Raw genomic sequence first — 72,089 nt, 5'->3', positions numbered from 1 at the left:
TAGTATTTCATTTTATGAGAGTGAGTTTCCTTTCAAAACATATTATCAATTTAGGAAAATTAGGTTTAGTAGTATGAAAAACATCTCTGAAAATATTTCACCAAAGAGTTTCTTCTATCTAGATCAATTGTGTGAGTTTGATAAGAACATCTTGGGTATGCCTATAACAAAGAACCAATTCAATAACCTAGACATATTATCTCACTTAGTATCCAATCGTAAATTGAACTATTCTACATGACCATAATCACCTAAAGTCTCATCATAAAACTTACATATATTAAATAATTTATCCAATGTTCAAACACAAAATCCTCTACAGAACCTATCAAACTAGTCACCATAAACCATAAATTTTTCATATTGTCTCTATAATCAACTTAGTAGTTGTTTTACCCAATAGAAAGCAGTCTGATTGTTTTCAAGCTAGTAAGGACTTAATTCAACAAAGAGGTCATCTAATCATTACTAGATAAAAAAAAAGATAAAAAAAAGTAGTTTGATTGGTTGTGCATCAACTAGAGGTAAGAAATAGGTAAGAAATGACTAAATTAAAAGTATTTTTAAAGGTTGGAAGCCATTAGAACCTTTAAAGGGTTACATTTCAGTTAATCAAAATATGTTATCGATCTACTAGTAAAAACTAGAATGTATGATGTTTATGTTGACTCAAGGAGTCATTATGCTCTTATTTTGATGATAACAAACTAATATGTCCCTTAGCATATTAACTAATGATTTTACTTGAGTATGTGTTTAGATTGCAAGTAAATTGTCACTTTTCAAAGTTTTAGGGGTCAAATTGATTTTTGAAAATTTAGGGGGTAAAATGTAATAAAATTTGGTCGACCGAATTTTATCGATCGAATCAGTTTCGAATTGTCCAGAAGCCATGTATTTTGGCTTCAGAAATTCGGTCAACCGAATTAAATTCGGTCGACCGAATTTTGATTTGAATTTTTCTAACGACTAGTGCCACGTAAGCTCCACGGAAGTGCCACATCACATCCAGTTGATCGAATTCCATCTGATCGACCGAATTGTGCATTTTCTAGAAAACTAAAATGGCTATCTTTGTGCACAACGGTAACTTTCCTTATTTTCCCCTATGTAAACCCAATCAATTTCGTTCGAAAAGAACTTTTGCCACTAAGAACTTTCACATATTTGAGAGCAAATTAATTTTGAGCTATTTACTTGCAAATTCTTCTCTCTAATCAAAACCCTTGCTCATACACTTTGTAATTTCATTTGCATTGGGTTGTACTAAGCTTTAACTTTCATATACACTCTTGAGAGAGATGATATTTCAATTTCATACTAAAATTCGTGTTATAAAAGAGTGAAGTTCACTCTTTGAGAGATTAGAAAATTTCTTGTGAGAGAAATTGAGTTTCAACATTTGTAAAGGTTAATAGTACCTTGGAAGCTATTTTGGTTGTGAAAAAAAGCTTGGTTGATATTTTAGTCAACCAAGGATTAGTGGAATACTCCAAGGGAGAAAGCTTGGAGGAGTGGACGTAGGCCGGGTTGAGCCGAACCACTATACATCGCATGTTTGATTTTCTCTTCCCTTAAACTTATATTTTATGTTATGTTATTTTGATTGTATTGATTATTTGAAATATTTTAGTTATTTTCATACATTGGATTAAAAATAGGCAACATAATTTGATTTGAATAAATTGCTTTAATTATCAAATTTGGTAAAGATAGTTTTAAAGTTGCCTAATTCACCCCCCTCTTAGGCCATTCGATCCTACAATTGGTATCAGAGCTTGGTTGCTCATTCTGATAAACTTAACCGTTTAGAGTAATGGCCATGAACCTAGGAAAATCTCATACCATTAGTGAAAGGCTTGCCCCTAATAGACCGTCATTGTTTGATGGCATCGGATATGCCCATTGGAAAAATTGCATGTCGATTTTCCTTCAAAGTGATTATGAATTGTGGGATATAGTGCAAGATGGACCTTTTGTTCCTATGAAAGAAGTAGATGGAAAACAAGTGCCCAAAACTAGGGAAGAAATGACCCCTCAAGATAAGAAGAATATTGCTATTAATGCTAGAGCTATGAATGTGTTATATTGTGCATTAAATGAATATAACTTTAACAAGGGACAAGCTTGTACCTCGGCTAAAGAAATTTGGGAATTATTGATGGTGTCAAATGAGGGGACTTCACAAGTTAAAGAGACTAAAATTAGCATGCTCACACACTCATACGAGTTGTTTAGGATGAATGAAAATGAAACTATTAGTGACATGTTTGATAGATTTATTATTATTGTGAATGAATTGAAAAATCTTGGTAAAGTTTATACTAACCAAGAAAATGTCAAGAAACTTCTTAGATGTGTGCCTCCCTCTTGGGATCCCAAAGTGATGGCAATCGAAGAAGCAAAAGATGTCAAGACTCTACCTCTTGAAGAGCTTTTAGGTTCACTTCTCACTCATGAGCTTACTATGAAGCAACGACAAATTGAAGAAGTGGAGAAGAAGAAAAAGAGTATCGCCTTCAAATCATCCATCAAAGAGAATGAAAAGTTTCTAGAAGAGGAAGAGGAGACATCAAATGATGAAGATGAAGACATTGCATTCTTGAGTCGAAAGATTGAAAAGCTTCTAAGGAATAGAAAGCTAAGAAGAAATGGAAACTTCATAAAAAATGATGCTTTTAAAGGTGAAAGGGGAGAAAGACAAAGGAGAGAACAAGTCGTGTGCTATGAATGTAAGAAGCCAGGACACATCAAATATGATTGCCCTCTCCTTAAAATTGGTAGATCGAAAAAGAAAGCAATGAAGGCTACGTGGGATGATAGCGATGAAAGTGAATCCGAAAAGGAGGATAATGAAGTGGCCAACATGTGTTTCATGGCAATTACAAATAATAAGGTAACTAACTCTAACTTATCTAATACTTGTGATGATTTAGATGACATAAATGATGAGATAGATGAAAACCCCTCATATGAAGAGTTATATGATACATTTGAAGAGATGAATGAAAAACTTGCTCTTTGCATGTCTAAAAATGCAACCCTTAAAAAGAAAAATTTTAATTTGGAAAAGGAAAATGAGTCTTTAAAGAAAGAAAGTGAAAATCTTAACCAAAAAATCCTTAAGCTTAAAGGAAAAGAAAATAAAGAAAGCAAGTGTTCCATTTTTGAAAAAGAAAAACAAAAGTTTGAAAATGATCTTTGCATAGCTAAAAGGGAAAAAGAAATTATAGAAAATGAAATTGAAGTTTTAAAAAGGGGAGCAAAGGATTTAAGTGAAATAGTTTTAAAATTTAAAAATGGAAAAGATATTCTTGATAAAATGCTTGGTGTACAAAGGGGACTCTTAAGCAAAAGAGGATTTGGTTATAGACCTTTTATCAAGGCAAAATACTTAAAAATTTATTTTGTTAAAGCCTCAACTTCAAGTAAATCAAATATAACTTGCAATTATTGTGGAAATAAAGGTCATATCTCATCATCTTGCCCAATTCAAAAGAAACATCATATGGGCACTAAAAAAGTGTGGGTTCCTAAGGGAACAAAAACTAACCACCAAGGACCCAACATGATTTGGGTACCTAAGACAAATTCTTGAATCTCCCATTGTGTTTAGGAACCGAAAAATAAAAGGAAGAAAAGCAAATGGTTCCTCGATAGTGCTTGCTCAAGACACATGACCAGAGATATTTCACTTTTCTCGACAATAAGCAAGAAAGATGGAGGACATGTCACTTTTGGAGACAATGCGAAGGGTAAAATTATTGGCATTGGAGATATTGGTAATAACTCTCATATTATCATTGAAAATGTTCTTTTGGTAGATAGTCTTAAGCATAATCTCCTTAGCATTAGTCAACTATGTGATAAAGGATTTAAAGTCATTTTTGAGCCAAATGATTGCATTATAGAAAATATGAATGATAGAAAAACAAGTTGTGTAGGAAATAGAGATGGAAATATTTATACTATAAATGTAGAAAATGCATCTCATGAAAATCTATGTTTCTCCGCATTGCATGAAAATAGTTGGTTGTGGCATAGAAGATTAGGTCATGCTAGTATGGACTTGATTTCAAAAATCTCCAAGAAAGAGCTTGTAAAAGGTCTTCCAAAAATAGATTTTGTTAAAGATAAAATTTGTGATGCATGTCAATTTGGTAAACAAACAAAAAATTCTTTTAAAAGTAAAACTCATATTTCTACATCTAGACCTTTACAACTTCTTCATATTGATCTTTTTGGTCCTTCAAGAACCGCAAGCCTAAGTGGAAAACATTATGCTTTTGTTATTGTTGATGATTTTTCAAGATTCACTTGGGTAATCTTTCTTGCATCAAAAGATGAAGCCCTCCATGCATTTTCAAAATTTGTCAAGAAAATACAAAAAGAAAAAGAAATGCATATTTCTTGCATTAGAAGTGATCATGGGGGAGAATTTGAAAATCATTTATTCGAAAACTTTTATGATGAGCATGGTATTGAACATCAATTCTCTTGTCCTAGAACTCCCCAACAAAATGGTGTTGTTGAAAGAAAGAATAGGACAATTCAAGAAATGGCTAGAACCATGTTAAATAAAAAAACTTTACCTCAATATTTTTGGGCGGAAGCCGTAAACACCGCATACTATGTTTTAAATCGTGCTTTAATAAGACCATCTTTAGATAAAACTCCATATGAACTTTGGAAAGACAAAAAACCAAATATTGGTTATTTTAAAGTTTTTTGATGCAAATGCTTTATTTTGAACACAAAAGAAAACTTAGGAAAATTTGATTCAAAATCGGACATTGGCATTTTTCTTGGATATTCATCATCTAGCAAAGCATATAGAGTGTTTAACAAAAGGACACTAGTAGTTGAGGAATCCATGCATGTTATTTTTTATGAATCTAATCCTTCAACTAGTGTGCAAGTTGATATTGATAATGATCAAGTTAAAAATGGAGACCAAATAGAAATTCATGATTCACCAAATGATGATAAGGATGAAGCAAACCAAGAGCTAAAACATGAAGAAGATAAAGATAAAGATCTTCCTAAGGCTTGGAGGTATGCAAATGCTCATCCTAAAGAATTAATTATTGGTGAGAAAATCAAGGTGTTAAAACTAGATCATCCTTTAATCTTTGTAATAATTTAGCATTTCTTTCACAGTTTGAACCAAAAACATTTCATGATGCATTAAATGATGAATTTTGGATTTTAGCCATGCAAGAGGAACTAAATCAATTTGAAAGAAATAATGTTTGGAAACTAGTCCCTCATCCGGATCATCAATTCGTTATTGGCACAAAATGGGTTTTTAGAAACAAAATGGATAAGTCCGGAGTGGTTGTTAGAAATAAAGCTAGATTAGTGGCTCAAGGCTACAACCAAAAAGAGGAAATAGATTTTGAAGAAACTTTTGCACCGGTAGCTAGGCTAGAATCCATTAGGATGCTTTTGGCATTTGCAAGTTCTAAAAATTTTCTTTTATATCAAATGGATGTCAAAAGTGCTTTCTTAAATGGATTTATCATAGAGGAAGTTTATGTTGAATAACCTCCCGGGTTTGAAAGTCATGATTTCCCAAACCATGTTTTTAAACTTTAAAAAGCTCTTTATGGTTTAAAACAAGCAACCCGAGCATAGTATGAACGTTTGAGTAAATTCTTGCTTGAAAAAGACTTTTACATTGGAAAAGTAGATACTACATTGTTTATTAAGAGAAAAGAAAATGAATTCTTTTGGTTCAAATTTATGTTGATGATATCATCTTTGGATCTACTAATGTCTCTTTGTGTGAAGAATTCTCTAACCTCATGAGCAAAGAATTTGAAATGAGCATGATGGGAGAACTCAAGTATTTTCTTGGACTTAATATCAAACAAAGCAAATAGGGTATCTTCATCAACCAATCTTCATATATCAAGGACTTATTAAAGAAGTTTGGCATGGAAGGACTAAAAGCTTCAAGCACACCAATGAGTTCAACTATCAAGCTCACCAAAGATGAGAGTGGGCCAAATGTTGATGTTAAAATGTATAGAGGTATGATTGGCTCTCTTTTATATTTAACCGCTAGTAGACCTGTTATTATGTTTAGTGTGTGCTTGTGTGCTCGATTTCAATCATGTCCTAAGGAATCTCATTTAAAAGTCGTTAAAAAAATCTTCAAATATTTACATGGTACTAGATTTTTGGGGTTGTGGTTTCCTAGAGAAATGTCTTTTGACCTAGTGAGCTATTCGGATGCTGACTTTGCCGGAAGCCAAGTCGATAGAAAAAGTACTAGTAGTACTTGTCATTTTCTAGGTCATGCATTAGTTTCATGGTTTTCAAGGAAACAAAACTCCGTAGCCTTATCAACTGCGGAAGCGGAATATATTGCCATCGGTAGTTGTTGTGCTCAAACCTTGTAGATGCAACAAACTCTTAGGGATTATGGAGTTAACCTATCTAAAACTCCAATCTTGTGTGATAACACAAGTGCAATTAGCTTATCCAAAAATCCCATTCAACACTCTCGAACCAAACATATAGAAATTAGATATCATTTTATTCGAGATCATGTTCAAAAGGGTGATATTTGTCTTGACTTTGTATCCACCGAAAATCAACTTGTGGATATCTTTACAAAACCTCTTGGGGAAGAACGTTTTTGCAAAATTAGAGGTGAACTTGGGATCATGGAATCACTATATTAGCATTTGCACTTACATATCATTGTGGTTATGGTGTTTTGGCTTGAATTAAAAAAGTCAATATATGCTTTATGTTTCATTTTAATGTTTGATCATATTTGATGTTTCTTTTTGTATCAATTATTATTGCATTGTTTTTAATATGCTTGATTTAAATTTTCATCATATTTTTGCATAGAATTACATTGCATTTCATGCATGATTGAATAAACAGTGCATAGTTGAATCATTTGGACTCATATATGTTCAAATTAAGAACACAAAATGCATAAAACAAGTTGACCAGAATTTTGCAAATTCGGCTGCTGAATTGCAAAATCCGATCGATCGAATTGGCCGAATTCCAGCGTAAAAGGGCAATTTTCCTTCATTTTTTCTCACAAAATACTCTAGCCCTCTTTCGATTCTCTCAACCTTTTTTGCTCCATTCTTGCTTAATCCACTTTAAACTTGACATTGTTGCATCAAATCAATTCCTCACATCATTTCTACTTGTTTTAAGCCAAAATAACCTTCCAAAACACCACATTTTACCCACAAATTTCCCCAAAATCTCATTAAACTCTAACCCTAGGTTTTTTAAATTTCATCCAAAATCCTCAAATTTTGCTGAGTTTTCATCAAATTGATCACAGAATCATCACTCCCGACATCCTTCTTCCAAGTTCCGAGCATCAATTTATCCATATTAGCTTTTCATCAAAAACCCCCAAATTCCATACCCATTTTCGGATTTGTTTCTAAAAATACCCCTTTTGGTCGACCCTTTTTACTTCCGAATACACCACTGTCATCCTCTTATCCTTTCCAACTAAGATGTGCAGTTAGTTTTCTAATTCGGGTTCGTTTGTGTGAAATGACGATTTTGCCCTTATACGTACATTTGACGTAGCATTTCTTTTTGTCACATTTCATCGTGTTTTGTGTGGTATTTCCTTTCTTGCTCTCTGTTTTATCTTTTAAAAATTTTCAATTTGTAATCTATTAGCATAAGTAGTTAGAGTTTGTAGTTATTGTGTATATCCTCGTATTTTGCAATCATGGTTACCACTCATCGTAGTAGTGCTAGGCGTTCCCCTAGGCCATCTAGAAATATTAGAACTAGCTCTTTAGCACCTATTGCTCAAGGCGAGCCTTCAGAGGCTCCCTTTGATGAGACTCGTTTTTGTTCCGCTCAAGCTGCCGTGACTTTTGCTAAACGCTATAGTCGTCGTGGTTTGTGTAAAACTCGACGAGTCGATTTTAACTTGCTAGCACAATTCCACCTCTGGCCTCTTTTTGATAGATTTAGATAGACTCGTTTTGTCACCTTAGGTGGTTTTGTCTATCCTACCCTTGTTCGTGAATTTTATGTGAACATGGTGTTTGATCGGCTTCATAACGAAGCCACCTCTTTCGTTCGAGGCCATGAGATTCATCTCTCTCCTGCTAGCCTTCGTGTCACCTTAGGTCTTCCAGTTGTCCGTGGTCCTCTTCTTCCCCCCTAAGGGTGGCATTTTACTGACCCATTATATCTTGATGCCCTTCGAGCTATGACGGGCAATCCTGACCTTGATATAGTCTCTCGTCCACCCCATAGGCATCTCACTCTATCAGCCCGTCTACTTCATAACATTATTGGCTATACTCTTGCACCAAAATCTGGCCATTTCAATGAAGTCAGCACGGTTGACTTCTATCTACTTTCACATCTCCTTCAGGGGTCTCCTATAGACCTTTGTCATGTCATCTTTGATTTGATGGTCTCCACACTATCTCATTGCACCCATCTTCTCCCTTATACCCCTATTATCACATTGATTCTTTTGGAGGTAGGCGTTTCCTTCCTTGAGGAGCCAGATATTGAGCCAGCTGCTGATCCATATACTGCTTCAAACCTCCGTGCTATGGGTTTCTGACAGCACAATGATGTTTGGCGTCATATTTCTGAGCTAGTACCTGGTGGAGGAGAGGCTGCCACCGATCTAGGCGCTGATATGGATACTGAGCCCCAGGTACCTGATGCTCCAGCTGATACTGATGACACTGACGATGAGGCAGATGAGGACCGAGACTCTTTTGAGTTCTAGGCGCGTACTTCTGGCAAGAGATCTCGGATGGCTACTGGAGCGAGTTCGTTGATATTATGGATATTATGGATTTCTTGATAAAGATATATGTTGTGGATATTTTGATGAGGATATATGTGATTGATGAGATTAATGTTGAACATATTATTATTTACATATATTCAGGGGGAGGAAATTTGATTTTTTAAGGAAATACATCCATTGATATATTTTACTAAATTCCTTGAAGTGCATATGTGTTTGTCATCATCAAAAAGGGGGAGATTGTTGACTCAAGGAGTCATTATGCTCTTATTTTGATGATAACAAACTAATATGTCCCTTAGCATATTAACTAAAGATTTTACTTAAGTATGTGTTTAGATTGCAAGAATTAATCTAGTGCACTTGAAGGAGTTTCAAGATGAAAATGAAGACAAGGCTCAAGTGAAGAATTCTTGAAGATTTGAAGTAAAACTCAAGTTTAGGTAGACATGTTTGTAATGTGGAGCATTCATTTTGATTAGAATATTTATTTGCATGGGATAGCTCACTTGAAAACTCATTTTTATATCTTTCACATTTTGGGTTAAAATATCGTTTTTCAAACTTATTGGAAGCCAAGTTTTTCACTAAAGTTTATTAATTCATTTAAAATGATGAAGTTTTATGAACTACATTTTCATATCTTAAAGTTGGTTTTGAAAGAATTTTCAAAAAAGGGTTAAATTGTCACTTTTCAAAGTTTTAGGGGTCAAATTATGATTTTTGAAAATTTAGGGGGTAAAATGCAATAAAATTTGATTGACCGAATTTGATCGATCGAATCAGCTTTCGAATTGTCCAGAAGTCAATGTATTTTGGCTTCAGAAATTCGGTCAACCAAATTAAATTCGATCGACCAAATTTTGATTTGAATTTTTCCAACAGCTAGTGCCACGTAAGCTCCACGGAAGTGCCACATCACATCCGATTGACCGAATTCCATCCGATCGACTGAATTGTGCATTTTCTGGAAAACTAAAAAGGCTATCTTTGTGCAAAATGGTAACTTTCCTTATTTTCCCCTATATAAACCCAATCAATTTCGTTCGAAAAGAACTTTTGCCACCAAGAACTTTCACATATTTGAGAGCAAATTAATTTTGAGCTATTTACTTGCAAATTCTTCTCTCTAATCAAAACCCTTGCTCATACACTTTGTAATTTCATTTGCATTGGGTTGTACTAAGTTTTAACTTTCATATACACTCTTGAGAGAGATCATATTTCAATTTCATACTAAAATTCGTGTTATAAAAGAGTGAGGTTCACTCTTTGAGAGATTAGAAAATTTCTTGTGAGAGAAATTGAGTTTCAACATTTGTAAAGGTTAATAGCACCTTGGAAGCTATTTTGGTTGTGAAGAAAAGCTTGGTTGAGGTTTTAGTCAACCAAGGATTAGTGGAATACTCCAAGGGAGAAAGCTTGGAGGAATGGACGTAGGCCGGGTTGAGCCGAACCACTATACATCGCGTGTTTGATTTTCTTTTCCCTTAAACTTATATTTTATGTTATGTTATTTTGATTGTATTGATTATTTGAAATATTTTAGTTATTTTCATACATTGGATTAAAAATAGGCAACATAATTTGATTTGAATAAATTGCTTTAATTATCAAATTTGGTAAAGATAGTTTTAAAGTTGCCTAATTCACCCCCCCTCTTAGGCCATTCGATCCTATAGTTTATCCATGTATCACACCTATTATAGTAGGTACAAAATTGCATAGTGAAGAAAGTGACATGTTTAGTGATCCTACACTGAGTAGAAGTACAAAATTAAGTCAATGCTTGAAAGCTCTTATACAACTTCAAGGAAAAGCTTGTAAAATGGTACTTTGGTACATTAAAGTTACAATTAATTTTGGAATAATATTTAGGCCAATTACTATATTTTAGATTGAGGCCTATGTTAATGCAAATTGGGTAGAAATATATAAGATAGGAGATCAATGGGTATTATGTTTTTTTTTTTTGAAAAATCTAATGTAGTGGGGTTTTAGAAAACAAAAACTAGTTATTGTATCCACCTTAAAAGCTAAGTATAGATCCTTGAGTCAGGTGGCAACAAATGTTGTATAGCCAAATAATTTGTTTTAAGTTGTTATTTGTTGTGACATTCAAGGAGTTGGCTTTTTAGCTTCAAATTCAGTTTCCATAGTATAACAAAACATGGAGAAATTGATGTTCACTTCATAAAGGAACAAATAACAGCTAATATGTTGTCTATACAATATGTATTTATATATTTTCAAATTGTTGATCTTTTGACTAAGCCTTTGTCAAGATCAAGATTTGAGATGCTGAGAAAGAATTTGAGTGTTGTTGTAAAACCTTTAGAGGAAGAAATGAATCAAACTGAATCTGAGATTGTAATTATGGTATAGGCTTAAATAGTTCAAATAGTTTTCTTTTTGGTAGTATGATTGCTAAGAGGAATGTTAGACTAAATAAGCAGTGTGAATATGGTTATATAGTTGTTGAATAACACTATTGCAATGGTATAATGTGAATTTTGGGGTGTGCATTTTGTGATTTTGTGGAATAATACTATTGCAATAGTATGGTGTGAATTTCCTCTGTTACAAATTGAAATTTGGCTTGGCGTATGTTAATGATGTGGTAGAAGAGGTGTTGTTAAATGCATTGTCACAATTGATAAATGTTGCTTGATGTTAGTTGCATGATGAAATGATCATTGATAAAAGTGTGGAAAATATGTACTTCATGTTAGAGTATGCCTTAGAAACTAGTCATGTTGTCAGTGTCAGAGCATTTTTTCTTGTATATAATCTTCTATATAATTTATTAATAAAGAAGTAGTTCTTTGGTTCATATGCATAAACTATTTCCTTTATTTTGCGATAATATAAAGTATGTGTATGAAATGTCTAGATGACTCACTTAATACAAACTAAATCATCAAATCATTATCTACAAACGTGATATAGCTTGGGCAATTATATCACATAGTAGGCATAGTAAATATCTCCATTGAATTTTATGAAATGACATTAGTGTAAGTGACGATGATGGTCATGTCATTAGAGTATTAGTATGGATTAACAGTTAGAGAACATTTTTCAAACATGACCAATAATGATAAGTCACATTGTTAATGACTTATTGTATGATCATACTAGTGTATGAAGTAATCCTTTAGCCTGAGACATCATGGTCAAATCCAATATAGATACGTGTGATTCATGTGACGTATAAACATGGGGTTAACCACATTATGTACGAGAAACCATATTAGTCATGTGTTATTTATATATGAAAATAAATGATGATCAAGATAAGATTCATTGACTCTGAAAGTATTGGGTTTTTAATATTTGCTGATTTGCCCAGATATGAGTTCTGAAGCAAATGTCAATAAATATTTGACATTGAAATCTTTGGCTAGAGTATAATGTAATTCATGCGAAGGATGTTTATAATGACATGTTTCAAATATTTAAATCGACAATTCATAAAGAATCAAAATTAAGACTTTAACGATCCATAAGTTTGAAATTGATACAGATTGGACAATGGAAGGACATTATCTACATGGAACGTATGATCGGAGATATTAGGTTCGATGGAGTATTTCTTTATCATGATTTAAGGGCTGTGACACATTGCTAGATGTTTATCATAATTGTTGAATTTTTGGATACACTTTTGTATTGTTTGAAAAAGGACTCACAACTATGTCACAATGAACTTAAAGTGTCATACCAATAAACTAAGCTTTCGAGAGGGAGAATTAATTATCTGAGAATGGCAAACACCTTCTAAAGAATAATGAAAATCATATAAAATGTTATATAGGTGCAAAAAAAACATTTTAAATGTTAAGATGTAAGATGTTAGTTTGGTGAAATTAGGGTGGCTAAGGTATATATTTGATTTACATGCATGACAAGACTTCAAATATGAATTTGTTGAGCCAAATAAAAATTTTAAAATTGCAAAATAGGCTCCCATAATATAAAGTGTATTTTTGTTCATTTTGAACTAATATAAGCATTCTTGCACTTTACTTTCTCTCACAAAACAAATTAAAAACTCATCCCTCTCTCTAAGTTTTGGCTTGGAAGGTGCATTCCTTTGGAGGTTCTTTAAGTAAGAAGCTTAATTTATCATCCTATATCCTTATAAGAGGCAAAAGAGTAGGTAAAAGTTTCATCCTTCCCTTACTGCTTTAATCATGTTTTGATTCTTGTTCTACGTACATGCATGACATTCTTTGCATCTTCTTCTTCATCTATTATTCTTTAGTATTAAACAAATGATATTATTGCTTATGTTAGTTGAATATAATTAAAATATGATATAAAGGAGAGTACAATCATGTTGAAAGCAACAATGATTTTTAATATTGTTGTTAAGTACTGAGATTTTCATTTGTTGTGTTATGGACATATTAAGCTTAAAGGAGGATGTGAAGAATGATGATGTGCTATGTGTATTTTCAGATAATAGGGGTGAATACATTTGACAGAGCTATTAGTTGGAATTATGGAAGTAGTGTTGTTCAAGTTAGAGATTGTAGAAGGTAGACGGTTCAGTTGCTTTATCTTCTTTTCCATTCGACATTTTTCTTGTTGTCCTTACAAGGTAGCTTGAGTGACAAAAAAAGAGACTTCATATATAAGAGAATATGAATTCAAGTCTTTCTTAGTAATATATCAAGATCAAGCTACTGATTTACATGGTTTAGTGGGTGTAGAGATGTAAATTAGACCTGAAGTTTGTCCTATTTGATATGGTTGGTTCTGCCCTAAAGAGGTGAGTGAAGTCTCTTGTTACCAAAAAAACATTTTTCTTTCTTCTAGCTTTTCTTTCTTATTTTTTTTGTCATTTGTAAATTGATTGAATGATCAAGATTTATGATTGTACTTTTTTTGTTTTGCTAATGAATGATTCTAATTGAAGAACAATTATTACAAACTAATAATAATTAGAACTGGCAGTTCATATCATTTGACCATATTTATATTGTGTTAGTTCGGATTTTAGATTAGAGATCACTAATTCTAATCCAACACAAATTAAAATTGTATATAAATTTTTCAATCCTAACTTAACTCTTTAATGTTCGGATTAATCCAATATAGATGAAATTTACCTAAAATTATCTATTGTTTTCACTCTCTTAAGTGTTTTTAGTGTTTTAATTTTTTCATTATATCAATCTACTATTAATAAAACACATAATATAATATTTTATCTTATCTATAAATAATTTAAAAATTATATACCAAGAAATTTAAAACACGACAATAATTTTATGAACCAAATTATATTCTTATTATCAAATAATAAGATAAAATATTTTAATAAAAATCAATAATAATATGATTAATTACAACTTCAGAAGCTTGGATTCTCAAAGTTAAAGTATAATCAAATCCAATTAATCACTTGGGATACCCTAAGGTTAAAATAAAAAAAAAATCACAATAAGAGTTTGGGTTGAAATCGTGGGTTTATGGGGAGAAGTAGCATTTTATTTTATAGTTTAGAAGAATATGGAATAAGGCTAATCAAATTTAATATATATAATTATAATAAAATTATAAATATATATATAAATTTCTTATTATAAAATTATAAAATTTTAAATTAATAATAAAATTTAATTTAATTATATGATGATATATTTATGTACAAAAAATATATACTTATAATATTACCCATTATTTTCTAATTAGAATATTGATAATCATAAAAAAAAAAAAAAATAGCAATAATTATTATCATAAATAATCCAAGAGCCAAAACATTACCTTGTATGCCAAAAAAATAATTATAGAGGGAAACATAGATGAAGAAAAAGAGATTTAGAAATTTCAGAGGCTGTATGTAGCGTCAATGTTGCGAGGAATATCATCTACAAGTGGTTTATTTAATTCAGTCTTGTCTGCCATTTAAACTAGTATTTTTATTCCTCTCTAGGAGAAGAATTGAGGAACTGATTTGCTTTGGAATTAGCTGTGTCACAGTGAGTGAAATCCTATTTTTCCTAAGTTTTTAAAATAATTAAATGGTTTGTGCATTGATTTAGTATGTATAAAATATCTACTATTTTGATAACTTTTATTGATGAAGCGCATCGTGTAATCTGCCCTCCGTTAGTTGTGTTCTTCCTTTATAATATTTTATTGTACCACAATTACACTCAACAAAATTTGATACAATCTATTAACCCGATATTATACGATGCAAAAAAAAAAATTGGATTATAGTTATGATTTTTGACATGAAAAGTAGTATAAATCACACCTACGTTAACCTTAAAAAAATTGGATTATGTTTGAGTTGACACAAAGCCAACCGGAAAGACTCGAACTAACTGGAAAATTTTAAATAAAATATTGTTTAACATGATATTAGGAAAAAAATCCCCACCTTTATTTTCTTCATTTGACTGAAAAAATTTTAATCCACATAATCTATATTTTCTAATTTCAATCAACAAAAAATTGATATTATATCACTAAACACCAAATATGCACTACCTATTCACTATTTATTAAAACATTAGACAGGTTAGCTAGATGTCTACTTTGAGGTCGATTGACCAACTGTTTTGATGTTGCCACCTTGTCACTCACCCACAATATCAACAAAAAGAGATGTGAGTGACAAATTACTCAATAAGTAAGAGTATCTATCAAATATATCCCATATTCTAAACACATCACGTACTCTTACTTCATTGTTTCTTTTGTCATTTAGGATTCATCTCTACCCTTCCTTAGATGACATGAAATGTACCCTAGCCATGTGATTTGTACTAATATCTCTCTATAAGGATGTCTATCTACAAACAGTATCTCTCTCATAACACCTCTTTATGGGTGTCACCTCTTTGAGAAGGTTTGGAAGGAAAAAGATGATGAAAATCATACATGCATGTTCACAACATACATGTTATGGTTATATGACAAAAACAAGCATAAATATAAGAGATTGGAGTAAAAATTCCTACACCTTTGCTAATTTTAACTTGATTTTTCTAGTATGGATGAAGTTGAACATTGAAACCATAAGACCTTTAAAAGAAATTCACACCCTTGCAAACTAAAGAGAGATCTAAACTTGAGAGGTTTATGTGAGAGAAAGTTTTTGTTCAAAATGAAACTACATCTTAAATGAGATAATGCTTACCTTTTTATACAAGAAGTTTGTGAAACAATTTCTAAATTGTTGACATACCCTTTATGCAAAGTATTTATTATTAAAAAGCCCTTGATATGAATCTTATTCATATTGTTGGCTTATGTGTTATCTCATTTAATATTTTAACGCCTTAAAATGTTATATTTACATTCATGGAATAATTTAACATAAAATGACTTTTATTACCCTCGGAGAATGTTAGCCATCCTTGGATAATCAATTTTCTCTCTAAGTGCTTAGACTTTTGTGTGTGACCTTTTAGGTAAACTGCGATCTAGCCGTGAGCTCAAAATTGACTTCTAAAAAATATGGCTTAAAGCTCATCAACTGTGGTAAACATCTAGTAATGGGACAAAGTCCTTAAACCAAAATGAAGATGAACTCAATAGAATCTTTTTCTTGATTGTACATGTCTTGTAATAAATTCCCTCCATTATCAAATCTTAATCAAGGATAAGTTCATGGTATGTCAAAACCAACTTTAATCATTACTTGATTGTTGATCAATATATTTGGAATGCGTCACCATGAACAACCTTTCATATGACTTTCTTTGTACTTAGGCTAGAGATTTTTGCTCCCAATATTTATTGACACTCCTCTAGGAATTCAAAATCAACTTATTTTGAGCCAAACAAATTCCTTATTGATTATCACTTGTTTATGCATATGAAACATGTGTATCCATATTAGATCCAACTATGACATCTTAAGTCTAAAGATTATTGGAACATTAGTATGATCTTACGATGAATTATTGACTACATTTTAAATGTCATTGTGATTCATCATAATCAGTCATGTTTAAAAAACAATTTATTAATCATTAATCCACACTAATGCCTTAATGACGTGACTTTTATATTCACCCACATTAATATCAACTTGTGGTAGGCAATGGAGGCATTCAAGATGCCTATGGTGCGATGTCATTGCCGATTGACATCATGTATGTAGGAAATGCTTTGAAGATTAAATCTTCCAAAGATCCGTATTGTTAGACCTCTAGAGTTTTAATGATGATAAAAACATAAGTTGAAAAATGTGTCAAAGCATTACAAAATGGACAATGTGTGAAATTTACATAATGGAAATCGGGATTGACTTGGACTTCATGTGGCACACCCAGCTAATGGAGGAAATGAAGCCAAAAGCCAGAAGCCAAATCGTGCCCCAACCATGTGCCATCGGTTCCACCTTTTGGAATTTGTGTTGAGTTTAAAGTAAAGGTCGTCCAGTTACGCCATCTTAGTGCCAATTGTTCCATCCTTTTGCCACCCTTGCAAGAGCAATGCAAAGCGATGTACGACCAAGGTTCCCTTTACACCAACTTGTCTAGTTATGCTATATTAGTTTACCAATTGTGCCTGAACAAAACTGATAAATGATCAAAGTGCTTAAAGTTAGAATTTTGATGTCCAATCGTGCTCAAGCTGGCATGGACACCATGTAAGCTTATGGAATTTTTCCAAAAAATAAAGGGTTAAAGTAGAAGCCACCCATGTCTAGTACATGCCACCATACCCTTTATGGTGCGAACATTTGAAACTATCCATTGAAAACTTTAATTGAGATTGACCTTAATTGTAAAACTCAAGTCCCATTTATGCCTTCTGAACATATTGATAGTGCCTAACCTTTTTCAAGAGCAGAACTTTGTTTTCGGTAAACAATAACTAGTTTTTCAACTCTAACAAAAAATATTATAATTACAACCACTCCAACCTTATAAATAGAGCATGTTTGAAGTGAAGAAGGATTAAAAGAATTGTTGTGATCATACTGAGCTATTCTTCTTCATTTGCGTTTATATTTCTTTTTCTTACTACACTTAAACTCTAATATTTAAGAGAAACCTTACACTCAATCTTGTGTAATTTGTCTTTGAGAGACTTTAGCATAAGAAAATTCCTATTTTCAAACAATTTTTGATGAAATCCTGATTCAACTATTAATGTGGGCAAAATCCTAGTGAAATTACTTGTAAAGAAACATTTTAAGGTGATTCGTTTAGAGAAGTGAACGTAGGAGTCTTGCAAGAGAAAACCCTGAACCACTATAAATTGAGTTCTTCTAAACTCCACTCCTTTATTTTAACATTTATTAATTGTTGGTTGTTTGTATTAATTGTGTGTGCATTAAAAATTTTAAGAACCTATTCACCTGCCCCATTTTCTAGGTTCATTTTATCCATTTAAAAAGGGTTCAATTGGTATCAAAGCTTAGGCTCTAGTTTTATCAAAATCAAATGATTTTTAAAGTTAAACAATTTAAAAATGGATAGTTCTTCCACCCCTATTTTTGTCAAAGGATAATGCATAACTAGACCTTTTTTGTTTATTGCCACCAACTATACACAATGGAAAATTAGGATGAGATTGCATGTTAGATCCATTGGTTTCAAACTTCAGAGAATTATTGAACATGGAGATCTATACCAATGGGTCATACAACTAACTGACTAAAAGATGAAATAGATTATAATGAAGAAGATCAAAAGATGATGAGTTTGAATGCCAAAATGATTAACACCTTATTTTGTGTTTCAAATGCAAGACAATTTAACTGTGTATTAGCTTATGAATCAGCTAAAAAAGTTTGGACTATTCTCCAAAAAACACATAATAGAACAAGTCAAGTCAAGGAGTTCAAAATTGAACTCCTCTTTCATGAATATGAATTATTTGAGATGAAGTTAAGATAGAACATCACATACATGTATAAGAGATTTTTAAGCCTTGTAAAAGATCTCAAAGGTCTAGGAAATAAGTTTGAAACTGTAGAGTTGGTTAAGAAAATATTGAGATTCTAGCTTTACTCATGGACTATGAAAGTTAACACAACTGAAAAGTCAAAAGATTTAACTAAGATGAGTATGGATGGACTCATAACAAGTCTTCTCACCTATGAGATGAAAAGAAAATCAACAAAAGAGTAAGTCAAGGCAAAGAAGGATATTGCCTTAGAGGTTGTTGATAAGAAGGAAGAGGAAGGAAACTCTTTCTTGGATGAAGATGATATGAACCTTCTAACAAAGAAGTTTGACAAATTCCTATCAATATCAAGAATAAATAAAGGAAAAGGATTTGTTAGAAAAAGAGGGAAGAAAGATGGCAAAAAGAGCAAAAATGAAATAATATGTTATGAGTGCAAGAAATTGGGGCATATTTGCCAAGAATGTCCCTTGAGAAATAAAAGAGAAGGAAAAAAGATTTAAAAAGAAAGTTTTTGCCATAAAATAGAGTGAGAGTGATGACTCAAGTGACGAAAATAAGTCAAAGGAGGAAAGGGATAACATATGCTTCATGGCCAAGAGTGACTCAGAGGATGAGGTAAGTGATCCAAACTCATATTTCTTACATGAATTACAAGATACATTTAAATCTTTAAATCTTTAATAGATGAGTATAAATGCATTCAAACTAAAAAGAAAACATTAAAGAAACAACTAGTAGTCACTAAAAAGGAGCATTACATACTCTCACAAAAGCAAGATAAATTAAAGATTAATTTTATAGTAATATATAATGAAAAGGAATCATGCTTGAAAGAATTGAGATACATTAAATAAGAGTATGAAGAATTGAAAAGAAAGTGTCTAGTTCAAATGAGTTATTTGAAAATTTTAAAATAGGCTCTAAGAGATTGGATGAAATACTTGGATCTTAAAGAAATAGTTTTAACAAAGAAGGCTCATGATATAATAGGGGTAACCCCTTCATAGACACAGATAAGCCTTTAAAGAAACCATATGCATTGCACATGAAATGAAAATATTGTTCTTTTGATAGGTATACCATTAGACAATATCCAATTAGAAATGGTAAACTTTTAAAATTAAAAAGTTTTGGCTTCATAAGGAGATGTTTAAAACTAGCATTGTTGGACCCAAAACTATTTGGGTACCAAAACATAAATGAATTAATTTGTGTTTTAGATATGTCATCAGTCTTTTTTGAGGTCCTTTACCAAGTGGTACTTAGATAGTTGATTCTTAAGGAACATGATAAGAGATATAAGCCTATTCTCCTCACTAAAGGACAAAGATGGAGGGAATGCCAATTTTAGGGACAGCTCCAAAGGAAAGGTAATCGATATCAACACTATAGGTAACTCTTCTTTCTCTAAAAATAATGTTTTGCTTGTTAAAGGTCTTAAGAATAATTTAGTTAGCATAAGTTAGTTATGTGATAAGGCTTCAAAATTAGTTTATATTCTTTATGTTGTGAAATTGTTGGTGTTAGCACAAATGCAATTGTATTCATTAGTCATAGGCATTCAAATTTATAGATTATAGATTTCCATGACATTGCATCTAGAGACCTATGCCTCATGTCAACCAAGGAGGAAGACATGTGACCATAGCATAGAAGATTAAGACATGTGAACATTGATGTTTTGCAAAAGCTTTCAAAAAAAATTAGTAAAATGTTTGCCAAAATTAATTTTAAAAAAGGATCATGTGTGTGATGCATGTAACATCCCTGGTCCAATAACCTGGCCCACTGTCAAGATATTATCCATTTTAGACACACAGTCCATCATGGGTTTGCTTCCGGGCTTTACAACCTAAAACGCGTCTTGCAGGGAAACGAGTGGGCTCTCACTCAACTGCCAAGATATTGTCCCCTTACGGCCCAGCCTTTTCGGGGTTTTGTTCCTTGGACTCAGAGGCCTGGTCAGGGCTTAGCCCAAGAACGCGTCTTTACAGTTAAGAAGCTCATAGACTATTTAACCAATCAAACTCTCCCACCACTAACCAATGTGGGATACATAGACAGACCCAACATCTCTCTCGTGATTTGTCAATGTGGGATTCGCCTAAGAGTATCACATACACCCCCCCTTACGGGACTCAGCGTTCTCGCTGAGGTTTGCCCTACCATTGTTCAAGAGGACACGCGAAGCTACTCTGATACCAATTGTAACATCCCTGGTCCAATAACCCGACCCATTGTCAAAATATTGTCCACTTTGGACACACAGTCCATCATGGGTTTGCTTCTGGGCTTTACAACCTAAAACGCGTCTTACAGGGAAACGAGTGGGCCCTCACTCAACTGCCAAGATATTGTCCCCTTACGGCCCTGCCTTTTCGGGGTTTTGTTCCTTGGACTCAGAGGCCTGGTCAGGGCATGGCCCAAGAACGCGTCTTTACAGTTAAGAAGCTCACAGACTATTTAACCAATCAAACTCTCCCACCACTAACCAATGTGGGATACATAGACAGACCCAACATCTCTCCCGTGCTTTGTCAATGTGGGATTCGCCTAAGAGTATCACATACACCCCCCCTTACGGGACTCAGCGTTCTCGCTGAGGTTTGCCCCACCATTGTTCAAGAGGACATGCGAAGCTGCTCTGATACTAATTGTAACATCCCTGGTCCAATAACCCGACCCATTGTCAAAATATTGTCCACTTTAGACACACAGTCCATCATGGGTTTGCTTCTGGGCTTTACAACCTAAAACGCGTCTTACAGGGAAACGAGTGGGCCCTCTCTCAACTGCCAAGATATTGTCCCCTTACGGCCCAACCTTTTCGGGGTTTTGTTCCTTGGACTCAGAGGCCTGGTCAGGGCTTGGCCCAAGAACGCGTCTTTACAGTTAAGGAGCTCATAGGCTATTTAACCAATCAAACTCTCCCACCACTAACCAATGTGGGATACATGGACAGACCCAACATCTCTCCCATGTTTTGTCGATGTGGGATTTGCCTAAAGGTATCACAATGCATGTATGAAAGGAAAACAAAAAAGAATTTGTTTTAAATTTAAAAATTATGTTTCAACCTTAAAACCCTTTCAACTTTTGCATATGGATTTGTGTAGACTATTTAGAACTACAAGTCTAGGTAGAAAACATTATTACTTTATGATAGTTGATGATTTTTCAAGATTTACTTAGGTCTTTCTTCTTACTCATAAAAGTGATGCATTCCAAGCATTTGTTCCATTTGTTAGGAAATTGCAAAACCAAATATGTTATACAATTACAAGTATTAAAATGAGCATGGCATTGAGAACAACTTTTCAGCATCTAGGTTCCCAAATGAGCAGTTAATGCAAATATCCAAGTGGAGCATCCTATAGTATATAGACATAGTAAATTATACGGTATGCAAGGTGCTACCATCTGATCTTAGTTTTCACCAAAGGAATAAGTTCTTACATGATGTCAAAAATTACTTTTGGGAGGAGCTGCTATTACAGAAACGATATTTTGATAGACTAATACAATGGTGTATACCATACAAAGAAGTCAACACTATTTCAAATGCTTCCAAGATAACCACAAAAATTATATAATGTGGTTTCTATTGGCTAACACTATTTCAAGATACTAGAAATTTTGTGAACAATTTCAATATATGCCAATAAATTGAAAATATATCAAAGAGGGATGAGATGCCCTTTAGTACAATATTGGAAGTTAAACATTTTGATGTTTAGGGAATTGATTTCATGGGACCATTTTTGGCATCCTATGAGAATGACTATATTCTCATCATAGTTAACTAAGTATTTAAATGGGTAGAGGCCATAGCAAGCTCCACCAATGGTGTAAGAATGGTGGAAGAATATTTTTACTCATTTCAATACACCAAGATCAATAATAAACAGTGATGTGCTGTATTTTTGCAACCATCTGTTTAAACGAGTACTAAAGAAATATAACATGATCTATAAAGTAGAAATACCTTGCCATCCATAAAATAATGGATAAGTGGATATATCAAATAGAGAAATTAAGTTGATATTGGAGAAAACAATGAGCATATTGAGAAATGACTAGAGTATGTGATTAGATGATACACTTTAGGTATACTAGATCGCACATAAAACTTCAATTGGAACCTTTCATTTTTGGCTTGTGTATAGGAAATCATACCACTTATCGGTCAAATTAGGACATAAGGCCTATTGGGCCACAAAATTCCTTAACTTTAATATTAAAACAGTAAGAGAAAAAAGACTGCTACAGTTAGATGAACTTGAGGAATTCTACCTTGACACAAATAAAAGGAGTGAGCCAAGAAATGGCATGACAAACATATAATCAAGAAATAGTTCAATGACAGACACCTTGTGTTATTTTCCAATTCAAGACTAAGACTTTTTCTAGGGAAGCTAAAGTCACGATGGTATAACCCATTCAAGGTTACAAAGGTATTCTTATATAGAGTAGTAAAAGTTTGAAGTGACAATATAGACACAAGCAAGGTCAATGGACAACACTTGAAACCTTACTTGATCAATGAACCAATTATAATAGGTGCATCACATCCACAATCATAACCTACTCCAACCTAAGCATATATATAGAGGTCAAGCTAAAGATCGAAAACAAGCATTACTAGGAAGCAACCCAAATTTATTTTCCTTTCATTTACTTTATTGTTAATGTTTCTTTTTCCTTTCCTTTTAGATCAAGAATCCACCTCACCACAATGATAGTCGATTAAATATCAGATGAAAACACCTTTATGGTTAGTATACAGAATGTATCATAATTATCAGATTGTATATCTCAACTCTTGCTTGCATTATCTAATCGATGTGATATTACTTCCCACTATGCTTGCATGTTAATGGTGATACTTGCTCTATTACTTTATTTTTCTTCAATCGCTAATGACTTGTTAGGTCAAATCGTCAGAACTTAGACGTAGAAGAAAAATTGGGCCATTGAAAGTTCATGCAATTAGCCCAAGTTAAAAAGGTTAACTGTGGGCTAGGGTAGGAGTAAATAGTAATTAAAATGACTTAGGCGAGTGAAACTTGAACAAGAGAAAATCATTTTAATGGGAGCCAGAAATTAACTGTGTAAATTGAATGTTAATTTGTTTATTTGCCCAAAATTAAGGGTGAGTCCACTCCTTTTTTGCCAAAACTTAGTGCCCAAGACAAAATTGGGGTTCCACTTTCCTTTCATTATAACTAGTATATAACCCATATTTCATCCATGCCTCCTTACTTTATCATTTTCACTATACACAAACAAAATGGTTAAGAAGTCTATACCACCCAAAAACGCTTCCTTTTTTGATAATGAGACCATACCAAATAGGTAACAAACTAGGTCTACTACCTCAACCCCTAACCCTAGCACAAACATTCTTGACCTATCAATCCTATTAACAACTATTACAATAACCTTTAAAACCTAATCCAGAAGTACTAATATCTCAAACTAATGGAGCGTATAGTTGAGCCAACCTTTTATTTGGACTTTGCTAAAACACCTCAATGTCCATGATAAAATTTTCATAATGATGACTGATTGTAAACTCAATAGGTTAGCTCACCTTAGCCTTTCTATCAATGAATCCCTAACCTAAAGTTTCTTAATTCTTTTAGTTATGACCTTAATAAATAGCTGATACACTTTTACTTCTGTAACCGTAACCTCATGATAACTATCATTAAGGTTAATCTCCTTTTTAGGTTCTTTAATGAAGGACCGATTTTCTTCATCACACCCATATTAGATTATGCCTTTCTCTAGAACTAGCTGACTGATTTTGAGTTCAAGAACAATTTCTTTGAAAGGTCCCCTATCATAGGTTCATCTCAAACCTGAAGAAGAATGACAAAGAATGAATAAAGAAAGGCTCAATACAATGATACCCCAAGACACAAAAGAATAAGTTTTGGGGAGTTTGATTTAAAAAAGAAAAAACTTCCAAATTAAAGTAAGGAAGCTTGTATAAATTGGAGAAAGAAAAAAGTTGCTTCCTAAGTCAAAGTAAGAAAGAAAGAGCCTTAAAAGGAGAAACAAGGAAATCCTTGAATCGAAAAACTATATATAAGTGTTTGGATTCCAACCTTGAAAGGATGCTTGTATGTTTGAATAATGAAAACCTTGTTCAGTTCATTTCATAAACCATAACCCCTTGGCCACATTACAAATGGAAGAAAAACTTGTTGATCTCTCGACATATGGAATCTACATTAGTAGAGATAAGAAGCATGGTTTTGGGTATAAGGCTTGAGTCGCAATAGCACATATAGATTGTAATAGGGAATTGAATGTGTATATGATTGATTTGAAATGCAATAGGCTTGGTTGTGATGGTTGTGCAAGGGTAACTTCTCACTCAGATTGAGTTGGTCAAATGGCCTGCATAACTAAGATTATAAATCAGAAAATCTAACCTTTTTCAAGAAATTACCTTTTAAAAACATATTTTACTAATTGCTCGAAATACTTGTGTTCTAAGAGGACATTAACTATGTAGCGTGATTTCTCCTTGATCTCTAAAATCATTTTGCTTAAGGATAAATAAAGGCTTAAGTTTGGGGGAATTTGTTGCACTTAGATTTTAAGTCTATTTTTTGCATTTTAAGGTAACGTTTTGATGCATTATAGGTATAATAAATTAAAATTATAGATAAATATTATTAAATTTTATATAACATTTAATTATTTAGTTGATTTTTATTTTTGTAGGAGAAAATGAGAATATTAAGAGAAAAGACACTAAAATAAGGAAGAGAGTAAGACAAGTTTCTTGATCGTATTTAGAAAATCAGATACACAACACAAGAACAGGATACAAATCTAAGCAGGCAATGTCAATGTGGATAAGGAAGAAGCATCTTTGGCGCTAAGCAAATCTAGAAAAAATCAAAGGTTCCTACTTTAGCCAAGAAAAAGGCACTATAAAAACTCTACCAAAGGAACAACAAGGGATCTCTAGAGATGTCTGTTAGCTTTTTAGAATATTAATTCTCTAGTAGTTAATACAATGATCACTCTCTGAATTTTTGTAAGCCACTAGTAATTAATGAGTTCAATACATGATAACAACACATCTAGAGATGATATTCAACAACTCGAGCGTGTATACAAATAGTAACACATTCTTTCTTTTTGCCCTGAGTTTTTAATGTTTTCATATGTTTGTTTTTGTGTTTATGTTTTATACATAAGTGGCTAATTCTGTTTTTGTTTTTATGTTTTATACATAAGTGGCTAAGTCTCTTTATTCTATGAACAAAGAATAAGGATATTGTTGTAGTACCTTATATTTTATATTCTAAATAATATCGTTGTTGTTTGATTTAATGAATGAGGACTTTACTGCCTTGTGTTGAGTTTAGGGCCTAACTTTGCACACATTAGTAGGCTTAAATAGACTATCGAAAGGTAGGTACAGAGTTAGGCATGCATTCATTAAATCTGGAACCTTGATACTAGAAATAGGTCAAATCTTTGTCAAGTCATTAGAGTCACAGAATGTAAAGGTACTTTATCCGAGTATCACGAAAGTATGTATTTGTTTAATACTTGCGTGCTAGGAGACTTGTGCATATATAGGTGTAACAGAAGCATAATTATGCACTTTATATCTATGTTAATAGATGCAAAATTATAAAACCGTGTCTCTTTATATAAAGACCATGTGTAGTCATATATCCATGATGTATGCCCATACATCTGTTTGGGTAGTTTTTTAGAACCAATTAGATGTATGGATTTTGTAATTGATTATTTATTATTAATAAAAGATCTCTATTTTATTATTAGTAATTGATTATTCATATGTGTGTGTACAATATGTTTGTTAGAATGATATGTCTTTAGAATGATAAAACCGTGATGAGAGGATTAGACGACTAATTATAAGAACCTTACGAACACATTAGGGGGGCATTCTAGAAACGTCCTTAATTCTAACGTTAATTTGATCTAAGGCACAAGTAATAGAGATGAGACTACTATAGAGTTGAATGACTTAACTGAAAGGTGATGACAATTCTCATGTGTTAAAGTTGTTAACTGATAACTTAGTGTAACATATGGGTGAACGTTGTAGACGTGCTTATTGCATTAACCCAAATGAGGACTTTTATATAGATAGTTACTCCAGTGTCTATGAAATACATTTTCTAACTTAGGGGTACATGTTATCTTTTGATTCAAGGTCATTGAACTACCTTATATAAGGATCGATATGGTTTGATGTCACCCAATGTGTCATCATAATAGGAGTAACCATAAAAGTGGTGATTAGTCATATCAAGATATGTATGGAGGTTATGCTGGATCAATAAAGGATTTATTACTCTTGAGTACAAAAGAAGATATTTTAGATGAGAATTCTGAAAGTATTAATAGCCACTCAAATTTGTGGCTGCAATATGATTGGGTAAAAGCTAATTCTAAATTTTTTATTATTGTTTTATATTAGTTCATATTGAGGAGTCACTGAGATAGAAAATTATCTGTGTCTTAGCCTCGAGAGATATTAGTTGATGAAGAAATTGTATTATATGTAACTATAAATTTGACAAGGCTTAAGAGTTCTTCATTGACACTCTATTGATCAGGTGGCCATGATGTCTTGTGTCTGAATTCAACCTAAATTTGGATGCTACTAGTCCAATGGAGAGCTTATGAGTTACACATATGTTGGAGTTGTTTAAACTGTGGAGGCATGAGATTATTTGAGATAGATCCAAGTCAAATGTTTGATTAAAGATTTTGAGTCTTGAGAGGTCTTAGTGACCAAAATGCAATAATCTTGGAATGTTTAGGTTTAGGAAAAATTAGGAATGAAATGAGCTTGTCCAATAGGATTTAATTCAACCCATTTGTCTTTTTTCTTAACCAAAGCAATCGTCCATGCTTCATGAACGATCATGCATAGTGAGTTTGATTTGGATAAAACTTTATCTAAATTCACGCTTGAAAATCTAGATAAATAACAAATCATATAGGAAAATGATCAAAGATGAATGACTATGCATCCATAATTGGTGTCTTTATAAATAGAGACATGATTTCATGATTTTGCATCTTAACACATATAACCGAAATCCAACGCTTGTTACCTTAGACAATCACCCCATGTGTCAGTTTATAGTATAATTATACATACATTTTTTTACCTATTTTTATTTATGCTCTATGTGGATATCAACGTGTGTCTTTACCGTGGGTTGGAGAGTGAACCTATAGCCATGAAAAGGCTTAAAAAAGCTAGCAAATATGGGTATCATATTCTAAAACACCCTATGAATCTTTTTGCCATGTTCATGTATGTTTAATCTAAAATGTGATTTGAAATTGGGATTTTTGGGTTATTTGTGTCGTTATTAAAATTCTAAAATGTTTTTGCTGCCTTTACCAATTTTTGACAACCCAATAAATCCTTACAGTGGTATTAGGGAAATATTCATGAAATTATACTTGTTTTATGATGGATTCAATATGTGTTGTTGCATGTAATTTTGATATCAATCACTTTTAATTTTGTAAATCAATTTACATTTGTGTCATAGCATGATTGTTGAAACTCATGACAACATATGTGTGTTAAATTATTGAGTTTTATGTATTTGATTTTTCTTTTTTTCGTGGAATTTTTGAAATGTGCAAGTATTAAATTTGGTGGATTGTCAAACAATTTCGTGTTGTTACATGAAATTGCCTTTGATTCACGTTGTTACGTATTTTGAAGGTTACTATTAGTGTGAGACAGGTTTTCATGTCATGTTGTCTCATTTTGATAAATGGCATGTCGAATTCAAGAAGGTTTTATGATAACTACTTCATAGTTGTAACCAAATGTGCACGCTATGGTAGATGATCGTTAATCAGTGTAATCAACAATTGGAAGGCATAACATACACCTATAAGTTTTAGATGTACAGGCATACATTGTTGATTCCTAATCCCATATGATCCATGATTCATTCGCATTTTAGGGTGCAGATAAGGATGATGCATTACCTTTATCCAACTACCACCTGTAAGTGTAAATGAAGCAAGTACAATCATACATGGTCAAGGAAAAATACAAATTATGCTTTTATAATCTAGTTGGATAAACTTGACCTAACACAGTTTAACATACACCCAAACACATAAGAATTATTAAACTTTGGTCTCTAGGTGTTGTAAAGCTTACTTCAGGTGTAAATACCTTTCCAAGACTCAAAATCCTTTGTCCAAAATCTAGATCAAATCCAACTCAAATAATCCTATACCTCTAAAATTTCATCAATTTCTTGTATGTGTTACCTATAGACTTTATGCTAGGTTAGTAGTGTTTGAATTTCTGTCGAGCTCTCGACCTAATATCTGTCCAAATACAAACCAAGATTTGTCTTTAACAAGACATTATAGCCACATGATTGGTGGAATATTAGTAGTTGACTTTTTCACCTGTTAGTGATATGGTTACTTGTACAATTTGATTTTTTCATCATATGATATCTCTTTCAAGGTTAAAGTATAGATTAAATGTCTCATTAGAAACCCTCATTATGCATGGACTTATATCAATGACCAAATGATATTGGGCCAAACACAAACTCAATCCCATTATAGCTACAAATTTAATTAGTCGTTGTCATCCATAAGAAGACCTAATCAAAGATATCAACTCCTTCTCTTAAGAGTGAAAAATCCTCCATTGATCCACTATATTCTCACATATATCTCGATATAACTAATCACCAGCTGTATGACAATCCCCTAAATAGATTACATTAGGTTGATGTCAAACCATATCAATCCTTACACAAGACGATTTGGTGATATCAAGTTTAAGGATCACTTGTACTTTCATTCATTAAGAGGATATATTCTATAGACACTAGAGCTACCATTCATATGGAAACCTCTTTACGGGTCTATCTAGTGGACACGTCTATAATGTGCACTTATTTGTTGCACCAAATTCTCACTTAATAGCTTTAACACGTGAGATTTGTTAATATCTTTCGATGTAATCATTCAACACTATGATAACTTTATCATTATTATCCTTACCCTTGGTCATGGTAATATTAGAGCTATTAATGTTTTAAGAGCGACCATCGAATATGCACAAACAGTTATCATGATCAGGTGTCATGCACTGATCCCCTTGTTATGGTTTAACCATTTTTAGGATAATTACCTAAATTGTAAAAACGACAAGAGATAATGAAATGTCATTTTTATTAATTGAAATAATAATAATTACAATGATTTACAATGGTGACGATTAACTCTAGCACCACCCTAACAAGAATGTCCTTCTTCCTCCTATTCATTAATTGCCTTAAGAGATTTATCTTTCTTGTTCTTTCTCTCTTCCTCTCTAAGTTTCCTTTCCAATTGAAATGTGAGAAGTCTCCCAATCAACTCATCCATTTGCTCTTTGTAAGGTCCTTTGACTTTTCAATTAATTGTTGTTATTTTCATATTCTAACCTTTTGGCTTAAAATTTTCTTAACAAGTTTGATGGTTTCAAATTTGTCCTAAACCATCGTAAGGTCATTTACAAAATTTGAAAATAGTTTGTACATTTTGATTATATTATCAACGGTCTTAATTTCAAATAACCCATAATATCTAAATAACATTTCTATCTTTAATTCTTATTCTTGATTAATTCCTTCATGAGTTGTTTGAAGAATTTCCCATACCTTTTTTGCCTATTTGCATGTCAAGACTCTATTGAACTCTATATAGAGCATAAAATAAAATTAATTGCCTTAGAATTTAAGCTTAATTTCATTTCATCATTAGTGGTATATTCATCTTCCTCATCAGATAAATTTAATATAGGATTTTCAGTTACAAAATATTACTTTTAAATATTTTTCGATAAGTTGAAATCTATGGACCTAATGTATATAATCCTTCTAAGTTTTTATCGGGTATAGTTTAAACTACAAAACAACGGTGATCTAATTACGTATTGTCCTTTGCTAAATAATGATGTTGATATGCTAGTTATATTCTAGATCGTTTAACCCAAAAATTCCTAGATTGTCTATCCTAAGGCACAAACCCTTTACCAATTATAAAACTAAAAGGGTTAATGCACTCCTAGAGGGGAGTAAATGAGAGTTTTGAAATATCAACACAAAATTAAAACATAAACAATTTAAGTCACACAAGCACACTACCATTCAATGTATATGAACAATCACCAAGTAATGACTTTCTTAACAAAAGAAATGGAAGGACAACAAATTGACTCAACGATTTATGGTGGTTCAAAACTTCGATTTTATGTCTTTTATGTCCATTTCTTAAAAGCAACTCCTTTAAAATTTTATTATCTTCATGTCAACACTATACAAATGATCTGTCTTTCATATATATTTTGGAATAATTGGATTCTTCGACACATTTGGCAATTTATTGACTTTAGGTTGAGATGTAATACAAACAATCTAATTAATATAATTCTGAAACCAGTAAAACATAGTACAAGATTATGACATATACTGAAACAGATCCAACGTTGGAAAACACAATTAGTCAGTTTCGGAAACTAATAACAGAATCCCAAAACTAAGAATAACACCTCCAGAACTTTGAGTGATTAGATTGCTAGTTTTGATGGTAATGTTGGCAGCTCAATCAACAAGACTGTATGCTTCAATTCTTAATCTCTTTAATTGTCTTGGAGAAAACCTCGGAACCATTTGGCAGAGAGTTTTGGGACACGGGTGAGATTTCTTTTGTAGTCCACAGAATAAAATCCGAACCTGGGATTGAACCCCTCCCTCCATTCAAAATCATCAAATGCATTCCAATAAAAATACCCTTTCACGTTCACTCCTAACCTGCATCATTCATTAATACTCACATATAATTAAAGTATAAAGATTATTTTCGTGATAATAATAATTGTAATAACAACAACAATGATAACTTACTGAATTGCTTCTTTGATCCGATACAAATGCTGAAGAACAAAGCTAATCCGATATGGATCTTTTAATGAAACATTAAGCGGAAGGCTATCATTCCGTTTCTCGGAAATCCCTATACAGAAAAGGGACCGAAATTTTTTAATTTGTTACAATAAATTCAGATCAATGATATGTACACATAATAACATATAATTATTAGTACCTAATTTAATATTCATTCTAAATAAATATAGTTTGTTGATAAATTTAACGACATAAAACAATTTATGTGTAGCTCCAATTACCATTCTCAGTAATGTATATTACTGGCCTTCTGTAAAGTTTATGCATCCACACTAAAATTTTCTCCAGCCCAACTGGATAAACGTAAATGTAACTGCTTCCTCCATCCTATGAAAGTTATCAAGTAATTAGCACAGAAAGAAGCAAATTAAAGAGCTATAAAACATATATATACACACAAACACACCTTTGGTCCAATAAGAGATTCATTTTTTGACACTGCAACAACAATGGTATACAACAAATTAATCGATGATAAAAAGGGTAAATATTTTTGTATGATACGTCAGCAATTATAGTTCAGAATTAACCTAATTCAATTATGAATCGATCGGCAACAGAGCTGAATGGTGGAGCTTCGAGATCTATGGGGATGTTCTTGGCATACCTTGAAGTATAATAATTTATACCAATGAAGTCAAAAGATCTGTGCACCAGCTTTTCCTCTTCAATGCTGAAAGTAGGTAGCCTTTGATTCACTATTTGTTTCATGCTTTCAGGATATTTGCCAAATACTAGCGGTTCCATATACCTACATGGGAATTTAATATATTAAGAGGAAAGTTAATAAAAAACAAAAATAGTTAACCAAAGGATTAATATACTAACCATCCTAAATCAAAGTCCATTGCTCTTTTTGCTGCCATTCTATCCTCTACCGAATCTGAGTAAGGTTCATAAAATTGTGCCACAAGGCTGAGTCCAATTTGTCCCGCTTGCTTTGGTTGGTACTTGTTTCTGTATAGTTTAACGGCTGTCGCATGGGCGAGTAGAAGATTATGAGTTACAATATAAGGTTCTGTGGCTGAATTACCTTCTGAACACTGTTTTCTATCTGAGCATCTGCATGGGGGAGCGAACCCAATGTCATGACCGAATCTTGCTATAATCAGTGGCTCGTTGATTGTAATCCAATTTTTAACTCTATCTCCAAATGACTCAAAGCATACATTAGAATAGTCCCTGAAGTCATCACTGTAAGAGAAGAAGACAAAAATTTATTAATCTTTTACTCATAGCATACAATCTTTCATAATTAAATTCATTGAAGTTCTAAGATACTTACATAAAGGCACGACTTAAGGGGCCTCCATATTTTTCTTGCAGGCTTTGTGGCAAATCGAAGTGAAACAAAGTCACAAACGGTGCGATGCCTATAGTTTTTTTTTTAATTAAAATAGAAAAAAAGGCCAATTTCTTTATCAATAAACATACAAATGTTTTTGCTAAGCCTTCACATACAAAAATTAAATAAAGAAAAAGAAAAAAAAATGATGCTTTATTAGTCCACTTACCATTTGTAATTAATTCATCGATAAGACTATTGTAGTGATTGATACCCTCTTGGTTTACTCCACCACTCAACGATCCATCTATACCATAAAATTTATTAGATTATCTTTGTATCGCCAATTCTAATGTGTTAAGTGCAAAATTGAAAAGTTTGATGAAAAAATAATTACTAGGTAGAATCCTGTTCCAAGAAATGGAAAATCTATAATCATTTACACCAAGCTTCTTCAACAATATCACATCTTCCTACAATAAAATTAAAATTATCATCCATTAGACAATTATTATAATTTATTTTAATGTGTTTATTACTGTGAAAAATACACACACACACACACACACCTTGTAGCGCCGATATGAGTCGATGGCCTTCAAAGTACCACGATCATCAATTTTTTCTGGACAAAAATAATAATATTAAAAATTAATGCGAATTCAATTAATTAATTAATCAAGAATAATATAAAGAAAAGTTTATATGAATGTGAACCTGGATTTTTCTCAACGAGGTAATCCCAAACACTTTCTCCTTTTCCTCCAGATTTTGTTGATCCCTCTATCTACACAAATTTAAACAAAAAAAACAAATATATTCAGATAAACAATATTAAAATCAATGACATTTAATTACAGAAATCAATCTACCTGTGGAGCAGAAGTTGCAACGCCAAATGCAAAATCACTGGGAAAGTCAGATCTCTTCAAGTTCAATGCTTTGGGATTCAAGGTACTTAGTTCATCCGAATTAGATGATAATCCCACCTCTTTCAACAAATAATAGAAGGTTAAAATTAATAAGGGTTACATTACAGAATCTATATATATATATATATATATAAAAGATTTAAATTTAGAAAATGCAACAAACCTTGAACAGCCTTCACAGGCAACAAGGGAGAAAATAAAGCAAAAGTAGCTAAGATTTGGAGTAGAGCCAATGAATATGATGAAGACGCCATTGGAGATTGAAAAGATTACACACAGAAAATAGGAAAGTTAATTTGCAAGTTTGATATCCTTGCTTGGAGTTGCAAATAGGGGATATATAGAGTTAATCGTATCAGCTGAGCAGTTGATTTTGTTAGTGTTATAAGTGGATGGTAAAGTATCACATAAATGTGACCTTAAAATAACTATTTGTTTCCAGAATTTTAGTCGCAGTTTTTATATGGATTAAATATATCATACAACAATAACAGTTATCAACTTAGTATTACAATCAGCAGCTTTCATAACAAACCCAAGAGGCTGCACATTCTGTCTCTGCTCCAATTTGTTCTATCTTTATAATTATGAAAAAAATAAAAAAACATATTTGCATGAAAATCGTCGAAATTATTAAAGAGTTTTTTAATGTTATAAAAATAGCGATACATTTAATAAACCATAACTAACATTTAAACTAAAACTTTAGATTTTGGTGTGTATATATATGCACACAAGCACACAAATAGTATGGATGAATTCATTGTTAAAATGAAATTATTACGAAATTATAACCAAAAAGGAATTCATTTAATTTTAGAAAAAGGTAATGAAATAACAATAATTTATGTGGATCGTTCTTCAATTCCCCCAAAATTAATGTCTTTAATCTTCTACTTTGATACGATAGTGTTATAAAGTCAATCGTCGCTGTTGTAATTGTTGTTATAATCTCATTTTTTAATTAATAATATGTGACATTTCATTATCTTATACTATTTATGCAATTAGATAATTGTCTTTAGAATAGTTAAGCCGTGATGATGGACTCATTGTATGGCAACTAATCACAAGAATCCTATTTTCACATAGATTAACATTTTTAAAACATTTGTAGTTCTGGTATTACTTTAACTTAGGGCATGAGTAATAATGATAGAAATATCATAGAGTTGAATAACCCTATTAAAAGATGACGACAAATCTCACATATCAAAGTATTCGTTGACAATTTGGTGCAACACATAGATGCACTATATAGATATGTCCACTAGATAGACTCACTAAGAGGATTTCATATGGATCATTACTCTTGTGTCTATGAAATATATCCTCTTAGTAAATGAAAGTATATGTGATACTTAGACTTGAGGTCAACAGACTATTTTGTACAAGGATTAGTACGGTTTGACGTAAACATAATGATAAAACATTGCTAGAAAAGTAGCGATTAGTCATATCAATATATATATATAGATATATATATATATACAAAGGCTGCAATGGATCAATAAAGGATTCATCATTTTTGTGTATGGGAGCTAATGTCTTAGATAGACCCACTAAGAAATGACAATGACCATTTAAATCTATTGCCATAGTGGGATTGAGTTGGTGTTCAATCTAATATCATTCAACCATTGATAGATGTCAATCTATAGAGGGTCCCTTAAGAGTGACATATAATCTAAACCTTAGTCTCAAAGAGATATCGTCTGATGAAATAATCAAATTGTACAAGTAACTATATCAGTAACAGGTTAATACATCAATCTCTAACACTCCATTAGTTAGTGGTGATGATACCTTACTAAAGGTCAATTATGGTTTGCGTTCGAATGGCTAACAGGTTGAGAGCTCAACATGAGTTTAATCGTTACTTATCAAATGGAGAGCTTCTAGATCACATTTTAAAGAAGTTGATCAAACTCTAAAAGCATAAGATTATCCAAATTGAATCCAATCTAGAATAGCCAAAATGGAAGATTTCAAGTCTCAAAAGGTCTTCAGGCTCAAAGTGCAATTTATTACACCTAAGGACCAAAGTATAGTAATCCAAAGGTGTTTGTATGTGTTGGAAATTATGGAAGTTGTGATTTATCCAATTGGATATGGATAAATCCAAATGTGTATTGTGTTGTGTTGGATAAATATTGAGATTGATTGAATTATGGCTTAATGTTGTATGTTGGCTGAATGAATTTGTGTTTATCTACATATAGATATACAACATGACTAATTAAGTTTAGGGATACTCAGATACAGGCTTGAGATTGTGATTTTAGGTTAACTCATTGGTTTTTTAGGTTCAACTCAAGACTGTGTAGTATGAGGCACACGGTCGAGTGGTATAGGACACACATCTGTACATGCGAACTTTAGAATATAGGTTGAGTTTCTCTAACATTTCAATGGTAGTTCGACATCGTTGATCGATGAGCAATCAATTAGGACACATGGTCATCCCATGTATAGTTATAACACGATCGTGTATGGAGTAAATAACCAAAATACCCTTGATAAGTAATACAATTGAAGAGAGAATAGAAAAGAAAAATGAAATAAATACTTGTAAGGACACATACCTGTGTGCCTAAGAGCTCACACTTGTATCTATAGAAAAATTAATACATGGGGAGATGCCACAAGGAGTTAGCCACATGCATGGAACTAAAAAGACACAACCCTAGTGTGCTTAAGGATACATGGGTCGTCCTGAAAGCTAGTAAAGAGATCTTGAGTATGCAATAGTACCTAGTGTGCCTAAGCATTGTCATAGAATGGCATGAGATGCATTTTTTTGTGGAAACACGAGTAAACCAAGTTACATTAAGGCTCAAGATACATGTATGCGAGACATTGTAGGATTGTTATGAGGGGGTACCATAAGTATGCAATCCTTACATTGCTCATAATAGGGCATGTCTGTAGTAGGATACTAGACTTATAGTAAGGTGCTTGCTCATAGTAAAGCTTAGTTGAGATATATTTTTTGGGGATTTAAGTATAAATTAACAGTTTGATCTCCTACTTATTGAGTGTTTCACCACTCACTCCATTATTTTCATGTGTGCAAGTATAGGTGATTGTGATGACTGTAGGATAAACAGTGGTCTGTAGGCATAAAGCAATGAGGCATTTTTGTCATTTCATTTCTTCAGCTTTATTTTATTATGATTTATTTATGTATCTAACTATACATACATATGGATTTTAGTTTTATTTTGATAATTGGACATTTTTTGTATGCTTCCGATTTGTTTTGACAAGGGCATTTTAGTAATTTTTGTAAGTTAATAAATGAGCTTTAGTCAAAGATTTTTTTATGAAGTTTATTACATGTTTTGAATTAAATGTATGTCCAAAATAGTCAATTTGGTGATAGCTTCCTCTAGAGGATAGTAACTTTGGAAGAGGTTTTACATGCTATCTTTGTATCCTCATGATTGGTAAAGCTGTCATGGACAAGGTAAGACTCTAAAGCATCATTTGGGCATTTTTGCTTGAATATTTCTTTCACATATATCTCAGTCATGTTTATCCTGTAACATGAATTCATAGTGGAAGGTTGTTTAGTTAAATTGAAAACACTGAATTCTACCTTCTTTTGTTTTATCTCAAATGTTAACTTTCTATTCTTGACATCGATTATTGCTTTAATTGTTTCTAAGAATAGTCATCCAAGGATTATAGAGACATGTGCATCTTCCTCTATTTCCAAGACTATAAAGTTGACCAAAACATAAAATTTTTTGGCTTGTATTGGAACATTTTCCAGTACTTCGCTTGGATATTTAATTGATTTGTCTGCTAATTATAGTGTAACCATTGTTGGCTTGAGTTGTCCTATGTCCAATCATTTGCAAATTAAAAGTGGCATAAGGTTGACGCTAGCATCAAGGTCACATAATGCTTTGTTGAAGGATTCATTCCCTATCATACATGGTATAGAAAAACTCCCTAGATTGTTTAATTTGGGCAAAAACTTATTTTGGAGAATTGCACTACATTTTTCTAATAGTGCTATAGTCTCAGATTCTTCTAACTTTCATTTCTTCAAGAGTGTATCCTTTAAAAATCTTGCGTACGTAGGTATCTTTGTGATCGCATCAAAGAAGGGTACATTAAAATGAGTTTGCTTGAATATCTTGAGGAATTTATCTAACAGTTGGTCTAGTTTTGCCTTGAGATATCTCTGTGGAAATAGTAAGACAGTATGCCACTTAGTTTGTATAGATGCTTTTTCTTCTTGCTTTGCCTTGATGACATCAGCTGTATTTGATCAATGGTGCGATTTTATGTGCTTATAAGATGATACAACTTATTTCTTTAAATTTGATGCAATTGGTTCTTTTGTCTTTTCTAGTTTTGAATTCTTGTATACGTTTCCACTTCTGGTTGTTATTGTTTTGTATTGCTCTCTTGGATTCAGCGATTGGCTTGGTAGCTTTCATAGATCTCTAAAGTTTGATGAAGTAGCTTGTTGCCTTAGTTGAACTTCAAGCATTCGATTATGCACGACTAGTTATTTTATCCTTTCTGTGAGCTAATTGATAACTTCTTCTTGTGCTTTGGTTCTTTGTTTATGTGCTTGTTTAAAGATTTTCATCATTAATTCTAGGCTTGACTTATGTTCTTTAGGAGATGGATGTAATGGTTAAGGTGTCAAATTCCTGGGTTGAAATCTTGGTTGTGTTGGTTGAAAGTTTTAGCTTGCATTAGATTGAACATGTCTGTCATTCCATGAAAAATTTGGATGATTTCTCCAACCTGGATTATAATTATTGAAGTATGGGTTCGGTTGTAGTTGACCAAATTTATTTGTTTTATGCTCGGCTTGTTTGGGAACGGGTATAAAATACTACAATCCACACTAGCATGCCCTCTTTTGCATATCTCACAACGAATTGTGACATAAACTACTTTCATATCCATTATTTCTAATTTCTTTGTCAAGTCATCCAACTTAGCATTTACCACCATTATACCATCTACTTCATGAATGCCTTGTGACTTACTAGGTGTTATGTCATCGTTCTAAAAAAAACTATTTGCTATCATACTTTCTCTTAATTTCAACGCATCCCATAAATGATCTGCCAACTGTAACATCCAAAGTAGTCTTTATTTGACCTGATAACTAATTATAGAAGGTTTGTACTAACATCCAATCTAATAACCGATGACATGGACGTTGTCTTTGAAGATTGACATGATACAAAAAAATGAAAAATTTGGTTAGGGTTAAGTTTTTTTACATGAAATTTATTTTAAGTCAATTTGGTATATCTTGAAACTAAATAAGATAATGTTAAGATTGATACGAAAATAACTTGATCAAATCCGATTTGACTCAAATGTTTAGAGAAATGTTATTTTAGTTAAATTTGTTAAGATAAATTATAGAAAAGTTGAAGGACAATATTAACAACAATTGAAATTTTTATGGATTAAACATAATTATATCTTTATATAGTTATAATTATTCATATTATTCTTGATTTTTATTTAGATATTTTATTTGATTATTCAGTAATAAGAATGTAATTTTGTTAAAAAGATTATTGATGTGTTTTAAAGGTTTTGATATGTAATTTTTAGACAATTTATAAAAAAACAAAATGTTATATTGTGTGTTTAATTAATAGTAGGTTGACTTAAATTGATGATGAATTAAAATATTAAAAACATTTAAGAGATTTAAAACAATAGATACTTTTGAGTCAATTTGGGTTATGTCGGATTAACACGAACACTAAAAGGTTGGGTTAGAGTTGAAAAATTTTAATACGATTTTAATTTGGATCGGATTAGAGTTGAAAGTCTTTCACCTGAAACCCAAATTGTTACAATATGAACATAACCTGACGACACAAATTGCTAGGTCTAACTGTGATTTTGTGTTCCTATCTGCATTGGTGCGCAACAATGTGTGCGTATTTAGCATCGCATGCCATGCTTCAAACAAATCTGTGCAGCTCCATAGTTATTTTGGACCATTTAGGTGCTACCTGAATTTTTTGTCACTATTTTGTGTTTCTCTTCTTTGCTTTATGTATTTTGCATTCTGGCATTACTCTACTTTAGAATTGATACCTTGAATTGGACCAATTTTCTTTTAAGCAATTCTTCATTATCATTCATTTTATGCCCTAGTTTGTTATCCCCCTCTAACCTCCTGCATTGGTAACCTTGAAAAAAATTAAACAATAATCTCCTACATCCTTCCCATTCAATGGTTCTCTTTTTATCTGTCCTTAGCTGTAGCCATGTGGTCTTCTCCCTTAAGTGGCTCTCCTCTTTCTTTTTGTGCCGACAGTTTATCCCCCTAATTTTTGTGTCCCCCAGGATAACAATAGTGGTCCTAACAAGGAGGAAGCCTCTACTCATTAAGTTTCCTTTCCATTTAAAATTTATGTGATTTGGGCATAAGTTACTGCTAAAGTTTCATATTTGACAAGAGCAAACCATTGCTATTTAATTCTGCTAGCTCCTAGTTATGGCCTAACTCAGCAGATCGCTTTCATACATCAATATTGCAGGCTCTGCGATCTGAATGTTTTAATTAGAGCGAAATGAAAAAATGTAACATAGTACTTGATTGATGTGAAATTGTTGGCTTTAAGAGGAAATTAAATGGTAAATGGGTTAGAAATAAAGAGACCTGGATTACAATGACTTCATCTTTCTCGTACATAGGTTGATTAAATGAATTTTCTACTCGTCCTCTTGGATATGGATGTTTGAATTTCGAAAGAATAATTGAAAGCCCTAAGGTAAAAACAAAGTATGATGGTTTAAATTAAGAGTATATACTATATATACAAAGATATTATTCAAATTTATCTAAATGTGTAGGCATTAGATGAGCAGTCCATTGGGGAATGGAATGGAGCTCGGATTTGTGGATAAAATCTGCTAATGCTATTTTGTCTAATTAATACAATTCGTTGTAATTACTAATTAATGAAAAAAAAAAAAATCTTTTGTACTCCTGGAATTTCTTACTTTCATTATCTCTTTTACTTTTTTTTCTTTGATTTTGACTTCTTGCTTTCATTATCTCTTTCTTTTGGTCCCTCCCTCCTTTTCACATTTCCTTTTCTCGTCTCCTGCAGCATTGAACAAACTTGTGTTTGAAACATGAACCATTTATTGTAGTCATCTAGGCTTGAATCATCAATGGCTTGGGTGTGGAATTAAATAACAGTTACACACTAATAGATGACTGCCTACAAGAAATGAATGCCGTGGGATTAAGGAAATACTAAGACAAGTCACGATGAATGATGAGAACTAACCTTTGTCAGCAAAAGTGGAATAAAAAACCAACTGTGAAAGATGGTGCTTCAAGACTTCACCAATCAGAACTGCTGATATGTGGGCATATTTTAGCAATTCTAATTCCCACATTTGGAAACAAATTCCATTTAGTTTAACAAATAATCTATGGGTTTGGTGTGCATCTCTGAAGCCGAAAATGTGAACAACAAAGGGAGATGATCTCTGAAGCCGAAAATGTGAACAACTGTTTAGCAACTATGCAGTAGGAGACATTGAGGGTTGGTGGGACCCCTCCACTCTTCCTAAAGTAAACCTTCCTTTTTCTCTCTTTTTAACTAGTTATTTTACACCGGGACCCTTTCTTTTCTGTTTTCCGCTTTTCTTTTATTGTAAACCTTTCTTTTCCTCTTAAAGGTGAAATAATATAAATAACTACCTTCCATCTAATTTTTTTTTTTCTAAATATTAACTACTAAAAGAAATTTGAGTAATTTTAAATATTAATACTAATTTATCACACATTAAAATAAAAGAATTGAAATTATAATTTATTGCGGAATGTGTTGCTTTTTATGCGTTTGAAGAATATGTTTTCAGATGGAAATCTTTTGTAAGTCAAATTTATCTGCTAATACCAAATGGGTTTTGTTGATTTCTTGATTGAAGGGCATTGAATTTGAAATGTAGAAGCAGGTAATGGTAATCCCACAAGCTTGCTCGGTGCAAGGACCAATTATCGTGAATGGAGGAAGCTGAAAAGCTTCATTTTTCTTAATGAAATCCCTCTTTAGGGGCTTCACAGAAACTTGATTATTCATGAGTATCCTAAGAACGAATGAAGCCGATGGATTGATATTTCAGTAAAGCCTGCCCTTAATTGAATCAAGTTTTTTTTTTTTTTTCCCAGATAGGAAGTCTCCAGAGGTGGATTGCCTCTTGCATTTTCCTTTCCTTTCCTTTGATTCAATTAATAGTTAATCCAATCTAACTCAGTTTATCAATGAATTTTAATCCACTTTCTGCTATCTTTAGATTTACCCAACATAATGAGTGGACAACTCCCGTCATCTATGAAATTCTAGACACCCTAAGCTTAACCAATGTCTAATGCCATTTTAACTCAAGTTGTGTATATGTGATTTTGTAAAATAAATGTTAAAGGACGCTTTTGTCATTTTAATATTACTATGAGGGTATATTTTATTTAAGCAATTTAAAAAAAAAAATTAATACTATTATGAGGGTAATATTGATTTTGGTAATTTCAATTAACAAATTCTCACAAAATAATAAAATATTGTATTGTGTAATAATTTTTTAATTTTTTATATCATATATCAAATATCATATTGTATCTTATGATATAAATTTTAGATAACAAAATATTAATAAAATAATAAAAAATCTAATTGATGAGTTATTATTTTTAGAAATATCTCAAATAATCTTAAAAATTTAAAATTTTTTTAATTTTCTATATCAGATATCAAATATCATATTATATCGTATGATACAATTTTTATAATTTTTATAAATATCTCAAATAACTTTAAAAATTTATAAATTTCTCATCTGCATTTCTATTATATCATTTTTTTAAGGAGGTATATCATCTATATCAATAATATATATCATATTATATTATATATCTATTATATCTTATTAATTTAATACATTTTATATTATATATAATTTTTATATATATTATATCATAAGGTATTAATTAACTATATTCCATGCTTCATCTAACGGGGCAACACTTTCAACGCGTTGCTTAATTTCAAAGCGATTCGTCAAAAATTCAAAAAGCAAATGGTACTTGGTTGAAGAACGGTGAGGTATGAAATTCAAAGGATGTTCTAGGGGCAAAAAAGTTATTTCAGAAAGAATTATGAGCAGAAATAGACAATACACGTATCTCTCTTTTATGTGGAAACTAAACTTCTTCTAGTCCTGTCATTTTCTTCTCTCCATAGTCCTGTATTTTTTTAACTCCATGGCTTCATCATCATCTTCTTCCCCAACCTCTGAAACTAAATATGATGTTTTCCTTAGTTTTAGAGGTGAGGATGTACGTAATAACTTCACAAGCCATCTCTATGCCGCTTTGTGTCGAAAACAAGTTGAAACATTCATTGATGAAGAAGGACTCAAGCGAGGAGATGAAATTTCACCTATGCTTTTGAAAGCAATCGTAGAATCAAAGATTTCAGTTATTATTTTCTCAAAAGACTACGCTTCCTCAAGATGGTGCTTAGATGAACTATCAAAGATCCTTGAATGCAAACGAATGAACGGCCAAATGGTCATACCAGTTTTCTACCAGGTCGATCCATCAGATGTACGTAAACAGAACGGAAGTTTTAAAGATTCATTTTTAAAGCATGAAGAGCGTTTCAAGGATATGAAAGAAAAGATTCAGAAATGGAGGGATGCTTTGACTGATGCTGCCAATCTATCAGGATGGGATTCCTCTGTCACCAAGTAAATCTAATTTTCTCTACGTCCATATATATTATAATTTTTATAAAAATATATGTGATTGTATGTGTGTATCTGTTCCTTTGAAGGAGAAAACATGAAAATAATTTTCTGGGTTTGTAAAAGACATGGAAAAACACATACTGAGTTTCCATGATATTAAATTGGCATGTACGGCATGATAATGTTACTTGTTGGCAAAGTAATTTGAATTCAATTTTCAAAAATGATTTAAATTTAAGAAGGATGTTACAGTAATTACATTAATTACATTTTTTTTTTTTAAAAGAGACTGTTTTGTCTTGCAAGTAACAATGGAAAATTTATCTCATTTAATGTCATAAACAAAAAGCAATTTTTCAAGTGAGGACTCTTAGAAAGTTGCCTTGATCATTCAGCTTGCTGTGGAACTAGGATTATATTTATCTGTTAACTTTGTGTTCTAGTATTTTTTGGTGGTCGATTTCAACTAACTATTACTAATCTTCACATTGGTAGGCCTGACGCACAACTTGTGGAGAAAATTGTTGATGATATTTTGGAGAAATTGAAAGATGCATCATACTCGAATGATTCCAGTGGCCTAATTGGATTAAGTTCACGCATCGAGAGAGTAAAATCGTTATTATATATTGGGTTGATTGATTTTCAAATTTTAGGAATTTTGGGAATGGGTGGTATAGGTAAAACAACCATTGCAGGAGCTGTTTTCAACCAAATTTCAAGCCAATTTGAAGGTTGCTGCTTCAGGATTAATGTTAGAGAAGAATCGGAAAAATATGGATTAGTTCACATAAGAGACCAAGTTCTTTCACAGTTATTGGAAGAAAATCTCAAAATAGGCACTCCTGTTATACCACAATATATCCAGAGGCGACTTCAACGCAAAAAAGTATTCATTATCCTTGATGATGTGAATGATTTAAGACAATTAGAGGTTTTGGCTGGAGGGCTTCGTCAATTTGGTAAAGGAAGTAGAATCATCATTACAACAAGAGATAAGCAAGTGCTTCATTGTTTTGGAGTCAATGACATATATGAGGTTGAGGGATTAAATTATAATGAAGCTCTTCAACTCTTTAGTGATTATGCTTTCAAAGGAAACCATCCCTTGGAGCATCTCCGGGAGCTCTCAATCAAGATACTAAATTTTGCCAATGGCAATCCATTGGCTCTTAAAGTATTGGGCTCCTCCCTTTACCAAAAGAGCAAACGAGAATGGGAAAGTGCATTGTATAACTTACAAAGGCTTTGCGATCCTCAAATCTACGATGTGTTGAAAGTTAGTTATGATGGTTTAAGCAGTGAAGAAAAAAGTATATTTCTTGATATTGCATGTTTTTTCAATGGGAAGGATAGAGATTGTGTTGCAGAATTATTAGATGGCCATTACTCTTTGGGTAGCCTCTTAAATAAATCCTTGGTAACAATATCAGCCAATAAGCTTCAAATGCATGATTTATTACAAGAAATGGGTCGAGATATTGTTTACAAAGAATCGAAAACTGAACCTGGCAGGCGTAGCAGATTGTGGCATCATGAAGATATGTACCACATATTGAAAAACAATAAGGTAGGAGTCTAACTAATTTGATTATATATATTTCTTTCCTTTCCTTAATCCCTGTAATAAACAATCAGTGTTAAGATGTTCACTTCACTAATTATCTATTCTATTTTGACTTATTCATTGCTTTTGGTTTATTAGGGGACTGATCTAGTTGAAGGCATATTCTTAAATATGTCCAAAATTAAAGAGTTGAAATTGAGTTCAAAAGCATTTGCAGATATGTGTAATCTTAGATTGATTAAATTCTATAATCATGCCCTTTACGAAGACTCTGTGGATATTTCCAAAGTAAAGCTTCATGGAGGCTTAAAATATCTTTCTGATAAGTTGAGATACCTCTATTGGGCTGGATATCCTATGAAAACATTGCCATCAAACTTTACCCCAGAGAACCTTGTTCAACTTAAATTACCTTGTAGCAATGTTCAACAACTCTGGAAAGGAACAAAGGTAGAATTTATTATTCACATACATCTTTCTTTTATTTATATAAAAATTTGTGCTTCATGATCAGCATTACTAATTTAGTCCCGTAAATCATCTTTTGCTGCAGGAAGCCTTCAATTTAAAGTCAATTGACCTTCATAAGTCCAAGAACCTGATTAAGATGCCAGACCTGTCAGAAGCCCCTCAACTTGAGATTATAAATCTTGAAGAATGCAGAAGCTTGGTTGAGGTTCCCTCATCTATACAACATTTGAACAACCTTAGTTTCCTATGTTTACGGGGCTGCGAAAGTCTTAAAGTCTTTCCAAGAAACATTCATTTTGGTTCTCATATAATTCTTGATCTCTCCTTTTGCATTAATCTCACTGAGTTTCCTCATATTTCGGGGAATGTAGTGCAACTCTTTTTAAATGGGACTGCAATTGAGGAAGTTCCTTCGTCGATAGAATGTTTAAGTGAGCTTGTATTATTAGACCTGACAAAATGTACAAGGCTCAAGAGTATTTCAACTAGCATTTGCAAATTGAAGTCTCTTCGGTTGCTTTATCTTTGGAACTGTTCTAAACTTGAAAGTTTCCCAGAAATCTTTGAGGAAATGAAACATTTGGTAGAGCTTAATTTAAATGGAACAGCAATAAAGACACTGCCATCTACAATTCAACATCTAATTGGGCTTTGCTCTTTGGGATTACGGGATTGCAAGCATCTTCAGACTATTCCAAGCAGCATCTGCAATTTAACATCTTTGGGTGAAATTGATCTCACTGGATGCTCGAAACTTGATATGTTGCCTGAGAACTTGGGGGATTTAATAGTTTTGAGAAAGCTTAAGGCAACAGGAGCTGCTATATATCAGCTTCCTTCCTCTGTTGCAAAGTGGAAACGGATAACAAATTTAGATTTATCTTTCTGTGCTTTAACAGAAATTCCAAAACATCTCTGCTGTGCATCGTCATTGGTATCATTAGATTTATCTGGAAACCCTTTTGAGACTCTGCCTACCAATTTCAAGCAACTTTCTCAACTGAAAAACCTTTACTTAGAGAACTGCAATGTGCTTCTATCATTACCAGAGCTTCCATTATGTCTAGAATATATTGAGGTAGTAAATTGCAAGCGGCTTCAATTGTTACCGGAGCTTCCCTCTAGTCTAAAAGAGTTAGATGCATCTGAACTTGAAAAATTATCTGAACACTGCAGCTCAGATCAATGGTTTAATATAAGTTTCTTGTTTACAAATTGTCTGAATCTACTTCAGAAGACATGCATCAATACTTTGGCAGATTTACAGCGAAGAATTCAACTTCTGGCAACTACATTACTGAGACTCTGCTATGAAGAGGTTCTCTTTCACTCTTTCTTTCTAGTTTTTCCACTTCTTTTACCTCTCTCATCATAACTCATAAATATTCTAATTACAGGGAAGTGATGAGATACCAACAGTCAGCTTATGTTTACCTGGAAGTGAAATTCCTAACTGGTTCACCTATAGAGGTTCTGAATCTTTAGTAACTATTCAGCTACATCAGAATTGGTGCAATAGAAGATTCATCGGATTTGCTTTATGTGCTGTTCTTTCGTTTGATGAGAGAAGTTGTTATGAGGAAGCAATTTATGTAAATTGTAGTTACCGATTTGAAAGCAGTTCTGTTGATACTGTTCATTTTCGATGCGATTTCATGACTGGAGCAGCCTTACAGGATGGCATGATAATTGAGTCTGATCACTTGATATTGGGGTATAGTCCTTTTATGAATGTTAAGCTACTTAATGGTGATTATACAACAGCCTCATTTGAGTTCACCCCAATTAAAAAATATCCCATGAGGAACATAGAAGGTTGTAAGGTGAAAAGTTGTGGTGTCTGTCCTCTATATGCACAATCTGACTTGATCCAAGTTGACGGTTCTGTTGAGAAATTGGCAACCATAAATCAGGATATTGGGGAAGCAGTTGTAGAAGAATCCACCAAGGAGGAAGCTGACAGATTTGGGAGTTGCAGTGGTGGATCTGTTGAGGAGGATGCAGAGCCGCATCCTAAAAGACTCTGCAGAAATCGTGTAAACAACTAAGAGAAATAGCAGTGGCTTATTGCTCTTACATTGTCTTACTTTGGGGACTTCGTGTTACTGGTATGATGGATATACTCACGGTTTCTTCCTCAAATTTACAGCTAATTCAACTATTAAATTTATATATTTTTTAGTTTTAAGGAAAAAAAGGCTGAGATTGCATAGCCGAGCATAAGTCATTGATTTATTGATAAGAGGTTATTATACTTGTTTTTGTTGTTTGACTGATTTAGGTATACTAGACAAATATGTTATTTAGAATCTAATTACCATGGAAGTTGGCACTGCATATTAAAAAAAATTAGCAACTAATTCCGGCCTAATGCATATTTAGAAACAAAAGACAAGGTCTAAGCCTCCATGCAATTTATCTATTTTGTTTAAGAATTTTGTGATTCCATTTAGTTATTTAATCTCTTATTTTATTCCTTTTAACCATTTATTTGAAGTCAGGCTGCTTGTTGGATTTTCTTTTGCTACAATTTTTCATGTTTTTATCTGTCATCTCATTAGAAATTTGATTTCTCATTTAGAGGAGTTGTTTGGTTGCTTAATTTAGTTGCTTGAGAAACAAATATTGGGGATATTCTTGGGAGAACATAGATGGGCTCTTTATGCTCCTAGTGTTGGAATGATGTTTTCGGGTATGTATGGTTTGAAGGTTTTACGATTCAACATTTTGTCATCTCATAGTTATGCTCATTCATTCATTCCAGTATCTGAATACAACAAACATATATACACACACACACATACTTGTTAGCAGCAAAGCTGCGTACCATTTAAATTATTCAATTAGAACTTGTAAAATACTCCTAAAGCATGTGAAGGTACATCATCTCATATGCATGCAGCGGCTCAGCTTGGACAAGCTCTTAGTTAACTATGTTCTTTTTACTCTAATTGATTGTCGACTTTGTTACTAACTTTCTAGACTTGGACCACTGACTAGGATCAATATCATCTTCATCGTTAACACTCCTAAGTTTTTTAATAGATTCAATCATCTTGTTTTTGTTTATAAAATGACTAGGAAACTTGGATTTCGCATGGTCAATTTTAATGACTCCAGTGGGTGAGACTAGTGCATCAATGTCTTATTTTGACAAGCTGGCTACAGTTTTTACTTGGTTAAATAATATGTACTAATGGTACTTGCCTGTAACTTCCCATTCACTAAACTTAACATTATATAAGATCAAAGGTTGATGTAAATAAATTTTGCAAACCCTGACCATTGGATCCCCTTTTTTAGTTTCTTTTTCCACAATGTTGTGAGCATATAGTTGTATTATGTATTTATATTTCAAATACACATATAATCTCACACTTGACATTAATTTTGTCTTTAAGTGATTTTGTTATGACACGACATGTGTACTATTTTGATACACACTATTTCACGTGTACTTGTTCTAAGTGTATGAACTATTTTTTTTTCTTCATTAAGAAAATGGATTATTTGTCTTGATTAAACCGATATATTTTTTAGTGTTTTTTATTTATTTCGTAGCTTTGTATTTTGTTTCTTTAATATGTTTATATCTTAGATTCTACTGTCAAATCTACCTCTTTATATAGATGGTATAACTTGTCTTTGGACTCAGGATCGAAGAAAGTTCAACCTTAGCAATGGAAGGGATTTCAACTTAATAATTCAAGGGGAACTTAAATTATATCCTAATTGGGATGCTTCAAATATGAGAGGAATGCTCACATATATTTCATACTTGTGTGAAAATACTATTAAGAAAGTTTTTGAATGAATTGAAAAAGATTTTAAGCTCGACTACTTGAACAGAATTCCTATTTGTAATTAACATTTTCTGAGCTTAGTGATTTTGAAATGATTCCATGGATATAGATTTTGTTTGTAGTCAAACCATGTAAAAACTCGTTGTCTTCATTACTTTCTTGTTTAGTAATTGCCGAACATTGTGTGCCTTACAAATTGTGTGTAAAGGATTCTATAACTCAAGCGTGATTTGTGCACATTACCAACTTGTGTCATAAACGATTACATTTTAGCATCACATTGGGTTTTGAAACTTTTTTTATATTCAGTATATCCACTCAGGGTTGGTTGCAACTCATTTCTATGCATTTGATTTTTGTTCTATTTGTTTTTTGTTTATCCTGCCTCTCCTTCAACTGGATTTAATCTGAGAAGATGGTTAAATCATAGAAGCACCGAAGTTAGATGAATCTAATTATATATATTGGAAGGAAAGAATGAGAATTTTCTTAAAATTAACAGATAAAAGGGTTTGGATAGTTAGTGGCTGGAAGCATTCTTAAGTTGAGGAAAAAGGTTTAAAGAGGCATGAACCTATGGACTACTATTGAACTAAAACTTTCGAATTGGAATTATAAGGCTATTCATGTTATTTTTAATGTAGTTTTCATGAACTAAATGAAAGTATTTGTTAATTGTGAGATAGCAATCCATACAAACTTAGAATAAAAAATAAGGGAATCGAGATTGTTATAACAACTAGACTTAGAAGACTTATAATTAAGTTTAAGGACCTAACACTACAAAAAAAATGGCCTTTAACGAGAGAAAATTAACGAGAAGACAAATATCTCGTCGTTATAACTATTACTTTTATAACTTTAACGACTAATTATATATATTCTCGTTAAAACTAAATAAATTTATGTTTTTAACGACAAATTTTTAATTTTCTCACTAAAATAACTTACAAATCTGTCGTTATTAATTTTATAAGTATATAAAATCTAAAAAGGAATACGAATTGAACTAAATTAAAATATTTCTTTACATCATTTTTAGATATTTTTATATATTTTTAACTAATATAAATATTTTTAGTTTATTAGTGATTGCCATCGGCTCAGTTTACAGGAAAACAGCTCAGGATTGGCTAAAAAATACTCAGAACAGTGAAACCAAGCCTGAACTTTGATCGGGCTCGCAATGTGGGCTTGTGTTCGTGTTCATTCTTGGGCTCAGATTTGCCCAAAATGTGTTGGGCTCATGTTCATACATGAGTTTAGGTTGGGATAGAGCAATAAACAGCTTCCGATGGCGCCGCTTCTCCGCCTGCAATTCTATATTGATAGCTATATTTTCATTTCTTCTTGATCTCCACTCTCCGCCTGCAATAAACAGAAAGAAGGCTGAGGCTGAGGCGTCCCTGTACTCTCTTCACCAAGGAAACTCTCTCTCTTCACATCAATTTACTTACGAATTTCAAGGATTGTTCTTCTTAAGCACTTAATTACTCTTTTCATTTCTTCTTATTTTGCTTTAATCTCTGTTTGTCTTGGTAATTTTTTTAATTTTTTTTTACTTTTTTTTAAAATAAGTTTGTTCTTGTTTCGATTTTTTGTGCTGTTGTGGAAATCTTTTTAGCGGCTAATTGTAGAATCAATTGGAGAGGTTAGTATTGCTGTAAGTTTGTGATTTTTTTTCTCTAGTGTTAAATTTAGGGTTTTAGTACTTGCTGTAATGAATTCACCCTTGTAAGTGTTTTTTCATTGTTTAATTATTTAATTATTCTCCATTTTTCATATATGTTTCCTTCTTTGTGTGCTGTTTGGTCTCCTGATTCGCCTTGTTGTTTTTCTCCCTTTTTGCTGCTTGCTTTGATTGGTGCTTGTTGCTTTGGATGCGTTGGTTTCCTTTTTCCTTTTTTTGGCTTGTTTTTGCATGAACCTTATCTTTGACCTGCTTTTGATAGTTTTCAAGAGACTATAAATTCTGTTTGACTTTCCTGAGCTTTATAGAATTATTTGTTTGAAAGTTTCCTAGAAATAGTATTAGACAAGTGGAAAAAGATTTGGGGAATGAAGCAACTCATTTAACAGAACTGAAAACAAGCCCTCCATTATTAATATATTTCTTCCTATATAATCAATCACCTAATTATCTTTCCTTACTTTATTTGGTTCAATGTCTTCACTTTAAATCCAATAAATTCAGTCAACATTAATAATTTGAAAATTAGCGAAGGTGGAATACCGAATATAAAATACATGCCAGTCAAGTCAGTTTTTTTTTGCTATTGAAAGGCAGTGCTTGATAAATGGAGCATACTTTTAACACTTGAACAACGTTTGTGAATTTTGAGAAGAAGAATGAAAACAAGAAACTGAAATTTGCATTAAGATTGGGATTAGGATAAGCAGATTGTTGACCCTAAAATAGTTTGTACGTTCATATATCAATCATTAGTACTCCACATCCCCACTGCCAACAGTTGCCTAATTAATTTACACCATTGTTGCTCAAAGTAGGCAGCTCAATAACAAGTGATTCAAGACATAGATAATTCATTACAAAGTGGATGTCTCTTGGGAGAAGGTTTTTTTTTTCTTTTTCAGGGTTTAGGGTTTTTTTTTTTTAAAATACAAGATCAAGGTCAAAGATTAAAAAAAAGCTGATACAGAAAACAGAGACATTAATTTAAGTTTGAAGCTTCGATGTTTTCTATCAAAAGGATCTCTTATAACCTCGTTGGTGAATCCTAATAGAATATCAACTTATTAGATGAATTCAAAACAAATTTGGATATTTAATCAACAGCTTCATTTACTTTTTGAAACACATGCATAAACCTCATTTATCAATTCCCATGACACATATTATTGATATCGCTTAAGAGTTTAGCGAGATGACTTCTACTTCGATATATAGAAAGTACTAGATGGATTGTCAGTTTAGAGTCAGATTTAATTTGGACACTTGAAACTTCTAACTCTCTAGTTACTTCAAGTCCTAGTTCAATAGCAGATAATTCATTTCTTGAAGACTTAATATTATACATTTCTTGAAGAAAGCTGTTTCTGTGTTTGGAATTAAAATTGTTATATGATCCAATTTCTTTCTAAATAAATTATTGACATCCATGATTATCAGTGAGTGAATTCATTTTCTTTCTGGTACAATTTCCTATATATAGACAAAGTCTTCTTCGTGCCCATTTAATTTGCTAGTTTGCTGTCAAGTTCAATTAACTAACAATGTACACCATCAGCTTCTTCTTTCTTCTGATTTTTTTAACGGTAGTACAAAATTCTTGACATTTAAGTTCCAGTAAGCCAAATTTTCAGTTCTGTTAACTAAACTGATTATTTACTAATAAAATAGCTCCCACATTTTGTAATTGATGATGTACACTGGATTATAAATTGAAACTTACTGTGTATATATTTTGTGTTGATGTTGATAATTTCAGACATTCTTTATAAGTAATGGCACCCGATAAGTAATGGATGAATCTTGTTAATGATCGGTTAAGTGAAGCATATCAATTAGGCATTAAGAACTTTTTAAACTATGCTTCAAAAAAGGTGGGAGATCATGAAATTCGATGTCCATGTGTAAAGTGTAACAACACTTACTCTAGAAGTCATAAAGTGATTGAAACTCATTTAACAGTTTATGGCATAGTCCAAAATTATACATTTTGGTATCACCATGGATAAATTTGAGAATCCTGACATGGAGTTGTATCGTGACTACACTTTGGAACATATGAATACCTTATGGGTAAATTGGAGATCATGTTTAAATGCAAAATATGTTAAACCTTGCAAAACTGTAGTTGAAGCTTTAAAAAATAAGCCAGAAGGTATGGAGAAAGAAGATTGGGAATGGTTGACTAAACATTTTTTTACTAAGGATTTTCAGGTATAATCTATTTTGAATATAAAAATGTCAAATAGTTTTAATGTTTTGATTCATTGTAGCTACATGTCAAATAATAATTATTTTTGGTTTTTCATATAGATAAATCTTCAATGCCTCATCGTACGGGTAGTAAACCTCATAGGCAGATTATTTATGAAATGGTAATAAATAGTAATTTGTTTATTTATGATATATATTGTTCAATATAATTTTTTTGATAACTTTGTATAACTACCAAAAGGGAGGAAAAGAAGGTAATCCACCTGATATGGGAATACTCTTTTTTGAAACTCGAAAAAAGGATGGAAAGTTGGTTGAGCCTGAAACTGAAGAAAAACATGTATGTTCTACTACTTATGCTTTTATTAAATGTGCTAAGTAGTATTCTTTATTTCAATTTTAAGACTATTTAAATTTTGTAGCTTCAAATTGTAAAGACTATTCAAGCTGAGCCAACACTTTCTACTATTGAGGTAATTGAAAAATGTTTTGGAGCACAACATCACAGTAATGTGTTTGGCTATGGGGGTGGAATTAAACGGAAAAACTTCAAAGATCCTAGACAAAAGAAGATGGATGAACTTCAAGCCAAACTTCATAATAAGGATGAAGAAAATCGCATCCTCAAGAGACACATCGCAAAGATTGAAGAGAGATTGCTAAGGATTGAACATTTTATGCAACAAAACCCAAATGTGTCCACTGAATTTCCCTTATCAGAACTTGATCAGGAACTTCATAAGGTTATATTTTCATAAATCTGCTTTTAGAAATATGATTACTTTTTAGATAAATGATACCTTCTAATCATAAAGTGTTTTTTTTTTTTGATCGAATGATTCAAATTTTTGCAGAATGATGTTTAAAAGCTAGACAACATGAAAGCATTTTGGCAACTTTTTTGTTGGATAGGTATTATATTCTTAAACTTCTTATATGATCATTAGTAATTTTGGTTTGTGTCTTGCTTTTTTCTATTGAAATTTTGCTTCTATTGCAGGAGAGTAAAATCTTTATCTTTAGAAGGATGTTTACTACTAACAACAAAAGGTTTGGAAATTCTGTGTAACCTTCGGCACCTGCATGTGATTCTTCCTTGTAACAACTTTGAGTAAAATTCTGTGTAACAAATTCAAAATTTGAGTAAAATTTGCTTGTAACAACTTTTTAATTTCGGTTATAAAGAGAGATTATTATAATAAGAAATTTATAATTTTCCTTCTTATTTTTTATATTTGTGGATTATATAAAGACTTTAAGATAATTGTGATTAGATATAATCAATGTCAACGATCATATCTTGAGAATCAAATTTTTATTATGAAATATTATTATAACGATGAAGATATTTATTATTGATATTATATTTAGTGGTAGGTAATTACTATTATAACGACAAAGATATTTATCGTTGATATTATGTTTAGTGACCGATAAATATTGTTATGATGACAGGGATATTCATTGTTGATGTTATGTTTAATGACCAATAAATATTGTTATAATGACGAGAATATTTATCGTTAGTATCATGTTTAGTAATAGGTAAATATTATTATAACGACAGGGATATCCATCGTTAAAATTATTATTTTTAATGACGGAATTTATACCTATCGTTATTTATATTAACGATGGGACTTTTCTTCCTCTTGTTAATACTTTTAGCGGCGGAAGCTATAACGACAGGTGATGACGGGATTTTTTCCATCGTTAAAACTCTTTAACGATGAGAAATAGACTTTTAACGATTAATTTTCCTCTCGTTACAACCTATTTTTTTTGTAGTGTAAACCTGTTTGATTTTTAATCTGTTTTACATTTTCATGCAAAATTTTGAGATATTTTGAGTGAGTCTTATGCTTTAAGAGAAGTATACTATAATTTTAAACCTTTTCATAAAGTGTTGGGTTTGTTGCCTAAAAGATTTCTTCAAAAATTTACCTTGATGTAGGAATGTCGAAATGTGGAGGAAATAGACCTAGATGAATTGATTAACTCCCTTTATATATATATATGAACTTACACTAAAAAGGTCGGACAAAATGAAATCAGGTATTGATCTAGTTCTCAAACACTTTGTTGACCCCTAGTTTGCCTTGAAATATTGATTTAGAAAACTTGGGGAGGATAAAATTGCTATGCTAAGTTTCTTAGGAAGAACATGAGAAGATTAAACATTGTCATTAAAGGGAAGCAATAGTTAGTGAGGAATAGTTCAAATCACTTTTCTTGGATTGTAGATACTCAAAAGTTTTGCAAAAGATCTGATGAGAGAAACCAGGGAACCTAGTGTAAGGAATGTTATGGTTACGTTCAAATTGAATGTCCATACACCCTTAGGAAGTGTAAAATCCACAAGTACATCTCAAAGGCATAATAGTTTATTAACATGAAATTTATGACGATATGTATGATTATGATTGACTTGGAATTGAAATGAAATAAGTATGAATACTTATTGTGTTCATCTCATAATTCTGTTGCAGGATTCTTTGATGCATTACAGGAGGATAAGGTAATGCATTATGTTGGATGATGTAGAAATTAAGGTATGTAATGCATCTACTGGAATTATATATAATCCTAGAAAATGGCTGTCGCAGATCAGCATTTTCCAATTCACTTTATTGGTTCTTTAAGTATTCATTTGATGTGGTTTATTTTGTTAGAATGAAAGCTTACAGATCAGAGGATGAAGATAACAGCGTAATTTTGATGGGGTCCAAAGTTTAATATATGATATGCTTATAGGGCTGGTTAAAAATGATTGTTTGAAATTCAAATGATCAATATATGTTATGCACTGTGATTTTTGATAGATTAACAACTTAGTGATTGTAAAGCATCAATTCTAGTATTAGTTGCTTTTTCATAAAAGAATAGTGTTACGTACACAAACCATAATATGTCAGGATATAATTGGATAGTTTTAAAGTAAAGATAAAATAATATTCAATTACAAACTATAAAAGGATAATGTTATGTGCATAAATATGCTAATGTTTATACATAAAGTTGTACATATTATTTATGCACATAAATTTATTGTTCATAAAAATAGTTTCAGAAACTCAACTGAAACATGTAACGTTACATTTTAGAAAATTTGGTATTCAACAGACTTTCTTCGCAATTATCCTTACCTCAAAATTTAAGATCTAATTCTTATCCTTGTGAATTTAAATTAAAACAAGAGCTGTCTCTGGTTATTGTGATATGCGATTCTCAGAAGATTATAGTAACTGGGAAAGTGAAAATTTAATTAGATTTTAATAAGGTAAATTGAAAATACAATCAATATGCATTATGAGAGATGAAGGAATTCTATAATGTGATTAAAAAAAATTTAATGAGCAATTGATAATTTATATAGCAATAAAACCGTGAATATAAATGTATAACATTACAGTTTCGACTCTGGAAGAAGAATATTATTATTATCAAACCAAAGCCAAGTTAAAAGCTTTAATTAGTGTTATTCAAAACTTTCTCTACCAACCAAATAAGCAAAACCCTGATTATCCCTTCCCCTCTGTCCGAATTACTCTCAAATTCTTAGCCTCAGACTTACCTGGAAGAGAGGCAATATTTGGATTTGACATTATATCCAAATTCTTTGAGAAAACTCCGGCAGTAGCTACGTTGGTGAAAAAAATTTGTTTGTTTGGGATGGGAAACTTGTCATCCTTCATATTGGATCTGGGTCCACCCATGACGGGTCGACCCGACCCAATTTGATTAACTGCCAAAGGGCAGTTATTGGCAGTTGGATTGACAGTTGGACTCTTATTTAAAAGTTCTAACTGCCTTCCCAAAAGAATGAACGCCATTTTTTACAGAGAATTTTCTCCACCCAACATACAAATACACAGCAAATCTTGTCTCCCAATACGTGAGCAAATGGCGTCGTGGAAACAGACTAACGTTAACACCTCGCGTAGAATTCGAAGACACTTCATCAAATATTAAAACGGGTACGCGAAATTTGTATTTACATTTTTCACAGATTTTGATCCTGACATGTTTAATTATTTCTAACATTGGTATCTGAGCCTAAGATACGTATTTGTTATGTTTTCTATGAATTGTATTAAGTATATTGTGAAATTAAAATCTGCATGTTGAATTTCGTTTTCAAAATTCGTTTTTCAACACGAATTTAATTCAGCTAAAATTGCATGAAATTGGTGTTGGGAAACATGTTGGATGTATGCTAGGAATGATATTACATGTTTTAAATTGAAAAACGACTCGAATTAACGTCGGAATCAATGAAAATTGACCCAAATCCGAGACCCAAGGCGTCTTTTGCTTTGTCGCCGTTTCGACAAAAACCATCAAAAAATAGCCAATTAAAAGGATATGGGCTCCGAAGTGATTTACCCTTCTTAACAATCCTTCCTCATAATGTTTTACGAGTACTCAAACACTGTTATATTAGAGTTTCATTTGTGACATCAGTTAATTGTTGGATACCTACATCAACATTATCAGAAAACTTAATGACTACTTTTTTTGACTCATCTTAGAATTTAGGAAAAAAAACAGTAGTGAAGACAAAATTTATCACTTATTTAAAAATATAACTATGGATTCTAAATAATAAATAATATGATTAAAAGACTTACCTCTTTAGTGGGGGTTGCATGGTATCTACGTTGAAGTTCTGTCAACTTAGCTTCAGTCAATGCTTGACGTGCTTCAAGTATCACTTGAAGCTCGTTAATGTTTCCAAGTCGTTCATCAACTTTGTGCATAAACCCTTGGACAAGCTCTTGAAGTTGTTCAAGTTTATCTTTATTTATCCATGCGAATGCAATCGTATCCATACGAGTAAGTGTTTCTTCTGCTAGTCGAGGTGATGATATAATAAGGCTATGCACAGGCGGCTGCATAGCTAATGGCACAAGACTACGTATAACCGTACTTTGTTGCCTATGAACAAGTGTACTCCAACTTAAATGTGTAGATTGGATTTCTGGAGGAAATGTTATAGTGACAAGAGTAGTATCATATCATTTTCTATCATCAATGTATTCTATAACATCTTTGTACTAGGATGACTGTCTCTCAACTGTGGATGGAATCAAATGAGGAGTTACAACATCTTGAAAATATTCAGAATAGGTTAGTTAAAAGGTTGTAAGAATAGATGTTTAATATTATTGGGTTATACATCATAATAACTTACTTGAGAAGAGTCCAAAATATGATTAACCTCCTCCCAACTTGGATATTCTAAACTTTTCCATCTCAACATTAGAGGAATCTTCTCTAGGGATTTACAAACCACAAAACCTTCTAGATTATTAAATATTTCATATATCCAAATCTGTCATACCAAAATATATTATTAATATAAACAATAAACATAAATATTTTGAGTAATTAGGCTAAACATAAATATTAAAGCAAAGTATACATTACCTGAAATGTCATTACATATCCTTTCATCCCATAGGTTAATATTAGGATATTCTTTGAATATGGTGGATATATTTTTCAAACTTCATCATATTTTTTTTGTATAGCCTCACCCAAAGATTTTACAGTCATCATCCAAACAAGTGTCCCCTATGAATATGAATTAAATGTCTCCCAATCATCCACTATATGAAAAATGTGTTCTAATACAGTTTTTCTATTGTCTAATCCTAATAGTCCATAGTAAAGTAGGTATAGCGCAAATATTTTAACAACATCTTCATCATTATTTTTTCACGCCCTTTTCTTTAAATAGTATTGCCAGATGAGCATATGTCATAGGTTTGTTACTTGGAAAATACCTCTATTTGAACTGTGATTTTCCTGTTATCTTACCTTTATCTATCTCTTTACTGAATTTCAATCTTGTTATTAGAGCAAATTCAACGTGGTCAAATCTACAATTGACCCCATTAAGCCGAAACTATAATTCCTCTCCTAGCATTCCTTTGTTGATTTGTTGAAAGAGTACAAAATGTAATAAACTAGAGCTATGTTTCAAAGTTTGCATCTTTAAAAATTTCCCAAAACAACTTTTTTTGAATAATTTTTTCTATGCATGATTAAGAGTGCTTCTGATTTGCTTTACTGTTTCCACATGACTTCGAACTTTTAACTTTGCAAAGAAATTATGAGCATCTTTATGCCTTCTTTCCCTAGGGTGCTTATTAACTATAATTCCCTAGTAAACTCGTAAAAACAACACAATTTGTAATGTTAAATCATATAAACCAATAACCAAAATAATCCATCCAAAATAAGGTACGTGAAAATGTGAAGGGGTACGTAAAACTGTGAAGGGTGCGTGAAAGTGTAAAAGGATGTGTGAAAATTATGAAAGGGTGTGTGAAAGTATGAAGGGGTGCGTGAAAGTGCGAAGGGGTACGTGAAACTGTGAAAGGGTACGTGAAATTGTAAAGGGGTGCGTAAAATTATGAAGAGATGTGTGAAATTATGAATGGGTGCGTAAAAGTGTGAAGGAGTGCGTGATACTATGAAGGGGTGCGTGAAAATGTAAAAGGGTTGTCAAACTATGAAAGGGTGTATGAAAATTGTCAATAGGTACGTGAAAGTGTGAAGAGTGTGTGAAAGTATAAACAGTGCATCAAACTGTGAAGGGGTGCATGAAAATTGTGAAGAGGTGCATGAAAGTGTGAAAGGATGCGTCAATCTGTGAAGAGGTGCATCAAACTATGAAGGGGTGCGTGAAAGTATGGAGTGCATGAAAATGTGCGTCAAACTCTGAAAGGGTGCGTGAACTTGTAAATAGGGTGCGTCAAACTGCCAAAGGGTGCATGAAATTATGAAAGGGTGCATCTGGAAATGTGAAGGGGTGCACGAAGGTCCATCATGCAACCAGAATAACCTTCCTTCTTTGACAACGACAAAACAACACAATCAATCTGGCAAAATCAATCACATTATATTCTACACTAATAATATTGTGATCAAATCCTATCAACAACAACATCCAAACATCCAACAAAAATAGAAAACCTAAAACCTTTTTCAAATATCACTAACTCTAATCAATGTTAACAATGTACAAGGAAACACTAACTTGAGATAATTCAGATGACTTGGATGACATTGCCACACTTTTCTCGATGTTGGCTTACTGATTGTGAATCGAAGATGGGCAGTTTTCGGTTTTGATCGAAACTGTTAATCTTCCCTGTTATGTTTGTTTTATTAGTTGAAGGGTTATTAATGTTCTCATTTCACGCACCCCTTTAGAGTTTGATGCACCATTTTTACGAGTTCACGCACCCCTTCAGAGTTTGATGTCGTCTTTTATGATTTCACGACCCCTTCAGAGTTTGACGCACCCTTTTACGATTTCACGCACCCCTTTACACTTTCATGCACCTCTTCACATTTTCACGCACCCCTTCACACTTTCATACACCCCTTTACACTTTGGCGTACCCTTCGCACACTTTTGTACATTGTCGCACCCATTTGAAAAAATGCACTATTTCAAAAAAAGGCCCACCCTTTCACTCATTTTCGCACTGTTTCGAAAAAAAGCGCCCCTTTTCTCACCCGACACAACCCACACATATTCTGTGTAGTTATGTTCATTATTTTGTAAAGGTATAAAGGTATATAAATATCAACTATTACATAAGAAATTAATCCGATTTTCATCTGAAAATCTTAACCATTATAGAAAAATTATGCTTAATCTGTATACTTTGAAATATAAGAGTTTAATCTATAAAAAATGTTATAAATGGAAAGAAATAGGATAAGGGGTAATTTGGAATAAAAAAAAAAAATTGCTTAGAAAGATAAAACTTGAGAAATTTTGCCTCAAAAGGTTTAGGCAATAAATTCGATGTCTATTTTAATTAATTTTTGCTATTAAATGATTATTTGTTGTCTTTTCTATTACTAACTAATTGTATTTATAGCGTGAGAGTTGCATTTTGAGATAATGCAATAATTATCATGATGTTAGATGGAATAACCGTACTTTAATTGTTGGTGCTGATTTTTATGAGATGATTCCTTAATAATATAGAATACCTATTCAATATTTAGTTATTATTGATGTTATGGTGTGAATAGTTTATTTAATCTACCTTTGAAGCTTCTTTGAAGGTAGGCTGTCCATTTCAAAACCTAGTCATTTGACCCGTAAGTTGTGGTACTCCTTAATCGCCTTGCAGAGTCATATTAAAGATTGACTTTAGGAGAACTCTTGACGGTTTAACAATTGTATTTTTGGAAATCAATTAAATCACCTTTTTAGAGACATTTGATTTTTGTAAAGAGAAGGGGTGATTAAAAGAAATTAATGTTGTGACTCATTGAATGCGGACTGTCAATATTTTTAAGTGACTTTATTATTTGATTATTATAAGAAGGTGTTTGGTTTGGGTAATATTTTATTATAAAAAATAATAAATTATTTAAGAGATTATAGAGTATAAATAGTTAATATATTTGATAAAATTTGATAGATGTAAATAATTATTGTATTTAGTTAAAAGAAATAAAAGAATACTAAAATATTATTTTGCTTAAATGTCTTTGAATATAATTTTTTAAAAATATATTCATATTACTTATTATATTAATTAAAAATAAGAGTATTTTAGTTCTAAAAATTAATAAATAAAAATAAAATTATAATAAAATCAAGATTATCATTATAATATTTTTATACCTAAAGTAGACATTATTTATCACATTAATATAAAATTATCGTAATATTTTATAACTAAAAAATCAAATAAAGTTATATAAATAATAAAAATAAATTATTAAAATAATTTTTTCTAAGGAAACCAAGCGGCCTAAATATAATTGATTAAATGAAAGTTTTATTGATTATTTTGCAGGTATTAAACATAATTTATCATGGAGAATAAATTAGTATTTAGAGAAACCACTACGTAGTAGGAGGCATTCAAGTTTGTGGGACCTCTTCTTTTTTCCTGATGTAAACTTCCTTGTTCTCCCTTTTTGACTCATTGTTATCTTACACTAAAGTCAACCATTTTTAATATGGTATGTTAATTTACTATAATATAATACGAAAAAAATTAGGTTAAAAGTGAAATTTTTTAACATAAAAATTTATTTTAGATCAATTCGATATAATTTGAAACTAAATTAAATAGAGTAAAAGTTGACATATAATAACCTAATACGACTTAAACTGACATGAATCTTTAGAAAGATGTTTACTATAATAAAATTTGATAGAAATAGATTAAAAAATTGTTGAAAAACAAGTATCAACAACTGTTATATCCTTACATATAGTATACAATTTTATTTTATATAATTATAATTACTTGAATTATTATTGAGTTTTAAATAAAAACCAAGTGAATTACATTTTTCTACTCAAAAGATTAACCTTAAAACACTTTTTTGCACTTAATTGACATAAATAACATTTTTCAACCTAAGATCAAACATAAATAATATTTTCTCACCCAAATTATGTTAATGAAACAACAATATAAGGTTGTAAAATTACTATTTTATCTATACTATTTCATTTTTAAAAAATATAATATAACTTTAAATTAACAAAAACTAAAAAGCAATATTTTAAATATCAAAATTGTATAAAAATCCTGTCATATATAAGTAATAAACTATAAGTTAATTAATCAGATTATTGACGTCTTTTAAAGATTTTAGTATGTAATATTTATATCATTTGTAAACAAAACAAAATATTAGATTGTGTGTTCTATTAATAATAAGCTAGGGTAATTTTGTGAAAAAATTAAAATGGTAAAAACACTTTAGAAAGTAAAAACAATCGATAATTTTAAATCAATCTGGGTAGATCGAGTTAACTTGAATATTAAAGAGTTGGGTTAAGGTTAAAAAATTTTGATACAATTCTAATTTGGATCGGATTAGAGTTAAAAGTCTCTAACACAAAACTTGAACTGATACTATGTAAATACCATTCGATAACACAAACTATTAGCTTTATTTTGTACCCAATATATACATATACACATTTTGGAAAACAATTATTTTCTATTTCAATTATGAAAAACGATAAGTTACCTTTTCTTATGGTTGAAAAACGATAAATTACAATCTTCTATCGAATTTTTCTCTCCATGATAACTGCTAAATGAAATTAGAGCAATTTAATTTAGTATAATTTTAAATATTAATTATAATTTATAATCATAAAAATAAAAAAAATTGAAATTATAATTAACTGCATAATCTGTTGCTTTTTATGCGTTTCAGGAATATGTTATTAGATGGAAATGTCTTGTAAGCCATATTTAATACCTAATTGCGTTTTATTGATTGGGATGATTTCTTAATTGAAGCGCTTTTTAGGCATTATGCTTGAAATCTAGAAGCAGCAGTAATCCCACAAGCTTGTTCGGTCTCATCTCGAAGGGTGGGGACCAAAAATGGTGAATGGAGGAAGCTGAGAACCTTCACTTTCTTACTTTCACACTCATTTTCTCCTTTCTCATCCCACAAGCTTTCACAAAGACCAAAAATCACAAGTCGATTAGTTCCGCTCTTTCTTCTTCATTTTTGGTCTTTGTCTTGGCATCGCGAAGAACCACGTCACCACTTGGCCGCGTGAATTTGATTGCTTATGATTTTCCTAGGAACGAAGTAAGAATGAATGAAGTCGAGGGATTGATATTTCAGTAAAGCTTGCTCTTAGTTGAATGATTGGTGGAATAAGTTTTTTTACCCCAGATGACATCGAATGGATCGATAAGATTGGAAGTCTCCAGAGGTAGATTTGTAAGTAAAATCATTATTATACAACACAATTACAAAATCACAAATCTTAATATTTTCATTCAAATATATTAGAGACTTAAACAAAACTGTTTGCGTCATTTTGTTGCAGAAATAATTGACTGATGATCCTTGAGCAACCCTTCCTTCCAAGGTTCAGAATGTGATATACAAAAAGAGTGCCAAAAATATATCGTGTGTTTGTTTTGGGAGGGGACCTAGCTCTTTCTTTTATTTTTCAATTAAAAAGTTAGTTGGACTCCAATAACTTTATTAGCCCACACTTATAATTCAAATTAATAATCACAATATAAAGTATATCAATCCGTTTTTAAATGATCATATTGAATTTATAAAATAAATTATTTTTGTATTATATATTCACCTGGTTTTAGATTGAATAATGAAGAAAATTTAATCAATATATGCGTACATTATTTTAACATTCTCCTACTAGGATAACATTGATTTAAAAAAGAATATATAATATATATATATATATATATATATATTCCAGGTAAATGATATTTTACTATTCTAAAGTGATCACTAATCAATAGGAAAACAATATAGTTTAGAAAATAGTTCAACCAAAACAACCCTGTCAAGACAATCTTTGTATCTTTAAAACAATATAAGATATCCTTAATTACAATTATACCTTGTGAGTCTTTAATTTGGAAGCGTGGTACACTCACATCTAAAAGTGATCATAATGAATATATATTATTACCTATTGATTCTCTTTATGATTTCTCTTTAATTAATATCTTAAATATAAATATTAGAGAAATTCATGGCTTCCAGTGAAGCTAGTGTGTTTCACCAATAGTTTTGAGATAATTAGAAAAAACATACTCAAACAATTGTTATAATCAATATGAACCATATTTTTTAGACATATAGTGTATTGATACAACTGTTGTACTGAAGATGAACCATATCCTTGGTATGTACATTGAACATATAAATTTAATATAATCAATCATACAACTGTCGTATTCAAAATAAATTACATTCTTGTTTGCACAAGATCCACATATATGTGCATATATGTGTGTATGTGTGTGATCAAATAATTTGCATAAAAAAATATCATAATCAAAATAAAATTATCAACTCAATCATAAAAATGTGTCATTTAGTTAACTAACTGCAATATCTCCAACTGACCCCAAATATAAAAAAGACCTTAAATACCTTAATGTCTTCTACATGACTAGGCTACAAGTATTGACCATTTGGTTAGATTTTTAACCTTATCAACTCTTTGTTTATGTACTCTTTTATAATCATACTCTTTTGTATCAAGTTCCTAACTACATGATATTTTACTTTTTTGTCTTGATTTACTTGTGGTATTGTTGTTCTTGGTATAGACCACAAATGTATTACTATCACAATAAATCAAAAGTTTTTTAGAAATTGAACAAATAGTTAAGAATGTGACTCTTCAACCATATAACCTAAGACGTATAACAGGGAATTTCATGTGTAAGGTTAAGAACACTACTGACAATTACTTGACATTTTATCCATAATATGACTTTTTCAATGGGTATAGCAACATATCTAGAGCCATATTTCATTATATATTGACACTAATCATTATTCTTGATCTTTTGCTAATATTCATTACCTCCATAGTTAAAACCTAGTGATCAAGATATGGATTTATGAGGTATCAATTGCAAAAGAAAAATCAAGTCTCATGCATATTTATTCTTACATCTAGCTTCCAATAGTTTCATCACAAGGGATAATTCACATGTATTGCCTTTCAGCCTTAATCTTTAAATAGTCATTGATACTAGACTTACCTCTTTTCACAACACACAAATCATTTGGCTTGCTATTCTACATGTTGTGCCTCTTAAACATATGTTTCATGTATGTCATTTTGAGATAAGTCAAAAACGGTCCACGATCCTTATCATATTGGATTTTAAAGCAAAAAATAAATTATGTATCTTCAAGGTCTTTCATATCAAAGTTAGGAACAAGAGTTATTTTTGGTCTCAATAACATGGTGCAAATGCAACCAACATAGAGAACCATACGATGAAGACATATGTACTCCAATTTGTTCCATATGATTTCATACCTCATTCAAGAGCACACAAAATTTGAAGAGAGTCATTTTATATGCTAAAAGATATCATATTTATTTTGGAACAAACTTATTGCAACAAAACATATATCCAACTTTTGCATAGGGTTATCTGAGTCTATATCGAGAAGATCCAAAAACTTTTGAATAAAACCGCTATGTATCATAACTCCAAAATATATAACAATTATGGATGTCTTATTACTTCTAAAAAGATCTACTAATGAACACATATTTCAAAGATAGAAACACAATAGTACACCAATCTTAGAAATTCAAGTAACGAGAAACATTCTCACAACTCAAATCTTATTACATATTTCTACAGGGACACTTCAAGCACAATAGATTGGGATACCTTCCTTAGCAATAATGTAGCAATCATTATCGGTCCTAACTGTCACTTTGCATCCATGGGACAAAATAACTCTTTTCTTGAACCTTTATATAAACAGTAAAAGAATATGTACTGATTATATAACCTAACCTAATTGATTGCGCAAAACTCAGCCAATGATCATTAACTTTTCTCAAGGGAAAGCCAATACAATCAAGAGAACAAAATACTAGCTATTATCTTTGAACATTTTGGATCTATTCGAAATTCACTTATATTAGATACGTCTAATTAATTAGATGCATGTCTTATTAGGTGTCCAATACCAAACATAATAGAACTATGCATCCTAGATGACTTATCTAGTACAACTCCAAATCCTTTTAGATTAGTTTCATACGGTCACCAAAAGATCTCATTGACACATTGGGTCCATGAATTCCACCATAAATGACAATCTCAAATAATGATCATCTACCATCTAATGATTATGACCAAACATATCCACTTAAAAAATAATGTCTTAATGGAAGATCACCTAAAATCATTTCTAATCTTGGCCTTTGATTCTAGAATAGGAAACAGTTATATTATGAGGTCCCAAAATCCTTAAAACTTTGGCCAAAAAAAAAATTTCATTATGCCTTACTTCAACATTCACATTGTTCTCAACTATTAATTTGGACTCCCATTTACATAGCTTTCATTTGTTGATCAACATCATATTCTTAAAAAGAACTTTAGAAAAGTCATTTCTTTTTGCGGAGTTTCATTACTCACCAACTAGGAAGGTCCAATATTGCTAGATGTATTATACTTCTGACTAGCTTAGGTGATGAACTCCTCAACATTTAGAGTATAAGCAAACAGCCATTGCGGTAATTAACAATATATGTATCTCTATGGCAAGCAATATTGGCTCATTGGATTTCACCCACTTAAAATGGAAAACCTTTTAATTCAAATGAACTTTCATCTTCATGCTTAGGTGGTTCATCTACTTATAAGGCCAAATTTATATTTTTGATATACAGTATAAACTCAATATGATACCTCTAACTTTTAAAGTCAGAGTCAGTCAATATCTCTATTGTGGCATTATTATTATTGTTCTCAATAATAGAGTATATCATAGAATGCAACATAGCAATATCATTAATAATAAATAGTTTCAAAAACTTTATAAGTTATTCTTTATAAGGGTTTTTGGCGCATAATCATAAACTCCCCTTTGGGTAAAAAATATGACATCAATTAGGGCTCCTAAGCATAAGGTTACCTTTACTAAGGACATATAACTTTTGAAAATCTATCCATTTTTTACAGATAAACCCCTCAGGTTACTGTTTTCTTCTTCAATGAAAGGTAAGACATACATTAATTGAAAAATCTCAACCACCTTTAGATGAATTGAAGTTTTCAAGACCAATGTAATTCTATGACCACCTCATGCAACCATAAATTTCAACACATACAATAATCACCTTTAGGTAGGAAATCATATGCATCAAATTTTGAAAATGGTCTATTCTACTAACCATAAAAATTTTGCATATTCAATGAATACACTATTTTGGCGATAAGCCATTCTATTGTCAAAATTATGATTTCAAGAGATACAACACAATTACCTTGGACAATCTTAATATATATTGCAACAATACAATATTATTAGATAATAAATAATCAAAGTAGCTTTAACACATTATAAGCTATATCTTATAGGGAATCTTGGTGCATCATCATTAACACCCATTTGGGCAAAGAAAATGACATGCTATTGGAATCCTAAGCACAATATTCAATTGCCAAAATGAGGACCTTTTGAACATATGATTTTTAAAAGAGATATCACCTTTGAGTAGATAAACTTTCTAAATCACTATTCATCCTCTGCGAGATAGAAAAACACATATCAAATGAATAAACCCAATCACCATTAGGTGCATTAAATATATTCACAACTTGTATTTTCAGAAAATTAATGTTGTGCTTGATAAATTGGATGTATCGTTGCTATGAAAATTTTGTAAGCTTTTATGACTATATTTCCATATACAACAGAGTTAATATTGTACATTCATCAATCTTGATATAAAAGAGTACTTTCCCACAATATTCAGACCAAAATTCAATTTTACTCTAAATAAAGTCTCACAAACGTTTCATACACCTTTACATATTGCCATAAGCCCTCCAAAAAACCAACATGTATATTGCTTGCTTTTCATGTGCCACCACACACTTTCAAACGCATCATGCATAATTCATGCACTTTTATGCACTTCAATAAGCCTTTCATGTGCCATCACATGTTCTTACTATGCTTCACACATCACCTTAAACCTTTCAAAGGTTTTAATATGTTTAATCTATCTTTTATGTGCTCATACATCGTAGAAAACCTTTTATGCACATGCCTTAATGCTCCTAGGACAATCTCATATGACTTAATGCACTATATTAACCATTCATATGCTTTCACAAGCTAAGGTAATACTTTCACAAACACATACACACATGGTAAATAAACACAAACACTCCATACTAACATTCATGTGCCAAGATAACACCACCATAGGATTTTATACATCAATAAATAAATGCATGTGCTTACAGGTGTCAGGACAATGATCTCATAAGCCAAAAAACATTTTTACCCATTACACGTGAGCTTGGTAAGCCTATTGACCGGTTAACTTGTTAACCATTGACCCCGAGTTTGGTAAACCCAATGACTAAATTGGTTAGGTAATTAGGTTTCCTGATCCGATTTCAACCTGCATTTATTAAGAACCCTCATTTTACAAGTCAATGGTATCAATGCCAAATTTAGATATTTCGGTCATCGATTGATCTGGTTACCAAGGGAGAAATGATGTCCACTTGCCATGATTTCACCTAGTGCACTTCTAAGTGACGATGATGAGCAAATCAACCAAATTTGAGATGGAACCCATGATGGTTACGTAACGGTTTCAGTCCCAATTTTAACTGATTTTTTATCAATATAGGGCTCAAAAACTTGTTTAAAATCATGTATGATATTCAACAAATGCAAATATATGATTTTCATGCTCAATTTCCAATTAATTTAACAAGATTCCTTAAACCTTAATTCAGAAATTAATGCAAAATTAATCCCATTTTCATTAAAAAAATACATATTTTATAACCTAAATATGTTGGCTCTAATACCAAATGTAAGCAAAATCACTATTACACAACACAATTAGAGAATCACTAACCTTAATGATTATGTTTCAATTTCCATTCAAACACAGCAAGCCATAACACATTGTGAGCAAGCCTTCCTTGCAAGGTTCAAAATGCGATATGCAAGGCAAGGGTGCCAAAAATATATCACATGTTTTTTTGGAAGGGGACCTAGCCCTTTCTTTTATATTTCAATTAAAAAGTTAATTGGCTCTCTCATAAAAAACCTAATAACTTTATTATCTACACTTATAATCTAAATTAATAATCACAATATGAAGTATATCGACCTATTCTTGAATGATTACATTGAACTAATAAAATAAATTCTTTCTAGAGTATATATTCACTCGATTTTAGATTAAATGATCAAAAAAATTTTATCAATGTATGCCCATATTATTCCAACAAGATTGTCTCTTCCATTTACCTCGTCTTTGATTCACTTAATAGTTAATTGAAGGAGAGAAAAGATTGGTCCCTAGCTCAATTTTGAATAAACCAATAGTGTAATGAATTTAAATTTACTTAAGTTATATTTGGTTTGGATAATCTTTTATTACCTAAAGGATATAAATAATTATTATGTTTGATAAAGTTTGGTTAAAATTTATAAATATAAATAATTATTATATTTAGTTGGAGATAATAAAAAAAAAATAAACATATTATTTTATTTAAATACGTTTGGATATAATTATTCTAAAATATTTTTTATATTTCTTGAAATATAGATTAAAAATAAAGGTATTTTTGTCCTTAAAAATTAATAAGTACAAATATAATTGTAATAAAATTAAGATTACTTTAGTAATGTTTTAATATTTATGAAGACTGTAATCAGATTAGTCTTTATATTACTATTAAAAATAAAATTTTATCAAAATATTTTGTTAGCTATAAATCAAACAAAATAAAAAAAAATTAGTTGGAGATAATAAAAGAAATTTAACATATTATTTTATTTAAATACGTTTGGATATAATTATATTCTAAAATATTTTTTTTATTTCTTAAAATATAGATTAAAAATAAAGGTATTTTTATCCTTAAAAATTAATAAGTACAGATATAATTATAATAAAATTAAGATTACTTTAGTAATATTTTAATATCTATGAAAACTGTAATAATCAAATTGCTCTTATATTACTATTAAAAATAAAATTTTATCAAAATATTTTGTTAGCTATAAATCAAACAAAATAATAAAAAATAAATTATCAAAATAATCTTAATATCCCTTCAATCAAACTTAACCTTTTTTATATCTTTGCCCAATGTAATGAGTAGACAACTCCCGTCATTTATGAAATTCTAGACCGTGAACTTAACCTATGTCCATACTCTAACTGATGTGTTATATGATGTGAATGTGTAAACTAAATGTCAAAGGACACGATTCGTCCAAAATTCAAAAAGAAAAACTATATGATTTAAGAAAGGTGAGCTATGAAATTAAACGATGTCTTAGGGCAAAAAAGTCATTCCGGAAAGAATTATGAGCAGAAATAGACTCTACATCTCTCTTTTATGCGGTAAATAAACTTCTTCTAGTCCTGTCATTTTCTTCTCTCCATAGTCCTGTATTTTTTTTCTCCATGGCTTCATCATCATCTTGTTCCCCAACCTCTGAAACTAAATATGATGTTTTCCTTAGTTTTAGAGGTGAGGATGTACGTAATAACTTCACAAGCCATCTCTATGCCGCTTTGTATCGAAAGCAAGTTGAAACCTTCATTGATGAACAAGGACTCAAGCGAGGAGATGAAATTTCACCTATGCTTTTGAAAGCAATCGAAGAATCAAAGATTTCAGTTATCATTTTCTCAAAAGACTACGCTTCCTCAAGATGGTGCTTAGATGAACTATCAAAGATCCTTGAATGCAAACGAATGAATCGCCAAATGGTCATACCAGTTTTCTACCAGGTGGATCCATCAGATGTACGTAGCAGAACGGAAGTTTTAAAGATTCATTTTTGAAGCATAAAGAGCGTTTCAAGGATATGAAAGAAAAGATGCAGGAATGGAGGATGCTTTGACTGAAGCTGCCAACCTATCAGGATGGGATTCCTCTGTCACCAAGTAAATCTAATTTTCTCTACATCCATATATATTATAATTTTTATAAAAATTTATGTGATTGTATGTGTGTATCTGTTCCTTTGAAGGAGAAAACATGAAAATAATTTTCTGGGTTTGTAAAAGAGATGAAAAACACAGATTGAGTTTCCATGATATTAAATTGGCATCTAAGGCATG

The 72,089-nt window shown here is 31.5% G+C and overlaps 2 protein-coding genes and 1 pseudogene across 5 annotated transcripts; 2 read left to right on the top strand and 1 right to left on the bottom strand.

Annotated features, from left to right (window-relative positions):
* Nucleotides 1-31,364: 31,364 nt before the first annotated feature.
* On the bottom strand, nt 31,365-37,441 carry LOC123228776 (beta-glucosidase 24-like). Its single transcript, XM_044654227.1, has 14 exons — nt 37,313-37,441; nt 36,071-36,118; nt 33,847-33,906; nt 33,692-33,761; nt 33,544-33,599; nt 33,372-33,447; nt 33,204-33,281; nt 32,975-33,062; nt 32,518-32,883; nt 32,220-32,440; nt 32,096-32,127; nt 31,911-32,016; nt 31,630-31,738; nt 31,365-31,536 (listed from the first exon to the last, which is right to left on the bottom strand). The coding sequence occupies exons 1-14, from the start codon at nt 37,439-37,441 to the stop codon at nt 31,365-31,367; spliced, it is 1,611 nt and encodes a 536-aa protein (XP_044510162.1).
* Nucleotides 37,442-43,107: 5,666 nt separating this feature from the next.
* Nucleotides 43,108-56,066, top strand: LOC123229555 (disease resistance-like protein DSC1). Of its 4 annotated transcripts, none has more exons than XR_006504914.1 (7): nt 43,108-43,674; nt 44,170-45,244; nt 45,380-45,691; nt 45,795-47,030; nt 47,110-47,820; nt 53,575-53,580; nt 55,909-56,066. XR_006504914.1 is itself a non-coding variant. In XM_044655449.1 (5 exons), the coding sequence occupies exons 1-5, from the start codon at nt 43,187-43,189 to the stop codon at nt 47,758-47,760; spliced, it is 3,762 nt and encodes a 1,253-aa protein (XP_044511384.1). In that variant the 5' UTR covers nt 43,108-43,186; the 3' UTR covers nt 47,761-48,144. The 4 variants fall into 4 exon arrangements, 1 of the variants encoding a protein (XP_044511384.1); XR_006504916.1 differs by having other exon boundaries at nt 43,485-43,674; nt 44,331-45,244; XR_006504915.1 differs by lacking the exons at nt 53,575-53,580; nt 55,909-56,066 and adding an exon at nt 49,368-49,750.
* A 15,255-nt stretch (nt 56,067-71,321) lies between these two features.
* Nucleotides 71,322-72,089, top strand: part of LOC123228991 — a 1,398-nt pseudogene continuing 630 nt past the window's right edge.

This window comes from Mangifera indica, chromosome 11, assembly GCF_011075055.1.
Source record: "Mangifera indica cultivar Alphonso chromosome 11, CATAS_Mindica_2.1, whole genome shotgun sequence".
Classification (NCBI taxonomy): Eukaryota; Viridiplantae; Streptophyta; class Magnoliopsida; order Sapindales; family Anacardiaceae; genus Mangifera; species Mangifera indica.
This window is presented reverse-complemented; position numbering and strand designations above follow the sequence as displayed.

What these genes read in the sequence shown, in the direction of transcription:
- LOC123228776 (XM_044654227.1), bottom strand. Translation starts at nt 37,441, where the DNA reads ATGACTGAGATATATGTGAAAGAAATATTCAAGCAAAAATGCCCAAAT. An exon ending in ACTCATATCGGCGCTACAAG is followed by an intron (nt 33,448 to 33,543) that starts GTGTGTGTGTGT and finishes ATTTTATTGTAG; the next exon opens with GAAGATGTGATATTGTTGAA. An exon ending in CGGATCAAAGAAGCAATTCA is followed by an intron (nt 31,537 to 31,629) that starts GTAAGTTATCAT and finishes TGAATGATGCAG; the next exon opens with GTTAGGAGTGAACGTGAAAG.
- LOC123229555 (XM_044655449.1), top strand. Translation starts at nt 43,187, where the DNA reads ATGGCTTCATCATCATCTTCTTCCCCAACCTCTGAAACTAAATATGAT. An exon ending in ACATATTGAAAAACAATAAG is followed by an intron (nt 45,245 to 45,379) that starts GTAGGAGTCTAA and finishes TTGGTTTATTAG; the next exon opens with GGGACTGATCTAGTTGAAGG. An exon ending in TGAGACTCTGCTATGAAGAG is followed by an intron (nt 47,031 to 47,109) that starts GTTCTCTTTCAC and finishes TTCTAATTACAG; the next exon opens with GGAAGTGATGAGATACCAAC.